This window comes from Tasmannia lanceolata, unplaced genomic scaffold (assembly GCF_043159265.1).
Source record: "Tasmannia lanceolata isolate RefF3 unplaced genomic scaffold, GAP_Taslan_0.1 ptg000037l, whole genome shotgun sequence".
NCBI lineage: Eukaryota > Viridiplantae > Streptophyta > Magnoliopsida > Canellales > Winteraceae > Tasmannia > Tasmannia lanceolata.
In genome coordinates this window covers 52,433,460-52,505,548 of record NW_027518714.1, presented here as the reverse complement: position 1 = coordinate 52,505,548, position 72,089 = coordinate 52,433,460, and the positions used below count along the sequence as shown (strand labels likewise).

General features: G+C 41.1%; 2 protein-coding genes across 2 annotated transcripts; both read right to left on the bottom strand.

Annotated features, from left to right (window-relative positions):
- Positions 1-33,805: 33,805 nt before the first annotated feature.
- On the bottom strand, positions 33,806-41,961 carry LOC143861566 (uncharacterized). The gene is made up of 5 exons (XM_077372469.1): positions 41,866-41,961; positions 37,440-37,511; positions 35,593-35,824; positions 35,189-35,304; positions 33,806-34,531 (listed from the first exon to the last, which is right to left on the bottom strand). Exons 1-5 carry the CDS (start codon positions 41,959-41,961, stop codon positions 33,806-33,808), a joined length of 1,242 nt encoding a protein of 413 aa, XP_077228584.1.
- A 23,813-nt stretch (positions 41,962-65,774) lies between these two features.
- Positions 65,775-66,188, bottom strand: LOC143861565 (uncharacterized). Its single transcript, XM_077372468.1, has one exon. The coding sequence runs from the start codon at positions 66,186-66,188 to the stop codon at positions 65,775-65,777; it is 414 nt and encodes a 137-aa protein (XP_077228583.1).
- Positions 66,189-72,089: the final 5,901 nt, after the last annotated feature.

Below are 72,089 nucleotides of genomic sequence, written 5' to 3'. Positions count from 1 at the left end.
CGGTTGCTCTCTAGGGAATTAAAAAAGGAATGCCCTAGCCACCTATACAAGATTTGAAAGAGAATAGCTTGGCTTCTTCTTGAAAGCTTGATGCTCTTTGTAGACCCTTGATTGCTCTTCAAAGATGGTGATTTGCAAGTGAAAGCACTACTATATCCAAACTCAAAAGATTCACAAGTGAAAGGCAAGTTTGGGATGAAAAACAAAAACTCAAGCTAAAATGGATCGCAAATGTTTTTGATGCTTAAGGATGTTTTTCAAATATCAAGAGAGAGTGAAAAACTTCTCTACATGTTGTATATATAGCCACACCAAAGAATATGACCGTTTGGGGGTAGAAATATCAAAAACCAAAAATTAATTTGAATCCCAACGGCTATTTTTTAGTCTGTCGCGAGGTTCTCGGAGTTCCGAGAACCATTCTCGGAGTTCCGAGAAATATTCTCGGAGTTCCGAGACAACGGCCAGAAAATGGAATTTTTCTACTGGACCATTTCTCGGAGTTCCGAGAAAATTTCTCGGAGTTCCGAGAAAATGTCCAGATGCTACTGGACCTTTTCTCGGAGTTCCGAGGGAACTCTCGGAGTTCCGAGCTCGGAGCTCCGAGAAAAAATCTCGGAGTTCCGAGAAGCCTAAAAATCCACAGATTTTGATTTTTATTGCTGATTTGATTTTTAGCTTTTGGAACTCAACTCCTATGGTTATTTTGGAATGTTTATGAGGGTCCCAACATGTTGGTCCACCACATAACCATTCACTAATCCATTTTAAGTTCTTAAGTGTTCTTTGAAAAAACATTTTGAAAACACTTTGCCTTGACTTGGAAATCTAAAGAGAAAGGATGTACAATGATACCTATGTAGCTTTCAACTTCTCTTTAGTCTTGGTCTTCAATTGATCTTCCATCTTGTGTATGCTTGCTTGAGAGATGAGGTGAGCTTCACTTAGCTCCTTTGACTCTTGTATGGGATATCTCCAAGCATGACCATGTTGTGTGTTGGTTTCTTCAATGATCAATCCTATCTCAAACACAACACTTCAAAGCAAATTGATTAGTATTCAAAAACACAATCAATTATGTTTAGAATCATCAAAACAAGATAGGAGAGTAGACCCTTGGGCTTACAATCTCCCCCTTTTTGATGATGACAAACAAAATTGATTATGAGGTGTGTGTGGAGTGACATAGTAGGCAAGTGAATACTAGAACTCCCCCTCAATATATGCACACATATAAATGATACAAGTTATAAGCAAGTGGTGCATATAGTCAATTGAATAGATAATCAATTTCAAACTTCTCCCCCTTTTGTCATCGACAGAAAGGGTGTAAAAAAAAAATAGGAGTGGATAACTCCCCCTGAATCAATGCTTATGGTATAAAATTATATAACCAAGTAATGCACATATACCTGTTCATGATCGAGATGTTGACATATGTCAATATGTTAGGTATTTTAATTAAAGTGAAGATACCTCTCCAACTTAGAAAAACTAAGAAGGCTAAGAATATCAATTGAGTGATTTTTAAGATTAAAAATTTGACATCTCATTCATGCAGATACTACCAAACAAAGATTATATATATAAATACTATATAGATAAGCTGGTTAAAGGCACAAAGTATTTATTTGGCAATTTCTTTGATTTGATCCGCACTCCATATGTTTAAGGCACTTCGGATATAGCAAATTCTATCATCACTAAGGGGTTTTGTAAAGATATCCGCTAATTGTTCTTCAGTGTTGATATATTTTAAGCAAATATCCCCTTTTTGTGAGTGATCTCTGATGAAGTGGTGCCTAATCTCAATGTGTTTTGTTCTTGAGTGTTGTATGGGGTTCTTTGTTAAGCTTATAGCACTAGTATTGTCACATTGGATGAGAATATTTTCCATTTTGATTGCATAGTCCATCAATGTGCTTTTCATCCATAGGACTTGAGCACAGCAAGCTCCAGCTGCCACATATTCTGCTTCTGTTGTGGACAGAGCTACTGAATTTTGCTTCTTGCTAAACCATGAAACAAGTGATTTACCCAAGAATTGGCAAGTCCCACTAGTGCTTTTCCTATCTACTCTACATCCAGCAAAGTCTGCATCTGAATATCCGATGAGAGTGAAGGAAGATGATCTTTCATACCACAGTCCTAGACTTTGGGTTCCTTTTAAGTACTTGAAGATCTTCTTAACTGCCGATAGGTGAGATTCTTTAGGATCCGATTGAAATCGAGCACAGAGACAGACAGTAAACATAATGTCTGGTCTGCTGGCTGTCAAATAGAGCAAACTACCTATCATACCCCTATACAATTTCTGATCCACAGATTTGCCAAATTCATCTTTTTCTAGCTTAGCAGTAGTACTCATGGGAATTCTTGATGTCTTACTGCTATCCATGCCATACTTCTTTAATAACTCCTTTGTATATTTTTCTTGATTTAAAAATATTCCATTTTTGTATTGTTTAATTTGGAGTCCTAAGAAGTAGGTTAACTCTCCCATCATGCTCATTTCAAATTCATTTTTCATTAAGGTTGCAAATTCATCACACAATTTTTGATTAGTTGAGCCACAGATGGTATCATCCACATAGATTTGGACAAGGAGGATATCATGATTTTCTCTTTTGATAAATAAGGTTTTATCCACCTTTCCCATCTCGAATCCCTTTTCAACTAAGAAAGTGCAAAGCCTCTCATACCAAGCTCTAGGAGCTTGCTTTAATCCATATAAAGTTTTATCAAGCCTGAAGACATGATTTGGATGTTTGAAGTCTTCAAAACCTGGAGGTTGCTCAACATACACTTCCTCTTGGATATAGCCATTTAGGAAGGCACTTTTGACATCCATTTGATATAGTTTAAATCCTTTATGAGATGCATATGCCAAAAGTATCCTAATAGCCTCCATACGGGCAACAGGAGCAAATGTCTCATCATAATCTATCCCTTCCTCCTGATTGTACCCTTGGGCTACAAGCCTAGCTTTATTCCTAGTGATAATTCCATTTTCATCCAATTTATTTCTATACACCCATCTCGTGCCAATGACTGGATGATCACTAGGTCTAGGTACTAGCCTCCATACCTTGTTCCTTTCGAATTGACTCAACTCTTCTTGCATGGCCATCAACCAATATTCATCCTTTTCTGCTTCCTTGATGGATTTTGGTTCCAATTCGGATAGGAATGCCAAATTATTGCTCACACTACGATAGTATGATCTAGTTCTTACTGGCAATGTGGCATCACCTAAAATTTGGGATTCAGGATGATCTACCAATGTTCTCCTATCCCTAGGCAATGAGTCATCATTTTCATTTTCTACTTCCTCACTAGGTAATGTATGACTTGTTGATGCATGAGGAGGAGCACTCAATTTTGGAAAAAGATGTTCAATGGGTTCATCCTCATCATGTGGCATTTCTTGTGGTGTTGGCTCTCTTTCATCAAATGTCACATGCATGGATTCTTCTACTACTAGGGTTCTCCTATTAAATACTCTATATGCCTTGCTATGAGAAGAATACCCTAAGAATATTCCATCATCCGATTTCCTATCAAATTTGTGTAGATTATCTTTGATGTTTAAAATAAAGCATTTACATCCAAACACTCTAAAGTAGCTTATATTTGGTTTCAAGTTTTTCCAAAGCTCATAAGGTGTTTTCTTAGAGATTGGCCTTAAGTATACCCTGTTTATGATATAGCAAGCGGTGCTAACCGCTTCCGCCCAAAAATATCTAGGGAGATCATTTTCATGCAACATTGTTCTAGCCATTTCTTGGAGAGTTCGATTCTTTCTTTCTACTACTCCATTTTGTTGAGGTGTTCTAGGTGCGGAAAAATTATGTTTAATGCCATGTTCATTACAGTAAGTGTCAAAGTGTACATTTTCAAATTCCGTTCCATGATCACTTCTAATGTGGGAGATGGCAACACCTTTTTCATTTTGAATTTGATTGCATAATGTTAGGAAGTTTTCATAAGTTTCATCTTTATGTCCTAGAAATATGACCCATGTGAATCGTGAGTAGTCATCAACAACTACAAACACGTACCTCTTTCCACCTAGGCTACTAGTCTTCATTGGTCCAAAAAGATCCATATGAAGTAGCTCCAAGGGGTAGGAAGTTGAAATCATATTTTTAGGTGCAAAAGAGCTTTTCAATTGTTTTCCTAATTGACAAGTTCTACAAATGTGATCCTTGATGAATTTGAACTTAGGCAATCCTCTAACACTTTCTTTTGAGGAGAGGGTCGAAATGAGATCCATTCCGGCATGACCCAACCTCCTATGCCATAGCCAAGAATCCTCACTAATGGCATTTAGACAAGTCACTTTTTGGAGTCTAAGATCATCTAGTCCAATTGTATAAATGTTATTGTCTCTAGACCCTATGAATTTTACTTCTCCATTTATCTTATTTTTAACAATGCATTTGTCGGGATTGAAGACAACTTCAAAACCATTATCACATAATTGACTAATGCTAATAAGATTATGGGACAAGCCATCAACAAAGAGTACATCATGTATGGGAGAGGTAGAGTTACCTATGGTGCCTTCACCTTTGACTTTTCCTTTCTTGTCATCTCCAAAGGTAACTTCTCCACCATCCTTGAGTGATAGTGATGCGAATTGAGTGAGGTCTCCAGTCATGTGTCTAGAGCATCCACTATCAAGGTACCATGTGTTCCTCTTGTTGTGGCTTTTAAGGCATACCTACATAGGAATAGGCAAGTGAGATCCCTTAGGTACCCAAATCTTCCTAATCTTGCTATGTTCATTTGTTTTCACTTTAGAGTTCAATTTGATCTTATCTTGTTTAGCATGTAAGCAAGCAACTTTATAATGACCTAACAATCCACAATAAAAGCAAATTTTGGTACTACTAGAGGAAGTCTTTTCAAGTTTGTTTTTATAGTTAGATATTGTGGTATTCCATCTATGTCCAAGTCCACTTTTGTCACTTGACATTCTTTGAAGATTTACAAGTTTATCCAATTTTAATGAACTATTTTCAAATTTTCCAAAGAGTTTCTTGAGTTCATCATATTCAAAAGATAGTTTACCGTTTTCATGCTTTAGTTTGTTATTTTCAATAGAAAGATTTTGTCGATTTTCATTCAAAGTCTTAATGGTAGCATTTAGCTCATGAATCTCTACTTTGCATTTTTCATTTTCATCATCTAAGAATTCATGATCCTTTTTTAACCAACCAAATTCTTTTGTCATGTTAGCAAGAGAATTTTCAAGTGATGCAATTTTATCAAATTGAATTTCAAGTTCATCATTTGCACTTTGTAAGGAATCTAAAACTTCTTGTAAGATAATGACATCATTTAAAGTGTTTACCTCATTGTTGTCGTTTGTTGAGGCCATGAAGCACACATTTCTTGCTAATAGGCAATCTTCCCCATCATTTTGTTCGCCTTCGCTTTCAATCTCCTCATCCCATGTGGCGGACATTCCTTTCTTGCCTTCTCTTCTCTTGAAGCGGTTGTTTGAAGTAGGTTCATAGTTGAGTGGACAATCCGGGCGAATGTGTCCAAGCTTCTTGCAACCGTAACATCGGGGTTGAGAAGATCCATCACCAACTTCTTCTTTCTTCTTGAATGGAGGATTGGTCCTTCTATTTCTCATGCCTCCCATGTTTCTTTGCAAGAATTTGATCCTTCTTGTTAGGAGAGCTACTTCATCCTCGATGTCTTCCTTTGCATCTTCACTTTCACCTACATTACAAGCAAAAGCAATTCCTTTTCCTTTTTCGATTTTAGTTTCGATTTCGGGTGCTTTTGTTTTGAAAATCATTTCATGTGTGATCAAGGACCCTATAAGTTCATCTAGGTTCAAAGTGTTCATGTCCTTGGCTTCGGTGATTGCGGAGGTTTTGGATTCCCAAGACAAAGGTAGGGATCTAAGAATTTTAGTTACTAAATCTCTATTGGAAAATTGTTTTCCAAGTCCCCTTAATCCATTTACAAGATTGGTGAATCTAGTGTACATGTCGGCAATTGTTTCATCGGGTGTCATTTGAAAAAGTTCGTATTGCCGAAAAAGATGGTTCATTTTAGATTCTTTAACTTGATTGGTTCCTTCATGGGTGACTTCTAGAGTGTCCCAAATTTCCTTAGCCGAATTCAAATTTGATACTCTATTGAATTCTCCGGGAGATAGAGCACAAATGAGAGAATTCATGGCTTTGGCATTATAATTCGAAGCTTGTTGTTCGGCTTCGGTCCAATCATTTAAATTTCTTGTGGGTAGGATATATTCATTATTAATTGCTCTCCACATTTGATAGTCTTGAGTTAAAAAGATTTTCATTTTAGTTTTCCAAAAACCATAATTTGTACCATCAAAATAGGGTGGCCTAGTGTTTGAATAACCTTCATGATGTTGAGGGTAGTTTGCCATTTTTGAATCTTTACTCTAAACCGGTTAGGGTTTTCAAAAAAAATAGAGACGAGGCTTTGATACCAATTGAAATACTCAAGAGGGGGGGTGAATTGAATTTAACTCAATATTAGGCCTTTTGAAAATTATCTATAAACCCTAATTGGAATTTTTCTTCACTTAATTAAATATTTGGTTAGTGCAAATATAATTGAAAGAACAAAGTGAAATGCCAAACCAAAACAATAATGGAAATGCAAGAGTGAGAAATGACACACCGATATATAGTGGTTCGGCCAACGGCCTACTCCACTCTACTCAAGGTCGCACTTGAGGGATTCCACTATTGGAGACCTCCACGATGCCCGGCTCCGAGGCGGTTACAATTCCAAGGGATATTAAACAAGGATGCCCTTACACCTTTACAAAGACTCTCCTTCTCCGCCGAGTTCTAAGCGGTTGCTCTCTAGGGAATTAAAAAAGGAATGCCCTAGCCACCTATACAAGATTTGAAAGAGAATAGCTTGGCTTCTTCTTGAAAGCTTGATGCTCTTTGTAGACCCTTGATTGCTCTTCAAAGATGGTGATTTGCAAGTGAAAGCACTACTATATCCAAACTCAAAAGATTCACAAGTGAAAGGCAAGTTTGGGATGAAAAACAAAAACTCAAGCTAAAATGGATTGCAAATGTTTTTTATGCTTAAGGATGTTTTTCAAATATCAAGAGAGAGTGAAAAACTTCTCTACATGTTGTATATATAGCCACACCAAAGAATATGACCGTTTGGGGGTGGAAATATCAAAAACCAAAAATTAATTTGAATCCCAACGGCTATTTTTTAGTCTGTCGCGAGGTTCTCGGAGTTCCGAGAACCATTCTCGGAGTTCCGAGAACCATTCTCGGAGTTCCGAGAAATATTCTCGGAGTTCCGAGACAACGGCCAGAAAATGGAATTTTTCTACTGGACCATTTCTCGGAGTTCCGAGAAAATGTCCAGATGCTACTGGACCTTTTCTCGGAGTTCCGAGGGAACTCTCGGAGTTCCGAGCTCGGAGCTCCGAGAAAAAATCTCGGAGTTCCGAGAAGCCTAAAAATCCACAGATTTTGATTTTTATTGCTGATTTGATTTTTAGCTTTTGGAACTCAACTCCTATGGTTATTTTGGAATGTTTATGAGGGTCCCAACATGTTGGTCCACCACATAACCATTCACTAATCCATTTTAAGTTCTTAAGTGTTCTTTGAAAAAACATTTTGAAAACACTTTGCCTTGACTTGGAAATCTAAAGAGAAAGGATGTACAATGATACCTATGTAGCTTTCAACTTCTCTTTAGTCTTGGTCTTCAATTGATCTTCCATCTTGTGTATGCTTGCTTGAGAGATGAGGTGAGCTTCACTTAGCTCCTTTGACTCTTGTATGGGATATCTCCAAGCATGACCATGTTGTGTGTTGGTTTCTTCAATGATCAATCCTATCTCAAACACAACACTTCAAAGCAAATTGATTAGTATTCAAAAACACAATCAATTATGTTTAGAATCATCAAAACAAGATAGGAGAGTAGACCCTTGGGCTTACAGAACGGCACTCTAATTTTTTTTATTCACGTCAACACATCTATATACATCCAGTAGTTTTCAAATAACCAAAACTCCTCTACTTTATCTAGATAAATATAACCTCTTTAATCTAAGCTATTAAAACTCCTAAATAAGTAAGACTCCTAGCTAATGCCTATCGGTAGAGTAAAACAAAACTAAGAAGGACTCTCATGAGTCGGTGGTGACTCAGGTTCACAATTCTCCCCCTCAACACTGACTCGCCAAACTACTCAAACCCGTTGCCGTCGGCCCGACCCCTCCGACGCCGTGCACGAATCAGCGATGACTCTAGCACTCCCCTACCCGAAGAGTCTGTAACACTCAAAGGGCCTCAACTACTCAAAGAGTCTCAAATCACAAAATATTTATACTAAAAAAGTCTCAACTACCCTAAGAGTCTGTAACACTCAAAGGGCCTCAACTACTCAAAGAGTCTCAAATCACAAAAACATTTATACTCAAAAAGTCTCAACTACCCGAAAAGTAGGTAACACTCAAAGGACCTCAACTACTCAAAGAGTCTCAAATCACAAAAACATTTATACTCAAAAAGTCTCAACTACCCGAAGAGTCTGTAACACTCAAAGGGCCTTAACTACTCAAAGAGTCTCAAATCAACACAAAAGCATTTATATTCAAAGAGTCTCAACTACCCGAAGAGTCTGTAACACTCAAAGGGCCTTAACTACTCAAAGAGTCTCAAATCAACACAAAAGCATTTATACTCAAAGAGTCTCAACTACCCGAAGAGTCTGTAACACTCAAAGGGCCTTAACTACTCAAAGAGTCTCAAATCAACACAAAAGCATTTATACTCAAAGAGTCTCAACTACCCGAAAAGTCTGTAACACTCAAAGGGCCTTAACTACTCAATGAGTCTCAAATCAACACAAAAGCATTTATACTCAAAGAGTCTCAACTACTCGAAGAGTCTGTAACACTCAAAGGGCCTTAACTACTCAAAGAGTCTCAAATCAACAAAGGAATTGCTAAATTATCTCATAAGACCCCAGATTTATATGCCCGTGATGTAACACGGTTCCACATAAATCCAGATTTGTATGCCCGTCATGCAACACGGATCCATACAAACCCCCTCGCATATATGCCTGAGTCCTAACTTGTTAGATAGGGACACATTGCGAAGCGATGATTAAGCAAGTCACTACTTGATATTTCACTGCTAATCATCTCGGTATTCAAATATTTGAGGAAACTACTTCTCTCTCAAACATTCAATACCAAGCCGAAATTACTTTTCACTAAGCAACAATTAAACAGGCCACTACTTGGCACCTCACTAACTAGCAATCAAAAGATTTTTTTTTTTTAAAAAATGCCCCTTGTTTGGGTTTAACAAAGAAAAATATTTTTTTAGGCCCAAAGGGCTTGCAAACATGATTGATGGGTTTATCGATCTTATATCGAGTTCATTGATAGCATAGCTATCTCCTGTCGAGAATAAATGGGAGTGCATGATCATTGCTGAAAACCAAACTCAAGTAACTTGAAAGAATTTTAGGGTTTGACTCTTTTAAACGAGGGAACTACATTCCACTGGGTTTGAAGATTGCAAGAGTGAATTCTAGACTCCGTTGGGGACTAGATTTTCTGAAACATTGACTCTTTCAAAGAATGAGTTCAATTGAGGAATTTGATTCAAGAGAGAGTTCAAGCTTCTCTTGCTTCTATTTGCTGAAAATATTTATCTCAATTATCTTGTATTTGATATCTTTTATGACGCAAGTCATAAAAGATGCCCCTAGTATGATTACTTCCATGACAGGATTCATGGGAGAGCAAAACCAGGATAGGTAAGAAAATTCAAGTTTGCTTGGGTTCTTTCTCTGGTATATGGGTAAAAGGATATCCACGATGGATGAGTCTGAGAATTTTTTCTTTCATTGCTCACTACTTGAGGCTTTGATGTCTTTGGCAAGTTTGAACAAAATGTCTCTTGCCCTTTCCTTGATTTCGAAACCAGGATCTACTTGGAATTTTCTTCACATTTAAAAAGGTATACTCTCGCTCTTCCAGTGCCAAACACTTCGGACATTGAGAGAGAAAAAATGATAAAAATAAGAACAAGACTTCCAATGACTCAATCAAAGAAGACTCAAATTACTCAAGAGACTTGACTCACTTTTGATTCACCCTTAGATAAAATGTGTTATTTCATTATGGTAAGGCTAGCCACTCTTAGAGTACTCACGAAAACAATGTCAAGAGGCTCTAATTTCCTCCATCGGAAATCCGTCATGGTTATTATCCCTTTGGGTTGCTCGGTTTTAATGCCCCTAGTTTAAAAGGATATCGAAGCAAGTCTCACTGACACTTCTCCGATTCCGGGATCCTGTCCTGTTTGAAGTCTACTTCTCCATCTCCTTGATTTCTTTCTTCACAGGAAGTCACAGCTATTGCCTTCCAGTTTTCGGTCTAAAAGACCACTTGTCTCAACTTTTGCTTGTTTCACCAGAAAGACTTTCTAGGAAGGCTTGGGATCAAAAGGGTGGGATATTTAAAGTTCAAACGATTTGGATCGAATCTGGTCTTGCCAGACTACCTACGTACCCCAAAAATGAAGGATCAGATCCGCGTAGTTCGCTTTCGAATTTTTCAAAGAATGGTTTAGCATTTAGCTTCAAAATTTTGAAAGGGATTTTATCCCAAGGTTTGACCGAACCTGAATTAATCAAGTTGCCTACGTACCCCTGAAGAGTTAGGGATCAGGTCCGACGTAGTTCGGGTGCATAAAATGCCCCGGGTTTATAATGTGTTTGAAAAGAAATTGTTTAATTTTGCTTTTGGCCCAAAGGGTTTATAGAAGGATTCTTAAACGTTGGGATTTTGGCCATAAAAGTTCAGACGTCCAAGGATGGCCTCCCGATGTATTTGATGTACAAGCTCTTTTGCTTAAGGTTCAAAGACTTAGAATTTTTTTTTCGAGGAGTCTGACGGCATGTCAGGCAAAACTTTAACCGCTGTGCTCCACTCCCATCTCGAAGATCTTGAATTTATGCTCAAGGTTCCACAACTCCTTGTCTCTTTTCTTCTTCTTTTTCACTCCTTCATTTCTTTTAAATGGTCTCTTTCTTTTGGACATTGAGAATGTCCTCATTCATGGAATATTCCATCTCAAAATCATAATGAAAATACACAGCCCATATCTCTATTTTTTTAGGGCTTAAATTTATGATACAACTTCCTTGCCTGAAAGTCTTCTCTCAATATCTCATCAGCTCCATGGGATGTCTGATGCTCATCTCTTTAAAAAATTTCTCTTCAACTGGATGTCTAAAGACAATGAAGTCTTGTTTTGCTCAACGACAGGGCATTCCCCTGGTTTATCCTCATAGGATCAAGCAAGACTACCTCAAACCCCTCTAAACAGGTTTATCAATTCTTTGCGCTCCTCGGGAAATAAAGTTTTGCCACTCCATCTTTCTCGAGTTTCGAATTTCGATACCACTATCAATGGCTTCGATTTCTTCTTCAAGTGGCTATGCTCGACGCTCTTCCTCTCGTTTGACCATCTTTCAGATCTCGAGGTGAATTTCGTCTGCATTCTCATCCGAGAAGGGGACCTTTAGTTGTTTAAACATTAGATCTAAGAGTGAATCATAAAACATTGAAGATACAGAATCAAATGCTTTATTGAATTGAAATACTTTGAAGTACATAGACGACTTTGAACGCGCCTCAGTAGGCTCTACATCGAATTTAATCAAAAAGCTAAACACTGACTCTGAACGAGAAAGACTGATTGACATGACACATTTTTTTTTAACATCAACATAACTGAACTTTTCCAACTTAGAGAGAAGAAAGTTGATGTATACTCAATGAAAGACAAATCTAAAGACACAGGACACTTCTTCAAAGGTAGTGAACCGGCACTGAAAGTTTACAGGTGATACACCTTTCTTCATGATAATGATAATTACAAAGTTCGATCCCGAAGTAGGAATCCCAGAAAAGACAACTCCACAAGGTCTAGGCTAAATGGGGCAACAAAAGGCTTATGCTGACAATGTGGGTAAAGCAATAGACTGCTGTATCGAATGAATTCAGAAATGGTCAGTCTTTTGGAAGAAGGGCTTTTTGTTGAACACAGACTTTTGACTTAGAAGCAATCACACTATCTCAATAGTCATGGGATAAAAATTTTAAACAAATAAAGATAAAAGTAATCTTGAACACATCAATGTGTATTTTATTTTTAAAGTCAAAGAGATACTGTCTATGAAGGTCAAGGAAAAAATAAACAGTGATAACATGACCTACATCAACAGGGTCTCCAGGAATTCTCAATCCACTCCTTTAAGTCTTTTTGAGATATGGCTGCTCTCTTTTGAGGTATGAAAAACTTAAGAATGATAAACACCCCTAATCTAAATGAGTTTGAACCTCAACAACAATCATGCACTCACGACAGATAGGCAAGATTTAGCTAATCCATCAATGATCATGATGTAAGAAAGGTAAATCCATGATGGAAAATTACGAATCAATTATATGTACAAAAGATAAAAAAAAAGATTATGACTAAAGTCAAGAATCTAATGATAATCTACAAATGGATAAATAAGAATAAACAAAAGGATCACGATATAACAAACTCATGGTTTATCCCTGACTTTGGAGAATAGCAGTCATGCTCAAAATGTTCCAGGTAAAATCCGGCAGCATAACGACAATACAAGAAGGTCGAAGTAAGGTAAACTCATGGTTTAACTAACTCTAAAGGATAGTGGTCATGCTCAAAATATTCTGCGAAAAATTCGGCAGCATAACGACTAGACGAGAAAGTCAAGATAAGGTAAACTCATGGTTTAACTAACTCTAAAGGATAGCGGTCATGCTCAAAATATTCTGCGAAAAATTCGGCAGCATGACGACGCTAGAAATGATTCCCACCACTCAACCAAAGTTATATGAATAACGGTGGTAAGATAAGCTCATAATCGGTAAACAAAATATGGTTACCAAAGAAAGGTAATCAAATGAAGGACTGACCAAAGGTGAGAACATATGACAACGGGTCAAATCCTATAAACAAAAGATGAAGGACAGAATGGCCAAGGTAATGGCAAGCAAAAGCCACTGACTAGATCTAGATCTGAATAAAGAATGGATATAACCGATTGAAATGAATACGGAACTCTAACTAAGAGTAGAACCCTAATATACATAATCAGTATATATAGGTATATATATACACATATGTCCTAACCAGGGGCACCAGCCCTAATTCTAATCTAGCGGAGTCAAGGAAGTCTCGACTCAAGACAGACTGATGAGTGTACTAGGACCGTGTTGTAGCCATATAAAATGAGCTACCCTAGTCTACAAATGGGACAAAGCTCCTAACTCTAGGCTCCACATGTGTGAGCAACACATGTTCGACCCTATGTGAATGTAATATAGATGTATATAAACACGGGTACTTCCTAGTTGGGTTTCACTAGGTCAATAAGTATATACATAATATATAAAACAAAGTAGGGCTCCGGACTCAATCTATCGGGTACTATGCGTATGAACCATACTTACTATGTATAACTCAAGTGCACCGAGTGTTATACAAAGTATGCTTCATTGTTCATCGGCTGCTGTAAACACAAGTGCACCGAGTGTTTATGGGTGCAGCACCGGCGCATAGCTTGGAAATAGATTCAACAGTACCATCAGGGTGTAATAACATCCCAGTCGGGCACGCATTGAATCTATCCCGTGGAGCCAATAATGAAAAACAATAAAAACAATGAAAGAAATAAAAAATATGATAATGCATGATGTGCAGTGTGTGAATCCCTTGTTTTAATTACGCACCTATCTGGTGCCCCTGGATTCTAACGATAGAATTCCCATTTAAAATTATTTTAGCTCAAATTTCTCCAAAGTTAATAAAAATGGCATTTTTAAAGAGTTAGGCAATGTTTCAAGAACTCCCCAGCAGAGTCGCCAGCCTGTGGACCCCGATCCGAGGACGGTGAGGGAACGAATCCCTACATCCTCTAGATCTCCACAACGTGAAGGAGAGCTCTACCAAGGAACTCTCGAAACTGCTGCCACCCTCACAGCATAGCATGAGTGGTGATATAAAAAGAAAGAGATACATCCTGATCCGGAGCGAGGGCTCGAAACCAAGATATATCTAGAAATAACTCAGAGTCGCCATCCATGGATACGCCATGGAACCAAAACAAATGCTCTGTTTGCAATGGATAACCAGAGATACAAAAGGTCCGTGCCTGATGACGAATGGAGAAGGTCCGAAGAGCGCCCCCAATTCGCCCGAGTGCGAACACTTGGTCTCTTATGCCATTTACTATTAACCTTGAAGAGTTTCAAGCGAAAATCATATGAAATGGGAACACGCATCTCCGAGAAAACGTCTATCTAATCATGCATGTCTCGGAGATGAAAATAAGCACACACAAAAGAACCGAAATAAATGTCACATAATGATAACTAGGTTATGAGTGACATACCTAACTGGTGTCTAAGTTCTTGTAGACAAACACATGCATGCTACAGCTACAGGAATAAGGTCTGCGCAAGAAAGTAAGAAAACATAGCAAAACACACAACATAACAAAACATCAAATCCTAAGACTCTAAACAACGAGTCCTCGGATGGTCTGATGTTCATCCAAAGAAGCCTACGTATCCCCGCCTCCACGAGAATCAAGGCAACGTAGTTCTTCGCGCCTATTCTAAGCTATGATGCCTAAGACACCTAGACCTCTATCTTAGACTCGATCTAAAAGACCGGACTAGTTCTTAAAGCTTCTTGTACGATTATTTAAATTCCAGTGAATTGTAAATTTTAGGACACCCTATATGTCCTAACTAAATGCAGGTTAGCCCTAAACTAATGCAGGTGGTTCCTACAACCTATGTGTAACTAGGTTGTATTTCCTAAGGAAAACCATGGGATCACTAACGCATCTTAGACCTAGTCATCAGTCGGCGATGTGAATCGCCAACTGACCGGACGGAGGCGCTCCTAGCTAGGACAAACTCCTAACTCTAATACAAACACAAACAAGCACACAACAAATCAAAGACGAACTCCTAACTCTAAAACTCTCTATCTAGGACAAACTCCTAACTCTAGAGGAAGATCTTGTTGAAAACAAGGTTTTGAAGAAAAAAGGTTAAAGCATTTATTTACAAAGTTTGGCTGGACTTGGGATATGTATCCCAAGCTGCACTACGTACCTCGTGGAAGAGGATCAAGCCAACGTAGTTCGAAACGAACTCTCCTACTACTACTAAAAATTAACACTCCAAATGATTTTTGAACTTTTTCCAGTTTTCAATTGCTTTTTTTTTCAAATGTTTTTTGAGTTTCAAATTTCTAATGTTTTTGGATTTTAAAATTCTTCAATGTTTTAGGACCCTTAAATGCTTTCACTCCTACTGGGAACACGCAAGCATAACCACAAACTAGGGCAAAGCCCTGAAGCAAAAGGGGAAACCCCGAATAAGCAACGAGTGTCAAAGACACACGAATAAACCACAAACAAGTAAAGAAGTGCCCCAAGAACAGAGAAAACAATCTAAGATCCCAAGCAGGGAAGGCTCTATTTGACTGAGTTAGTCTCTAATGAAAAAACTCCTAACTAATAACACCAGGGAGGGAGTACAAATGAGTCCGAGACTCTTTAATAACACTAACAAGCCAAAGACTCGCTCTAAAAGAGGAGGCCACTCTAACATGAGGCTAGGTAAGCCTCCTAAAGGGGAAACTCTCTATATGAGACAAGACTTGTCTCTGAGACACAAATGACGTAAACAAAGGTTCTGATGAGACTGGGCAAGTCTCCTATATACAAAGGAGGGGTATGCTACTTGGACTGAGCAAGTCCCTTAAGGATGGGCTTGGGCTAGCGCCTTCATCGCCCTTGCAATGATAAACAAGATCAGAGAAACTAAAAAGACTAAGTTAGTCTTCTACTTATGAGGGTGCTCCACAAATGAGGCTAGGCGAGCCTCCTAAAAGGGTGAACCCTATATATGAGACAAAGCCTGTCTCCTATGGGGGGACTTCTCTAATGAGGCCAAGATGGTCTCCTAAAGGTTTGACTTTTCTGCTGAGACTTAGCCTGTCTCTCTAAAGGGTATGACTCTCTGCTGAGACATAGCTTGTCTCCCTAAAGGGTATGACTCTCTGCTAAGACACAACTTGTCTCCCTAAGGGCGGGCTCTAGATAATCTCCTTCATTGACCATGATTCTAAACCCATAAGCTGATTCCGTCCAAGCATACAAAGAATTCAACTCTCTGCTTGCGACCAAGCTCCACAAGCAGACTTTAAACCGAGAGAAAAGGTTTAGTCACCTTGCGAGCGACAATTACTGAGATCAAATCAATAAACAACACTCTGCCATTTGCCCCCTTATTAGGATAACAACCAAGCCCACTTTAACATTCACAACAACATACAAATCTTCCTACATAACAACGAGGCTGAAGAAATGAAGTATAACAGGAGCATCACTATCAATTTACCACATTTAAAATCTATCGATGTTAGGCTTAAACATGCGTACTAATAAGATATGCTCATTAAGAAATCTGCAGTATCAACCTGAAAAGACCTAAACCAAGGTATGCAAATGGAATGGCAAGGAATTGTTGAAGCCAAGAATCAATTCCACTTTTATACTACACAAATTATTCAGGTTATCATACCAAGATGCAGTCTAGCTCGAGGAAGATAGCACAACCTGCCTTTTCATCATTCTACAATTCTCCAGCTCATAACAAATTTCCATGACTTACAATCAAACATATTATCCTTCTCGGCCAACTATTGCAGCCCAAATAATTATTGCTTCTTTACCCTTTACAACAGCCCCCTCATGCTATTACCTTAACCCGGCCAATGTCTTCACAGTTACAGGATCCCCAATCTTGCACTAGTGAAGGCCCAACCATCGACATAAACCCAAGGTATTTCAATGGCATCGCACCCTCTAAAAAAACAACTCGAGAGCACAACTTTTACAATATTAACCCCATGGAACAAGGTTGCTCAGTCCAGTCGGAACAAGAATTTGATAAGATCATTTTGCCATTAATGCATTTGAAAATGAGAAAGAACCATTCCCCATTACTGACCTCCATACCATGCAAGATGGAGCATGCTGCTAGGACACACTAGAACCACCAATCCACAACCTAATTGAAAAAAAGCATTTAACAGGATAGGCGCCTTGGGACATAAGGATCTGAATCGATGGGCAGTTCATGACTACGAAACAGATAATGGATGCATTAAATTTGAATGGCAGAAGAAGCGAGTATTGATGAAATGGCCTAGACCTATCTTCTTTTTGCTCTTTGGAAAATCTCAGCCTTAGACTATAGGTGAAACCATACAACTTTTCCATCATACACACCAACACAAAATAGAAAACCATGTCCAAACCCACAAGCAACTAATGAGTTAGCATTAGCCTCAAACAGACAACAACATGATCCGATTAAATGGGTCAATCATAATAGTCCTGCGAGCATCACATCAGACGAATAGCAAGAAGAAAGAGCATATATGGGATCAAAGAACTCAAAACAATGTTAAAGTCCAGAAGTCAAGTTCAACAAGAAACAATATTCACAACATGAATTTTTCCTTGGTTTTTAGAAATAGGTACTGAAACGATCAACAGGGGAAGAAGAAAAGTCACGACATATGCTCTTTGATTTTTTTGTAAAATTGACATAATCAGCAATTGATATGAAGTTATGAACTAAAGGGAAATTTAAGCAAAGAAAACCACACAGGAAATAAAAATCAGAGGAGCCTATGCTTTCCAAATGAGTACTATCAAGAAATAGAAATGAAGTAGCCATCATCAACACATATTACTCAAATGAACCCAAAGCACATCAAGCTCGAATAAAATGGAGAAAATTACCTGAGCTGCGACAAAGATAAGCTTGGATTTGAAACTCTCTTTGGGTTCTGCTGAGATGGGCGTGGGTGGTGTAAATGAAGAATTACAAACCTACCACCTGATTCTCCAGCTCCTCCTTGAAAAGCTATAGAAACCTTGATGCCATCCTCTCAAAAGAACAAACGAAGGTTCGCCCAAATTTGAAGGAGGAGATAAGAAATGGTGGCTATACGCATTTGAGCGAAAGTGGAAATGGGGAGAAAACAAGGTGGTCGGATTTAATGGTCTCTTGAAATGGGCTTTGCTGAAATAGATTGAAGATGGGTTTTAAAGATTTGAGAAGTAGAGATGAGAGGAGGCTGAGAGAAGAGGGTTTCGTGGTGGAAGGGTTTTGGGTGGTCGGAACCGGAGCACGGCCGGAGTTGATGGTGGTGGGTGGAGGTGGCACAACCGGAAAAGATGGTGGTGAAGAGGGTTTTGGATCGGAAGTGGTCAGAGGTTTGGTGGGAGATGGAGGCGGAGAAGGGGGTTTATAGGGAAAATGAGAATGGGGGTTGCAGATGGTGGTTAGAGGTGGCTGGCCGGATTTTGGCAAACCCACCGGAGAAGATGGGGTTTGTGACCAGAAGAAGAAATAAGAAGAAAATGGGTTTTACGGGTTTAAAAGGGTGGAGATGAGAGGCAGTTGGGTTGTTGAATCTTGGTGGTGGTGGTCGGAGATGGAATATTGGCCGGAAAAAATGGTTAAATGGCCGGATTTTGCAGAGAAGAGATGATAGGGTTTGATCGTGGTAAAAATATAAATGAAGAAAAAGAAGAAGAAGAAGAAGGAGGTGGTGGGGGATGGGGTTCGCCGGAGAAGGGAGAAGGGGAAAATGGCCGAGCCTCTCTCTCTCTGCTCTCTTCTTCTTCTTTTTTTCTTTTCGCCTGCTACCTCCTCTCCCCCCACGAGAATAGGGGTTTTCCCTTTTATATAAAGAGGGAAAAGATGGATTCACACCCCCCCTCCTTACCTAGACAGCCCCATGTAGTGCATTTGCGACCCATCTTTTGTTCTATGGGGGGACCTCGGGTAAGACAAACCCAAGCAAAATAAATTGACCCCTCACCTTCCAGGGACAGCACCTCCCTAGTCCATTTATAACAACTATTATATTAGCAGGGGGGGCCTAAGTAGAAAATAGGGGGGAAAATCTTTGCAAAAAATATCTTCTCTCTCTTTTGATCCCAACCCTCCAAATTACCTTTTTCGTTCAAGGGCTGCGATCAAAAGAAGCATAACCAACTAAGATTCCCTCTAACTAATCCAAGTCTTAAGCATCTCACTAACCTAGCTTAGGGCTTAATGGTGACTTGGAGGGGAAGAAAAGCATCTTCGCAAATTATGAAATTGCCCTGGTTCAGGATAATACACCCCCTAATTACGTTACACACTAATCCGTATACCCCTATATCTCCCTGGACAGCCCACCACAACAAATTTGAACTGGCTTTTCAGGTTCCAGCGCACCCCTATTTCTGGCTAAATCGCCACCCTTATTCCTACACTGCACTACTCTACAAACGTCGTTCGTTTGCTAGGCAAACCGTGACGGATTCCGATGAAAATTTATGGGGACCTAAATAAGACCCTAAACTAGTCTAGAAACAAATTTGGGACATTAAACACTAGTTTGATAGGGTTTCTATCTTAACGACTCTATTAGGGTTCGGTTAAAATGGGGTGTCTACAATACTAGATTCACTAACTTAGTAAATGGACTAGTCCAAACATCTGCATTATTCATTCATCTTCTTCTTTCGGCTTTATATTTACATTTTGGAAGGCACACTTCGTTTGTGCCATATGTACGGTCTGTGACACATTTATTGTGTTGTGGCCCATCAATTGAACAGTTTGGATCATCCTAAGATGTGGGCCCTTGTACTTTTTTTGGCAACCAAACAAAGGGTTTTGGTGACATGGCACCCAAATGCCAAGCAAAACCCCTACTCCACTCTTTCAAGTTTTCCTCCTTGGGATTCTTCACTAACCAATAAGATTCTTCAAAGGAAAAAACTTCCATCAGAAATGTTTTTCTTGCAATCCAAACAGGGCCAGAGAGAGAGAGAGTTTAATTTGTTGGAATGCCTTGGCTCTTCTATAAAGTATTTGGGTTTCCTTCAAAAGACGGAGGTCTACGTGGTTACACTTCCAATATTTATAGCAAAATAAACAGAACAAATTGATACAATAGCAATGCTCAAACATGTAACGGATACCTTCTTTTTAAACATCAACAGAGCACTCAAGTGTGAGCACAACACTCAATCACACGGCACTAATACTTTGCTGATTCGACTAGGATTTACTTTGGCTCCAAAAACAATAGAAAACTTTAAAAATCTAAAAACATTGGAACACTTTAAAAATTCAAAAAAAGCATTGGAAAACTTTAAACACCAAAAACATCAGACCCACCACATAACACTCCAGGGAACCCTATCATATGCTTTCTCCAAATCAATGAAAACCGTATGAATGTCCTTTTTATTTTCTCTAAATCTCTCCATTAACTGCAACTATTAGAGGGCTATCATGTAATGCTATCATGTAAGATAGCTATTAGAGGGCTAAGATTATCTTCCTGAATGATTTTTATGTCAAGGTCTATTTTGCGTAAGGGCAGCTAAATGAATGTTTGAGTCACGTGACACGTGTCAACCAGATTTATGAGGTGTCCCTCATTAATGAAGGGCACACACTTCGAGGCAAGGGGCGAGTAAATGCACGTGTATAGATTGCGCACGTACAGTGTAGAGGTGGAAAAAATCTTCCAAGCGTTTGTCATTTGTCATTCAATCTCGAGGATGCTAAAGCTATAAACACAATAACTTTACCAATGAAAATCATTAGTGTATAATACCTTTTTTTATATAACAAATTGAGGTTGTACAAGAGGTCGTACATCCTTCCATACCTAAAATGCCTTCGGCTAAGCAACGCCACATACGCTCTGCAAGAAACGCACGAAGGAATTTACGGAGAACACCTGGGGGGAAAGGCCCTGGCATCAAAGTACTGCTGAGAGGCTTGTACTGGCCAACCTTGAGACAAGACGCCTTGGACATGGTCAAGAGGTGCAAGAGATGCCAAAAGTTCTCTCCCAGCTCATGTGCGTGCAAAGAACCCATTAATTCATTCATAGAATATGTAGATAAATCTTTTGACACTTCTATGGCAGCAACTACATGATCAAATTTATTTGCAAATATCATTTGCACGGATGAACTTCGCAACTGTGTTCGAAGTTATGGAAGCATACGAAGCAGCAGATCACTTTCTTTTTACTAGTGAAAAGCCTCAGATCTAGATACCAAACAAATCACACAAAAAAGAGGCAAGAGAAAGAGAAAAATGTTGGCCTTTCATTCCCGTGCATGGTCTGTGCGCAAGGCTTTTGTGCAAGGCTCAAATGGCAACAAAAGAGGAGCATATGGTTTATTACCAACAGAAATCCGGAACTGACTCACCGAAAATATGGGTCTTTTAGCGGACCTTTTGTGGGTTTAGGTTCACCCACTCTTAGGCAATTATTGAATTACCCCTGCGCAACAGTTGGGTTTGTGGTGAGGCCTGAATGAAGGACCCATGAAGAGTTAGGGCCATCCTAGAAGATGATTTTTGAGGACAAAGCATGTTTAAAAAGCAACCATTTTTCTGCTGTTCCTGTTGGTTATTTGGTGATTTGGATAGACCAAGCATTTCTATAGATTTGTGCTTATGTGTATGCTTTGGTTTATTATAATGTTATTGACATTGATTTGGCTTACATGTTTTTTGTTTTATTTGATTGTCTTGAAGTGAAGGGATTGAAGAAGTGTATTCGAGTTAATGGATGATAGAGACTGTATAGATTTTGGTTTATCAATTGATGATATTGACACTAATAGACTGATTATGGTCGGCGATATGTTAGGAAATGATGAAAGTGATGTGGGATATATATCTGTTGATGAGGAGGGAGGTGTAGAATTTGTTGATATTGATGATGGTGGTGAAAGGAATCTGGGTAAGAAACCATTTTTGGATCACTCACCTCTTCACCAAAATTAATATTAAGTACTTGTTTCGAAGAACTTTGAAAGATCTACAACTTTGTAGTTTATGATTTTTTCTAATTCAGCCATTTATTGCCTAAAAATGAAGTCGAAATTTGAGAATTTTACACGTGTCCAAATTTTCTGATTGTTTCCTCCGAAAACTCACCGATTAGAGACGGTCCAACAGACGCACACCAGCAGGACAAGATCTCAAAACTGAAGTAAAAGTTTGGCAAGGGTCCAAACATTACAATCAATGACTTTCTTCAAACAGGGCATGGTTCTGGAATCCGAGTAGTGTCTGCAAGACTTACTTTGATACCTCTTTAAACTAGAGGCGTTAAAACTGAGCAATCTGAAGGAGGTAATAATAGAAAACGCAGCTGGAATTATGCCTCATTATGACAGAGATACTCTGTATTCACATCGAGTGCTTTTAGCCGACGTTTCGAGTTCCCAGCAAAAGGTAATAATTCTGCCCACCGACTGATAATATTCAAACGGATCCGACCGCGCGCGATTCTAAGTACAAACGAAGAAGTTATGGCCTGTCAAAGTTCCAAAAAAACCCCCCAAATTCTCGGTCTTCAAAAATATTTCTCAGTATTTTCGCACAAAATGACAATGACCTTGACAGAACTGATGAATCAACTTCATATAGCTGAGGATCTGCAAAAGAGTAATAAGAAAAGTGTCTTCTTAGTAGAGGGTAATGGACCCTCAGCACCTTAGCTGAAAGGTAAAGGACGATCCATATGGTTCAAGCAAGTCATGAGTGGGATTCATGCAAGGATATGATGGCCAATCATGCAAAACCCACAATGGTCCCCACTGCGATTGGTTAATGGCTATTCTGAAATCCCACCTTATCCACTGTTTGGTTGTGATCTTAGATTTGGAATGGGGATCTCATGTACCCTCATTTGCCTACTTAACCTTAGAGAAAATTTAACATTTGAGGAAAACCCAATTCGCATAGTCGACCGGAAATCCCGAGTGCTTAGATGGCGTATGATACCATATGTGAAAGTGGACGACCAAGTAACAAAAAAAATGAAGCTTTAATATCTAAAACTTGGAACTTTATTTCGAATTCCTCTCCTCCAGTCTGTATTTCCGTGACTAGAGTTCTGATTACGTCTCAAAGCTTAGACTTTAGGTCCTAGGTAGAATCATTTGAACAAAGGACTTTGATTGTGAGAACTGGGGATTTAGAGAAGGAGCAATTAGGAAGCGCTTGATAGGTTTGTGTATATCGAGGACGATTTTCTTAATTTGTTTGAATTCAATCTAAGTGAAAGTTCTCCTAAAACTCTAATTCCATGGAAAGTCCTAAGTGATTTAATTACTTTTAATTTAAGGATTAATGTACAAGGACGAACTGGCAGTTGAGAGACCAAACATCACTCAGAACCCACTTCCTAACCATCATGTCATGCCTCCTCCTACTACCAATGCAATTTTTGCTAATGAACCTTTACTTGATCCGTCAACCCTCATTTGTGCCATAACCATAGAAAAAACCTATGTGATGAAGTTTGACAAGAAGGAGCTCGAAGCAGTAGAAAGGAAAGAGCGTTATGTGATTTCCTTCGATGAAAATGAATTTCCCGAGTCGTCTTCATCTCAGTCTTGTCTATTTCAGACTGATAATACAGAAAAAACAAGGAAAACTCCGTTGACTTGCCCCAAGTCCAAACAAACCATTAAAGGTGTGAACAAACGACCGTTCGGTTCTGTAGACACCCCATTTTGACCGTGCCCTAAACCTCTCTGTGAAAATGAATAACCCAACCAAATCAATCAGCTAAGGTCCCAAACTGCATCCTTAGCTAGGTTAAGATCCCATCTAGCTCCCCGTAAAATTTCGTTGAATTCCGAGCGCGTTTGCTTAGCGAACAAGCTGAGATGGTGTCGTAGTGCAAGTTCATAAAAGGGGGTTGAATTTATCCTGAGAAGGGGTTGAATTTGTATGGAAAAATCGTGAATGGCCGAATAAGACATGATTCGGGCGTGCGCCCATCACTTTTTGCGCAAATCCGCGCGCTTCATCCACTTGAAGTGCGAGTATCAACCCAAAAATGCCTTTAAATGAGATTTATCTTCTCATTTGAATCTCTCTTGGATTTTCGCAAGATTGGATCTGAGAAAGAGAGAGAGAGAGTTTTCCCCATTTCCTCCGATCTTCTCCGATCGCCTCTCCGATCAAGAGATTTTTACTTTTTTCTCTTTCTTTTCTCTTCTAGTTCTCCATTTTTCCTAAACCCTAGCAGAGGAGGGAGGGATTTTCGCAAAATGCAGATCTGAAAAAGAGAGAGAGGTTCGGTCACCTTCTCCGGTAATCCCGTCGGAAGTTCACTGGAATCCGGTGCCATAGTGTTTAGAATCCTAATCATCATCTTACTTCTTTTGATTCAAGCCTAAAATCTCAGATTTTCTTCCTCTTAAACTTTCAAACCCTTGCTATTTTCACTTTCCCATCTTCATCTTCTCCGATCGCACCATTGCCGGATTCCGGCTATGTCCCGATTGACTAGTTCCTTTCCATTTCACCGGAGATCCGAACCGCCGAGACAGAGAGACGAGATCAACGGATTTCAAGCTCTTCGATCTTTCAAGTTTTTTTTCTCCTTCTCTGTTTTTCTGCTTCTTTTGATCTCAATTTTCTATATCTGTTCTTAAATCTAGAAGAAATAGTTTCTGCTACTTTTTCTAGAGATTTTCAGCTCGAATTTGCATTTTTCATGAACTGAAGGTGATTTTAGTACTAGATTTGTCTCTGCCATTAGCTTGAGCTACGGAGATCGACCGATTTCTAGCTTCTTCACTCTCTAGTTTTTTTTTTTTTTTTTTTTTTCTGATCTGAGATTTACACTTTTTCTTTCGATTTTAGTTTGTGAGATATCTCGCTTATGAATATATAGAGCGAGTGAGAAAGAACAGTTTCTTGTTACTTTTTGATGATTCAGCGGTTAGATCTTTCTGGATCTGATCCAATACATTTCTGATTAGTCAATTTTAGGATAGGAAATTTGTTTTTCCGGTTGATTTACTTCTGGATTTTATAGATTCGAGTTTTTTTTTTTTTATGGCTACTGCAATGTTGATTAGTATTCAGATTCTTCTTCTAGTGAAATTGAGCTCGAATTTGTAGATTCGAATTGTAAATCGGTGTTCTGCTTCTTCTCTGACATTTTTTAGAGTTTTAATCTCTTATCCTCGATCTTCAGATAGTGATTCCACAAATCACTCCTAAGATTGGTTTTTCTTTTTTTTTTTTTTCTTTATCCATTATACAGTTTGCCTTCATCTTAGGGTTTATATAGATTGCTTCGAGTGCAAGATTTATTTTTAAACTGGGCCTTTTGGCTTTCAATACTTCTAATTTTGTCCATTTTTATTTTTTTATTTTTGTCTTTCTTGCCGAGTAAGTTATAAAATCCTTGCTTATGGAGGATAATAGAAGGAGCTTTCAGTTACCATTTTGACTGTCTAAAACGTTGATGGATCATATTGATCTTGAGCACTCAGTATTGGACAGCGAAATGTCAGTCTCTGATTCAGAAAGTGGCACTACTAATGCCTTTCCAAGGGGGGTTGATTTCTTGGGCAATGAAGAAGTCATCCCAAGCCCATTATTAGAGAATTTACATAGTCTGAATAGCGCTCTCCTTTTCATTTTTAGGCTTATCCAGCCTTTAGTAAGTCTTAGAATTTTCCCTCTCGCACCTTAATAGTGGTAGCCATTTCCTGTTTGATACTAACAACCTTATTTCACCTTAACAATAGCAAATATCATATTTTTAAGATTTAGTTATACTTCGTTGCTTACATATATCAAATAAATGCCTCTTTTAATTTATACTTTGTATAGATTAGAAATATCATTGGAAAATTTGTATAAAATATTGAGAATTTATTACTTTTCTTTTATTTTAAGTTTTGAGTTAGATTATGAAGATAACTGGATTGTTCAGGTGAGATTATCTGAAAGCTTATTATACTCATTCCTATTTATTTAAATAAATTGTTAATAGGAAGAAGGAGATCAGATGACTACTCTATTCGATATTATCGACATGAGTACTGTCTGATCTCAAGGCGGGATTAGAAATATTATCATGTGTATATGATATCAGATGATTACTTTGGCATCATCTAATTTCATTGGAGTCCCCGTATTGGGGTTTGTGGTTGGTTTTGAAGTGTTTTGATATTGTTTTTACTTTATTAGGCTATCCAGCGGCTGGTCTGGACTAATTAATGTTATTTATCATTTTATGATTGCTATTAAATTGTATATTCTTCTTTGCTTAGCACTTGATTTATTCTTAGAATAAAATTTGCGATTATCTGGTAGCCTTTTCTTCTTTTTTTGATAGACTAACACAGTCTTATAGATTTCTGTTAAAATTCTTTGATATTAGAATTCCCTCTCGTTGCAAGGGCGATGAAGGCGCTAGCCTAAGCCCATCCTTAGGGGACTCGCTTAGTCCAAATAGCACTCCTCTCATTTATTTAAAGACTTGTCCAAGTCTTTATGGTGTGTATCCCCTAGAAATTAGAAATCCATTCATTGCAAGGGCAATGAAAGAGTTCTTTAGAGCCCTCTCAGGGAGACAGGCTATGTCTCAGACAGAGAAAGTTGTATCCTTTAGAGACAAGCTTTGTCTCATTAGTGAGTCTATCCTTAGGAGACATGCCATGTCTCATCAGCACCTCTCTTGGAGCTCATCTTTTTGTTTAGGAGTCTCACCCAATCTCATTTTTCTTTCTAAACCTCATCTTTGTGCGTCTTTTGGTTTTGGGAGAACACCTTGCTCGGCTTGGCAACATACCCCTTACTCTTATGGGTATTGGGTTGCACATTTGTTGCACCCTAGGGCTAGGTAGCTGTCCGGCCTGGCTGGGTGTTTTTTTTACCTTTGCCAAATATGCACAAGGTCTCTTTTTCCTTGTTAACATTTTCTCTATCCTACCTATGTGTCTAATAGACTTACCCAGTCTCATTCTTTTACTAAACTTCCTCTTTGTGCATCATTTGGTTTTGGGAGAACATCCTACTCGGCTTGGCAACATACCCCTTACCCTTATGGGTATTGGGTTGCACATTTGTTGCACCCTAGGGCTAGGTAGCTGTCCGGCCCGGCTGGGTGTTTTACCTTTGCTAAATATGCGCAAGGTCTCTTTTTCCTTGTTACTTGTGAGCTTTATCTTAGCTTGATAGTCTCACTAGCACCCTTCTTTATCTCATTTTCTTTTAGGAGACAGGCTTTGTCTCATTAGCACCTCCTTCTTAGAATCCTATTTTCAGAGTCAGTCCTTAGCCTAGGAGTCTGTCCTTAGCTAGAGAGTCTGTCTTTCTTTCAGGATTCAGTCCTATCATCATAGGGGTTAGGATTTTATCCAACCTCTCATCAAATCTTGTGTTTTTCTATCCGCTCTTGTAAGGTATAGGATGCTGTCCAACCCTTGCAGAGTTGTTATTCTGTTCATTCCCCCTCGCAAAGCATAGGATGCTGTCCAACCTTTGCGGGATTTCAAGAGTCTGTCCTTCCCTTATGATGATAGGATTTGTCCCCCTTGAGTCAAAAACACTTAAAAAACCACAAAAACATCTGAAAAACCAAAAATCTCAAAAATCTTGAGTCATTAGGAGTAGTTAGGAAATCTGTTCCGAACTACGTTGGCTTGATCCTCTTCCACGAGGTACGTAGTGCAGCTTGGGATCCACATCCCAGGTCCAGCCAAACCTTTAAAAATAAACATTTCGAACTTTCAAAAATACAAAACTTCTTCAAAACCTTTTCAAAAAGATCTTCCCATAGAGTTAGGAGTCCGTCCTAGTTTGTTTGGGGTGTTTTAGAGTTAGGGGTCTGTCCTGATTTGTATTGATATGGTGTGTCTTGTCGTGTGAGTATCCCTAGAGTTAGGAGGCCTCAAGTCGATCGGTTAGACATTTAGTCGAACCGATGGCTAGACTAGGAAGCATATAGTTAGCCCATGGTTTTCCTTAGGTTGCACAGCCTAGTTACAGACCCACCTGCATTAGCTTAAGGCTAATCAACTTACATTAGTTAGGGCATATAGAGAGTCCTGAAAATTACAATTCACTTGAATTTAAGCAATCATACAAAAAAGCTTTAAAAATCAGTTGAGTCTAATGGATCGAGTCTAGGATAGCGGTTCTAGATGGTTAGGCATAGTAGTTTGGAATAGGGCATCGAACTACGTTGACTCCGATTCTTCCCGAGGCCGGGATACGTAGAGCAGCTGGGATGGACGGCCATCTTGGTCCGAGTCAGGTCGCATTAGAGTTAGGACTCATTTTGTCCAGTCAGGTATAGAGTTGATTTGTGTTGTATGTTTTTGCTGTGTTTTCTTACTTTCATGTACAGATCCTTTACATTTAGCTGTGACATGCATGTGTTTGCACACCAGAACTTAGACACCCATTAGGCGTGTCACTTATAACCTAGTTTTGCTTAGGTGACACATCTTTCATTTATTTTGTATATGTGTTTAATTTTCATCTCTGAGACATGCATGATTAGGTAGACGTCTTCTCAGAGATATATGTTCCCATTTCATATGACTTTCGCTCAAAACTCTTCAAAATCAATAACAAATGGCATAAGAGACCAGGTGCTTGCACTTGGGCGGATGAGGTGCTCTTCAGACCTTCCGAATTCGTAACCAGGCACGAACCTTCTTTTATATCTCTGGTTATCCGTTGCAACAGAGCATAGTATGGGATCCAGGGCCCATTGGCTTTTTTTCCTTGGATGGCGACTCTTCTTTGTTTAAGGTACGCCTCGAATCTGGGCTAGTCCCCGAATCGAGAGGTATCTCACCCTTTGTATCGCCACTCATGCTGTGAGAGGCACTTCTTTCGAGAGTTCCTTGGTAGAGCTCTCCATTCACGTGGATGATCCAGTGAGACTTAGCGCGTGGGGCTCGTCTCCTCACCGCCGCCTCTCTCGGATCGGGGTCCACAGGTTCATGTGAGTTTCGGGGTTTTGCTTTGCATTTGGGTGCCACGCAAGCAAAATCTCTTGTCTGGTTGCCAATGTAACATTGAAATCCCTGAACACTACCAAACAAGTTTCATCCTCTTTAGGAGGCTTACCTAGCCTCAGGTTAAAGCCCCCCTTCTTTTAGAGAGTCTTTGACTCGTTTGTCCTTTTAGGAGTATCATTTAGAGAGTCTTTGACTCATTTGTCTGAATGGCAGCAGTAGCTACTTCGACCATTTCTGAAGCTGAAGAGAAAAAAGTTGAAGGAATATTCTGCCATATTATTGGTGCATTCAAACTGCAACTTGATGGATATAGGGATATACTCCTTCTTTGGAGATGCTATTTTGCTTTCGGATACATGGTGGCTTCGGATACTATGTGGCCTTCGGATACAATGTCGCTTCAAGTTCATCATTAGAGGTAAAATCCATAATAACTGCATCATGGAGCCTAATTGAACAAATGTGATTGATTTTATGCAACATTTCTAGAAGAAAATAATCGCTTCAAGTTCAATTGCTTGCGTGGCACCCAAATGCAAAGCAAAACCCCGAAACTTCCGTAGCCTAAACGGCCATAGTCCCTCTAAGAAGCTGGCCGTGGAGGGTGACCTCCACATAGCTAGTTAGCAGGCTGAGGTCTCGTTCGTTAACGGAAAATAAAATGAGCATAAAATTTGTTTTACAAACCTTAAAAATGGGCATAAAATTTGTTTTACGTACAATTCTGCGTGGAAAGAAAAGGTAAAAAGATAACGATGTAATTGTCCTCCTATCACTAGCCTCTCTATTTCCTCCTTTAGATGAAAAAATTCATCTGTGGTATGTCCCCGATCTTCATGGTAGTGACAGTACTTTCTGAGCACATTAGTTATCGAGAATTTGGTTTTTTCTTTTCTAGGTGCAAGTCAACTCTCTGGTGAAAAGCTCTAAGTCTGTCTGAACACGGTAGCCCTCCCAAACTGGATTAAACCCATTCTCACATGGTATCTAATATGAGCGAACCCGTTACGACGCATTAGCCCTCCAGGGTAAGTCCTAGCTTTTATGCATGAAAGTCCCACCACAAGAGGCATATATGTGGACCCCGATCCGAGAGAGGCGGCGGTGAGGGACGAGCCCCACGCGCTAAGGTCTCTACAGATCATCCACGTGAATGGAGAGCTCTACCAAGGAACTCTCGAAAGAAAGTGCCTCTCACAGCATGAGTGGCGATACAAAGGCGAGATACCTCTCGATTCGGGGACTAGCCCAGATTCGAGGCGTACCTTAAACAAAGAAGAGTCGCCATCCAAGGAAAGTGGGCCAAGGATCCCATACTATGCTCTGTTGCAACGGATAACCAGAGATATAAAATAGGGTTCGTGCCTGGTTACGAATTCGGAAGGTCTGAAGAGCACCTCATCCGCCCAAGTGCAAGCACCTGGTCTCTTATGCCATTTACTTAATAATTTTGAAGAGTTTTGGGCGAAAATCATATGAAATGGGAATGAATATCTCCGAGAAGACGTCTATCTAATCATGCATGTCTCGGAGATGAAATCAAAGGCACACAAGATAAAATAAAAGACACATGTGTCACCTAAGCATAGCTAGGTCATAAGTGACATGCCTAATGGGTGTCTAAGTTCTGATGAACAAACACATGCATGACACACCAAAAAAGTATAAGGTCTGCGCAATAAAGTAAGAAAACACTGCAAAACATAGAAAATGACTCGATACCATACAACCCTAAAACTCTAATCTATACCTAGGCCCGAGTCTTTAGATGATCTGATGTTCATCCAAAGAAGCCTACGTATCCCCGCCTCCACGAGAATCAAGGCAACGTAGTTCTTCGCATCTATTCTAAGCTATGATGCCTAAGACATCTAGACCTCTATCCTAGACTCGATCTAAAAGACCGGACTAGTTCTTAAAGCTTCTTGTGTGATTATTTAAATTCCAATGGATTGTAGATTTTAGGACACCCTATATGCCCTAACTAAATGCAGGTTAGCCCTAAGCTAATGCAGGTGGTTCCTATAATCTATGTGTAGCTAGGCTGTATATCCTAAGAAAAACAGTAGGATCTATCGCATCTTAGACCTAGTCATCAATTGGCGATGTGGATCGCCAACTGACCGGACGGAGGCGTAAAACTCCTAGATATGACTCACTCCTAACTCTAACACAAACAAATAAAACACACAACAAACAAACAACGAACGAGGGAGCAACTCCCGACTCAAAAACTCTCTAACTAGGACAACCTCCTAACTCTAGAGGAAGATCCTTTCGAAAAAAACAATATTTTGAAAGATTTTTGTAATTTTGAAAGATTTAAAATGCTTATTTTTAAAGGTTTGGCTGGACTTGGGATGTGGATCCCAAGCTGCACTACGTACCCTGTTGAAAGGGATCAAGCCAACGTAGTTCGGAACAGAATTCCTAACTACTCTCCTAATGACTCAAGATTTTTGAAATTTTTGGTTTTTTAGATGTTTTTGACACGAGAGGACTGAATCCTATCATCATAAGGGAAGGACAGACTCCTGAAATCCCGCAAAGGTTGGACAGCATACTATGCTTTGCGGGGGAAAAAGACAGAAACACGACTCTGCAAGGGTTGGACAGCATCCTATACCTTGCAAGAGCGGATAGAAAAACACATGATTTGACGAAAGGTTGGATAAAATCCTAACCCCTATGATGATAGAATTCGATTCCTGAACAAGAGGACTGACTCTCTAGAATAAGGACGGATTCCTATGCTAGTAGACTATCAAACTAAGATAAAGCTCACAAGTAATAAGGAAAAAGAGACCTTGTGCATATTTGGCAAAGATAAAACACCCAGCCGGGCCGGACAGCTACCTAGCCCTAGGGTGCAACAAATGTGCAACCCAATACCCATAAGGGTAAGGGGTATGTTGCCAAGCCGAGTAGGATGTTCTCCCAAAACCAAATGATGCACAAAGAGGAGGTTTAGTAAGAGAATGAGACTGGGTAAGTCTCTTAGACACATAGGTAGGATAGAGAAAAATGTTAACAAGGAAAAAGAGACCTTGTGCATATTTGGCAAAGGTAAAACACCCAGCCGGGCCGGACAGCTACCTAGCCCTAGGGTGCAACAAATGTGCAACCCAATACCCATAAGGGTCGGGGTATGACGCCAAGCCGAGTAAGGTGTTCTCCCAAAACCAAAAGACGCACAAAGAGGGGGTTTAGCAAGAGAATGAGATTGGGTGAGACTCCTAAACACAACGATGAACTCCAAGAGAGGTGCTGACGAGACATGGCATGTCTCCTAAGGATGGACTCACTAATGAGACAAAGCTTGTCTCTAAAGGATACAACTTTCTCTGTCTGAGACATAGCCTGTCTCCCTGAGAGGGCTCTAGAGAACTCTTTCATTGCCCTTGCAATGAATGGATTTCTAATTTCTAGGGGATACACACCATAAAGACTTGGACAAGTCTTTTAAGCAAAGAAGGGAATGCTACTTGGACTGAGCGAGTCCTCTAAGGATGGGCTTAGGCTAGCGCCTTCATCGCCCTTGCAACGAGAGGGAATTCTAATATCTAAAGAATTTTAACAGAAATCTATAAGACTGTGTTAATCTATCAAAAAGAGAAGAAAAAGCTACCAAATAATCGCAAATTTTATTCTAAAAATAAATCAAGTGCTAAGCAAAGAAGAATATACAATCTAATAGCAATCATAAAATGATAAATAACATTAATTAGTCCAGACCAACCGCTGGATAGCCTAATAAAGTAAAAACAATATCAAACACTTCAAAACCAACCACAAACCCCAATATGGGGACTCCAATGAAATCAGATGATGCCAAAGTAATCATCTGATATCAAATACACATGATAATATTTCTAATCCCGCCTTGAGATCAGACAGTACTCATGTCGATAATATCGAACAGAGTAGTCATCTGATCTCCTTCTTCCTATTAACAATTTATTTAAATAAATAGGAATGAGTATAAGAAGCTTTGAGATAATTACACCTGAATAATCCATTTATCTTCAAAATCTAACTCAAAACTATAAGATGAAAGAGAAATATTAAATTTCCAACAGATTATAGAAACACATTAAATGATATTTACATCACCCTAAAAGATGGGCTTGGGATAACTCCTTCATCGCCCTTGCAATGATAGGAGGATGCAAAGAACAAAAGAAATACACAATTTAATAAGAACATGATCGTGCTAACATATCCTGTGAGTAAACTGACATGAAACTAAAATCTCAACTATCTAGGAAATTTTAATCCACACCATTTATGAAGGACCATAAAATCATACATTCACAGTTTAATGACAATGAGATCAACAGAATGAACATTTCCTCTACTTCCCAATGTAAAAAATACATTTTGGATTTCAAAATGGGTAAGCAAATAGAGACAATATACTCATGAGTAAAATCAATCAGAGAATCAAGATTAATCAAGTCATATTAAATGTAAAAATCATTTTCAACCTCCTTATATTGGCCAAAACGTATAACAAGGATATCAAAGAAAAGCTTAATCAACACCTCGACTCCAAAGTTCAAATCCATACCCTAACCATAACAAGCATAGCAAAATATCTTCAAATGATTATAGAAAACATGTAAGGCTGAACATCAAAGGCAAAATTAAACTTACCTGAATCCGGATTGTTTGGATTACCTTCGACCTTCAAATCAGAGTATTATTCTTGTGCATTGAATTTACTCTTTCTCCTCTTTTCAAATGGCCAACGAGACTTCCAACTTCTTTTCCGATGAAGTTTCCCTCAGAAAAATCCAATTCGCTGAATTGCTAGCGAGATGCTTGTTGAAGAAGGAAATAATAATTGGAGCTCGATTGGGGTCCATTTGTTAGTGTCGGGGTCATACATCTCAGCGCTTGATAGGCTCTCACCATCAGCTCCAAACCCCCCTACTGCATACACCACACCGCCAACTTCCACACAAGCAAAATCATAGCGTGCAACATTCATCTTTGCTAACATGCTCCATCTGTTGAGCCGAGAATCATATTGATAAACATCTGCTGAAACAGACCCATTACCAGCATCCACCAAATAGCCACCCATAACCAAAAGCTTCCCATCAAGAACAACCACCCCAAATGAAGCCTTCACTAGACCAGGCATTGGAGGAAGCAGCTGGGGTTCTACTCCCAAACAATCCAAAATCTCCCAATGGCTCCCCTTTCCATCTGCATCGCCAGTTAACACATAAAGCCAATCCTCAAGCCTTCCAGCCTCCTTCCTTACAGTGATGAATTCCTTGCTTTGGATAAATGACCTCCATCGCTTGCACACAGCACCTCTAACAGGGAAGTGACAGCGTGGGATGGGCGCAAGGCAGTACTTTGCTACATCATCGGGCAAACCCGGTAAAATGGGGAAATAAGTGCTAGACCGCACTTGGGACATTAATTGGGTGGTGAGTTTTGAATGTGTTTCGGGATTATTCTGGGTTGTAGTGGAGAAACACATTTCCAATTTGGTGAACTACCTCTGAACTCTCATAAGCACGGGAATTTCTAAATGAAGCTACAACATAAATCAAAAGTAATGTATAGTGTGCCCATACTCCATCAGACCTGCTCCTACGGATATACGGTTATTGAAAACATAAATCGAAACTGCTGAACAGCAGCGAAGGCACATGGCTTATCATAGGAATTCATGGTAACCATCACCTATAGGAATTTTATGAGACCCGGGCTTGAAACAGGACGTAGAACGCACAATTTGAGCCACCAATATCAATGATTTTCTGGGTTTGATTCGATCCATTTCAAATCTCATTCCACAGCTGCTTCTACTAGAGTAGTACTTTTTCCATATCAATATGTAGACAGTGAAATCAAGTCTTATGCTATACAAACTGTTCTTTCCCTCACGCATTGCCCCAATATCAGTCTAGGTCATAAAACTTTGACAAGGTATACCCCCCTGTAACTTCCATCTTCCCAATGTTTACAATCAGTTCAGCTGTGCTGTTAGCATCTGGCGAAGGCCATGAACGACGAGTAATTAACCGTAATACATGTCTGGAAGGATTACAGGAATTCCGCTCAACACCAAGATATCACCAGATCTGGTGACATTGATTAAAACCCCTTGGAAAGAGTCTGTAATTCTGTTTCATTGTTCAAAAGATACAGATCTGTCCATGTAAGCCTTTATGTCACCGAATGTCTTTGCAGCAGTAAACCACCATTCGCCATCAATTTGCCTAACACTTGGTGGCTCTCGAAGTGCTGGACGTGGCACAGAGACTACAACATTTTGTAGGTTAAACATCCTGGAAGCTTCATATTCAATGTTTACCTATGTCTCACTTCCGGAAACAGAGGGTCAGCGGTTGATGGTCAATGGCACAATAGACTCATCTGTGCTCCGTATATTTGAAAGAGAATGAAGATAGAATGCCTTGTGCTGCATTGTTGAATATTAGAAACATCGTAGCCCTTGAGTGGCCTTGCAAGATATCAAAGCTGCCAGGGCCTTTGAAAATGGCCATGACAACAATGCCAAGAAAGTTGAATATAGCACCGTAGCCATACAGAATAAGTTCTGAAGGTAGATGCTTGTCTCAAATTGGCTCTTCAGAGCATATTCATTGAAAACTGAGGCCAGAGATAGCACAGTAACAAAAACCATTGTATATATGTAAGCACCAGTTGCAACTGGAAGTCCCAAAGCAATAGTACCCTCAGGTAATGACCGAAGCAGAACCTTCAGGTTGCTTAGCATTTTCACAGTAGCAGGGTTAAAATAAAGCTTCTGATGTCTAGCCTGGAACAAGAGCATAACAATAACAAAGAAAACCTTTGTCCCCTCTGTCAAAAAGTTAACACTGATGGGAAAATAGGCTGAAAACCAACCAAGATGCAATTGCTAACAACCAGAGAGCGCGATGCTTTGATGAAAGTTTGCTCCTATGCCGGTCATATACCCTTGACACAGTTTTAGTGGTAGAATTTACCAATTTGGAATGGTAGACACTGCATTCTAGCATCCCGCTCTTCATCAGCTCGACCCTAAACCCTCACCGAGTACAGGCACTGTATCAACAATACACTAAGCTTGCAAATCGAAGTTGCGGAGAACAAAAACCAAGTCTCCTCAATACATCTTCAAAGGATCGGATTCGAGCAATCATAGCAAAATGAGGGAGATTTCTCAGATCTGATTTGAACTTTTACGAAATTGTAACGCCGTTTCGCGAATCAAGTAGAGATTTCTATTGGCAAATCAGGTAGAGATTTCTATTGGCAAATCGATAGAGATTTCGAAGGCAAAAATCTGGTGAGAATTTTCTAGGGCATAGGAACGGAAAAAAATGTAATATCCCTGCAGATGCGAGGAATATGCAGAGAGAGAGAGATCAAGGGTTAGGGTTTGGGGAAAACAAGATAGGGTTTGGATTTTAGGATTCTAGTGTATGGACCTATGGTTTTGAGGAATGTAAAGGTCAGCAAAGGAGAAGGAAACAAGATGAAACAAAGCTTTGCCGAAAAACTGGAGCTGGTCGGCCGGAGATCTACCGGAAAAATATGATCGGAGAAGAACAGCAAGAAGCTTAGGGTTTCTAACAGGATGAATCTAAGGCTTCAATGTTAAGAAGAAGAATATAGGAAGCAAAGCAATATGAATGACAACAAAAATCTGGCTGAAAACTGACCGGAGTTAGGCCGGAATCCGGTAGGGTTAATCGGAGAAGATGAAGCTTGGCTTGGAAAATTAGAGTTTGGATCGGTTCTCTCTCTCTCTCTGCAGATCTACTCTTGATTTTCTTCTTTCTTCCTCGGAATCAATGGAGCTTGATCGGAATCTTTGGATCTATGCGCTCGGAACTTGACCGGAGTTTTGCCGAGGATGATCGGAGAAGACGAGGATCGGTGAAGAAGATTTGTTAGGGTTTCAATCCAGATCTAGTTTCTCTCTCTGAAAACGAATTTTTCTCTCTTTCTCTCCCTTTCTCAGATCTGTTCGAGCAAAAATCCTCCTCCTCTCTCTGCAAATCCCCTTTTTTTTTTCCCGATGGATTCCTTTTATAATGAAGTGATAAATTCGACGTCTCTTTCTTATTTGGACAACCACCTTTCGGATAATCCACCCCCCTATATGAACTTGCACTACGACTTGCTCAACTCGTTCGCTAGGCAAACGCGCTCAAATTTTGATGAAATTTTGCGGGGACCTCAGTGAGACCCTCAGCTAGCCTAGGGTGAAATTTGGGACCCTAGTTGATTGATTTGTTGGGTTTTGCACAAAATTGGAAGATTAAGGGCACGGTCAAAATGGGGTGTCTACAATATACCATCTGCCTATGTCTGTCAATCAGTCCATCATAGAAACATTGGACTAACTGTCATTTAGGCACACCTAAACAAGATGAAAAACGTACCAGAAGTAGAGCTTTGATATCAAAATTGTCATCACTATTTTGCTTGTAGGCAAGAAGTGTGTTGAGAAAAGCCTAGAACATAAGGAAACAAAAAACTCTACGCAAAAGATTGATTTTTTCCTTAGTTCTTAGCCACTTACTCAGCTTCTACTCATTTGTACCCTTTCCCAAATTCATAATTCAAATGGGTGGAACCCCGTTCTCTCCAAACCTTCACTCACTGAAGAATTTTCTACTCTAAAAGAGGCTATTTTCAACTCCGAGAACTTAAACATAATAAATAGTGGGAAATCCACCTTCCCCACTTAAATAAAAATAATAAATGGTGGGAAAACCATCATCTCCACATAAATAAAAATATTAAGTGGTGAGAAAAAAACGTAGTGGGTTAGCAAAAAGCAAATACCAATGAAGACCGGCACTTCGTCTATGGGCATTGTTTGGAATTTGCTTTCTTAGTCCTTTGGTACTCGGTGAGTTGCCTTCTCATATAAGACGTGTGGAATAAGAGTCCCAAAAAAATGAATATGCAGAGGAGGGCCTGTAATTCAGTATAATTTGTCAAACAACCCATAATCCATGATTTGATTGCAGTCTCTTCTTATTTCTTCAGTTAGAATTTTTTTTGGATTGTCACGGATCTTTCTCTTGTAGATTTTTAAATTTAAAAATCTCTTTAAGAGCCTTAGCTCTTATACCAAATGAAATACAGGTGTGACAACCCATTTAATGGGCCACAATGTAAATAGGTTGTGACCGTCGAAATAGGAAAAAAGCAATATTTTAAATTTTGGCAAAATTACAGAAATTTCGGAATTTGGGTAATTTTGGCTGAAATTTATAATATTAAATAACGTGGTTTTCAGGAGATTTTGAAGTCCGATTTCGATAATTCCTTCGCCGTTGGAATCGTTGATTTTTCCTCTTTCTTTTAAGCCCAATATTGCCATATTTTTATGTTTCGGAATAATTAGTTGTATAGATTTGACAAATTTTCCTATCTCTAAAACATCAGAATTCATAATATGCAAATGGCTAGACTTCACCGACTATTGGCTTCGTCCACAATGGACGGTTTGGATAATCCTGCTTGTAATTTTGTCTTACTCATTCAATTCATCTGATTGGCTGTTCTCACAGGATTCTCCAACTCAAATTGCATTTCGATTGCAGGAATCAGGTACTGTAATCGGTATCCTATTATGATTCTTGTGTTTGGTTCAAAAAAATGAATTAAAACAGGGGTGTGGTAACGTACTCTTCTATCCGTGGAGATTCATATATGGTGTCATCATATTAGGTTGGAGGGATAGGGTCATTGAGATGATTTTTGGGACACAGACTATTTACTTTGAAGCTCAACAAATGAATAGTTCAGCGCGTGAAAAAAGATTGGCAGAATACTAAGTTTAAAATGAAAAATTACGGACAAATGGAAGCAAAGTTGAAAAATTACGGAAAAAATACCAAAACAATGTAGTAAAATATGGGTGTAGAACCATATTCTCCCTGAGAGCATCCGCCCCGAGCGAAATACCAAATTCTCCCTGAGAGCATTCGCAAAACTCATCGCCAAACCTAACGCCACCTTCCCCATCTTTCTCCGGCCGCATGATCTGTGTTTGCAAACTATTCAAAAATGAAACTGTGGATGCTCTGCCGTGTTTAACGGATACGTGCGTGAAAATTCAAGACCTTGTTAAACTTTTGAGTCCAAAACTGATTATTGGACTTGCATTTTGAGTCCAATGATCAGTTTTGGACTCTGCCTATCTTTTTTACGTTTTGTACAGTCATTTTTTGTTTGATTTAAGTTAACCCTCGTTGTGAGTAAGTTGCGATGTCTGGATCTTCCGTAAGTAACATACAATACCAATCAGGTTAACTTCTCGATATGTGGTGAAGGTTGTGTTAGCACAACGTCTGATTGGTCGAATTGGGTAGTTGACTCAGGAGCCTCCTTCCATGCTACCTCACAGAGTTAATTCGATTAAATACTCATAAATAATGACATCTTTTAGATCATATTATTTATTGATTGTTTAGTTGACTTAGGACAGGAATATTCCACCACGCTTCCATGTTTTTCGTTCTCGTCGGCCCACTCTATGACGGCTTTCACTCTAGCCGGTCACCCTCCGGACGGGATCCACACCTTTGTTCGGAGGATGCTGAAATTCCAAACATCCTTCCACGGTCACCCAGGACACCCCTGTCGACCGGCCCTATATAGCCTTCTCCACCGCTTGTGGTGAATTTTTCAATCGAAGTACTTAAAAAGCAGGAACTTATGGGTCATTCAAATGCCATTGCGGCCTTCATGGGGAGTTCGGGGCATTCTCAAACTGAGACTGAGGCCTACCACCATGAGACCCCATTGTCTGGATTCCCATTCAACAGTTCTCAACCAAATGATCAAACACCAAAATTTTCCAAACAGAACATCAAACCCAGAACCCTAGAGGTGAAACCTATGTAGTAGGGCATGACAGGATATTATGGTTGAAAGGTGAATGATTTGAACACTTGGGAAAAGTTATTGGGCTATATATGTGGATTTCTCCTCTCACTATGTAGACGCGTTTTCAGTATTTCCAAGGGGCGGGCCCCACGGAGTGGGTCGGGCACGGTTAGTGCTGTGGCACACAGTAAGTAGTGTGTGCCAGGTGCATATGTCATAAATGTCTCCTTTTACAACAACTGCTATGGTGCCTAGGCCCTAGTCTTTTCAAAGAAAAATAAGGATAAGGGATGTTTTAGACATATGAAACCCTAGAGATGATGTCAACGAGTTTTTATCCAAGTTTTGGGATCATAATGAGAGGGTATTGAAGCACCCCTTTTCTTTACTAGGGACGGCCAAATGCAGTGTACGTGGCAATCAGATGGCATTGAATCCTTTGCATGTAAAGTACATCAGCGTCTCTGCAGTCCTTGATACACTGCAGCCAGGTTATTATTATTATTAGATATGGATCTCCAATGACTGAGAGCAACTTATGCCAGACAGAAGCTCTCAACACAGGAGAGTTCGGTTGGGGAAAGGTGGGATTTTTTTTCCTATATCAGATTTTCAAGGATCTTTCGACATTTTTTCTCTGTAGGTATCTCTTCTTGATGGAGCATACTTCCTATTTCACTCCACAGAACCCAAGTCTTTCAAACAAGCTATTCATGATCCCAAATGGTGTGAAGCCATGGCAGCTGAAATAAGAGCCCTTGAACGCTTTCATGAAGTTTTAAGAAGATGTTTTTCGCAAAAAAAAAAACTTATTTTTTTTTCTTTTTTCTACTGAGGATTTTGATAACTGAAACCTTAATCTAAATACGTGAAATTAGTAACCTAGAACAACGGCTCTCTTGGATACTGAAGTAGGATTTTTCCTTGCACAGGTGTTTAGATAAACATTTCTTAATCCTGATAGTCTTCAACTATTGGGAAGGAAATTCAGAATTTTAATGGTTCATCTTTCTAAGAAACTGGCTCAACCATCATTGCAGTTTCTCGGGAAATCTTTTCCTGCGCACGTGAACAGGCGCGGGAAACCTTTTCCTACGCAGTTTCCCTGGATTTCTTCTCCTAATGCCATGTCAGATTTCCGAGAAACCTTTCTTTTCCTTTCCAGAGAGAGAGAGAGAGAGAGAGAGAAGGGCAAAATTAGGGTTTCTTCTTATTACTCATCTTCTCCGATCAAGTTCGTCTTCTCTGGTAAGCTCCAGTGAGGTCAGGCAAGACGGACACGAAGGAGGACTCGAACCAACATGAGGCGGATTATATCGTCTGATTGAGGATACCGTAACTAGTGTTCCTAAGATCTTGATGACTAGTTGGAAACAGAGTGGTAGTGCGTGCACGGCGGTAGAAGGGACGAGGCAACCGATGCACACCCAGAGGCGGATCGATCGTTCCATCCCAAGGTCCAACTACGAGCTTTTTAAATGCAACAACTTAAATATACGCTATTGGAGCTGGAATTACCCTTTGCCAATTAGTGTTGCAATTATTTCCCTAGCATCTCTTGCCCACTCCTCGACCAAGAGACCGTTACAAGGTCAAAAATTACGCGGTCGCCCGCCGTGACATGAATGACTCTTTTTATTTTTGTCATTTCGACCATCCACATTCGACCGGGTTCACGCGGTCGTCCGCCGAGACTAACCTGTTTTAAGCCTATCGCGGTCGCCCGAAAATCAAACGAAAGAAACAAAACTAGGAGATGGGATGTTCACCTATCTAATAGATAAAGATCCTGTAACTTTCACTGAAGTTGTAACATTTCCAGATGCTGTATTACGCCTTCCGTCGTGTGTGCTCAACCAAAGTGGCGATAGGGAGTGTCCTCGCATCTCGCAGAATATAATTCATTTCCTCATCCGCATTAGATGTATAAACATTGAATCTCTTCCCCCTGAAATACACACCTACCCAATGCTCCTTTGGAATCTTCATCAACCATTCGTACACAGCTTTATTCTTCTCCTCAATCTTCCGTATGGTGTTATAGAATTCACTTACTCTCATTGTAGTAGCGGCTACCCAAAATAAATACTTTGTAATCACAAACTCTCCAAAGAATAGATAAAATGTAATAGCCTAACGGAGATCCTCTTGATATAATGTAAAATTACAAGTTCAAAGAGGTTAAACTTTTGATATGAAAGTTTAGGCTCAAAAGGGTAAAATCTTATTTTTTGGTCAAAAGAAAGTGTTTGGAAAATGTTTTCTAAGTGTGTTTTGAAAAAGGAAAAACTTTTCTCGTTTGAAAAATTCAGTGGGATGAGAGAGTTCTGGTCCCTTTATAAAGAATGTGCGAAACGTCACCCAAAATTAAAACCTCCATTACTCTCTTATTTTAAGTCCAAAGTGGCGAAATTTCTACCTCTAACCACCTCCAATCACCACTTCCAAAACCCAAACCCCTTTTCTCCGGCCGAATTCCATAGATTCCGACCATCCCTAGCTCCGGCCATCGAATCACCATTAATTCCAGTAAGATCTTGAGCTTCGGTCATCTCAGCCACCTCCATTGATTCTGGTGAGGATCTCACCGGAATCCGACCGTACTTACCTCATCCAAACCCACTTCAGGACCCAATCAAACCCATCTCCACCATTCCCCCTCACCCCTTTAAATCAAGTCCTTGACACAGAAAATTCTTGTATATATCAACATTCACACCCATATCATACTTCAACTTTCACCACCTTCTTCTTCCTATCTAGACATTCTGGGTTAAAGTTCATTTTTGAAAAATTATCCTAATTCATAACCTAGAGAGAGATTGAGAGAAAGACTACAGGTGCTCCTTCTTGTCCAATTTTCAAGCACAAATACTTGTTGGAAAGATCTCAAAGAGACCTACAACTTTGTAGTTTACCACTTTCCATAATTCTTCCATTTAGAGGCTCAAAAATCAAGTTCAAAACTGGAACAGAGATGTCTTTGGTAGGATTGATATTAAAGTTCCCATTCTGAGAAGATCCCTTTAAAGAGTTCAGCAAATCCTGTCCTCTGACCCCGTCATTACGCCTATTTCTTGCTATTGAGTGTGGTTTCTCATCATCACAAAGTATTCAGGCTCAGACAAGTCCCATGGGTGAAAAAAATCAGATTTTTAAATTTGTTGTGGTTCTTGGTGGTTGTTGGTGCATTGGTGGTTGATGGTTGTTTGGAGGTTGTGGGGGTTTGTGGGTGCTTTGGGGGTTCATGGTTGTTTGGAGGTTGTGGGGGTTGCGGGGGTTTATGGCTTGGGTACTCGCTGCTTGGTTTGCCCCGGCCCGCCTCCACGAAGACCGGGAGCGCACTCCTGGTCAGGAACAGTATGATATGTATGTTACGACGTGATTCCCATGAAAATGGGTATGTCACTTTCATAAGGAGGACAGTGGGACTGTGGGAGATTAGATAAAAAGAGAGAAAGTTTAGATGGGTTTACAGAGAGCATTTAATACAGTACTTTTTCCAAAAAAATACTCACTATCGGACTTACACTATATAAAAACTCTCATAATCACATCATTTCCACTCCAATGAATGAAACGAATAAGACAAAATCTGCCAACTTATTGTGTTAAAATAAAGATAGACAGCCTAAGTTTGAGCAGTTATTAAAACATAGATGGGTTGCTATCATTCCCCTCTCTTTTTACTTTTTATTCAGTGAGATACCCCACCCCTCCTTCTTCCTCTGAATTCCTAGACCACACTGCCCAATCCATGTGTAGTACTATTAATATAATGGTTTCTAAATTTTGGGTGTTTGACACTCATGTCCATGTCCACAAATCATAGGATTTCTGAATTTACATTCAAGGAGATTCATGTAAAGAAGAAAATATTCAAATGAAGGGGAAAACATCGAAAAAGTAAAATAAACAAGCAAATCAAGCCACAAGATTAACACCAAGATTTTACGTGGTTCGGTAAAGCCTACTCCATGGGCGAGAAACACGATCTTCCACACGATCTTCCACAAAGTAAATGGTTCAGATCAACCAATGCAATAGGCGTGCATGTGCTTTAGATCGTACAACTACACCATGGGATAATCTGAATCATCCACTTAGAAAAGATCAAAAATTTATTTGATCAAGAAAAGTGGGTCCCATTGTCATTTCAGATTTTAAGTCACAACCATAATTCAAATTCTATTGGGTATCTCGTCAAGGTATGAGGCCCACTTATTTTCAAAAGTTTTCAGTATACTCCATGTACATATTGTGCAGTATCCGAAGAGTATTATCAATGGTTATTGGAGAACATCAAAAATCGTAAGCCTAAGAGGGCTAGACTGGAGGAAAAAGATGATTGAGAATCTTCATCTATCTTATGTCCTAAGTATCTTGTAGTCCAGAATTTCAATATTATGATCATGTTATCTTTTATTTTACCAGTTTATCTTTGAAATCAGATCAAGTTTTATCAATGAAAGTATGTTTGTTTTCTCTTATCTATATTTGATCCGCATGCCTTATTTCAGTTATCATTCGTTTAATCTAATATGTTCATTTCCATAAGATCCAGTATCTCCGCAACAGAATCCTACAATCTCCAACGACCATTTGCTGATTCTTACAAGGTACACCCATCTTGTTGCTTTCTTGTGGGAGCATTTAGTCAGACAATTCTTGGAGCTTACTAGGTTAACTAAGAGGTCCTCCTGTCATTTATTGTTTTGTTCAGAGTGTGCAGTATATTTGTGGAAATAATGTTTAAATATTCTTTTGTCCGGGCATACTCTGGTTCTGCACCTGTAACAAAGTAATTTACAATATCTGCATACCATGGCTCACTAGAAATAGTAAACAATTGCTCATCAGGGAAGTTTTTATTAATTGGACCTTCGTTATTCTTTGTCAAGAGCTGAGCCGGTGCGCAAAGCAGAGTAAATCAGTTTCCACATGGTATCTAAATCTGAGTGAGCCCGTTACGACGCGTTAGCTCTCCAGGCTAAGTCCGTCTGAACATAGTAACCCTTTCAAACCACTCAATCACTACTCTATGAAGAGGAGTTCTAGATATTTTTCAAACTCTAGAACAAGATACTTATCATTTTAGCTGATGAAGGATGAATATTGAAAAAATAGAAAGTTTCTTCTTTTAAAAACTTTATAAAACATCCATCTTTTAGATATAGGAAACCCTAAAGACGCTGTCAATGAGCTTTTAGCCAGAAAAGCAAGTAATTGTAGCTTCAGCTTACCTTCAGTAGCATATTGCATTTCAAAAAACATCAAATGATCAAATTCAACATATTGTAATCTCCATTGCAGTTGTAGAAATCAGCCCTATATTTTGCAAGAGGTCCCCAGTTTAATAGGGTCGACTACACACCCCTGAACAACACTATCTCGAATATCCTCTACAAAATCTGTGACAAAGAACCCATAAACTGGCCTGAGAAAATGAGAAACTCGGGGCCGATATGAATGCAAGTCCTAGTTAAGCTAGGAATTGTTGTAGGTTTAGGAGGTAGTGGTTGTTTGAAAGTAGCAGGAAACATGTTGCTATTTTGGTTGTTTTAAAATTAGAGTACAATGATTGCTTATCCAGGGAATGTGATGATATGGGTTTGCAAACATGACTGGACGAAACTAAAGGTTAGACAATAACCTCTAGTTTTGGGTAAAATGAGCTGCGACTGTTTGCCTTAGAGAGTTATGAGGGTTTTTGTAATCTCTTCTTCAGAATAGTGGAATCGTTGGCTTGTCGCTCTGCCGTGGACGTAGCCCATACTAAACTGGTTGGGTCAACCACGTAAATCTGTATGTTCTATTTGTGTGTTTTTTCGTTTATCTTTTGCATCGTTATTATGCTGCGTTGTTAATTCCTAACAGTGAGTGTGTAAATGTTGTACACAAATCAGGGAAAGGCACACAACAAATTGTCAAATCTTAAGGCACTCAACCGGATATCACCTTTTTTTGCTATCAGCATGCGTAGCCAGTTTATGCATGTTCCTCGTTCTTGACATCTAGTTCTCATTCATCGCCATCCTACACTTATATGGTGCAGCACATGATTGGTGGCACCAAGGGAGAAGGACCTTGGATCACGACCAAGTGACACACTTTGCCGATTTCAGCAGAAGACTCTTGCAAATGTTTGATCAAGTCCCTACAGAGCAGCATTTTAGGGAGCTTGTCACCAATAACAGTTTAAGCTTCTTAAGTTATTGGTTGTTTAATAAATTCCTGCAAAAGTAAAAAGAGGTTGGAGCGGGAAGCAGTTACCCTTGCCCCTCCCAAAATCACTGTGAAAAGACAGAAAGCCACACGGACAATGCCCATAACGAAGATGAAGAGGCAGCTCAGCTCCTGATTTGAACATCTTCTGCTCAAGTAGAGGGACTCGCTTTGCAATCATGACTAGGTTCAGAAGTAACCGCCAATTCTGCAATATTGTAGGTTGTGCATATTAGATGTGGACATTAGTTATGATGTGAGAAATGTCATACATTGCAAGGTGGCAAGAAGCGTGTGGAGCAGGATTTTGTTTAGATTTGGCCTCACGTGGGTCTTTCCAGCCAAGCTCATAGAATTATTGGAATGTTAGCCTAATGCACCTTGGAGGAAAAAAGAAAAAAATCCTTTAGAATGTCTCTCTTTTTACAATAATATGGGTCTTGTGGAAAGAGAAAATGCACGCATCTTTAAAGGATACACAAAGATAATTCATTTCCTCTTTAACAAGGTTATAGCCATTTCCATCTCTTGGGTGAGAACTCTACCATGCTTTCAAGTTTGCAATCATATATAATAGAATTCATCCTAAGTTAACTTAAACTGGAATACAATGCAACCCAGGATTGGATCATATCAATCAAATGGCTCAATGGAAAACCTGTCCGGCCAAGGACGGCCAGAAGTGGAGCGAAAAATCTGTCCGGCTCAGCCGTCTGTTCGGCCTGGAACGGCCAAAAGAGGAGCAGGAAATCTGTCCGGCTAAGCAATCTGCCCGGCCTGGGACGGTCAGAAGTGGAGAGGAAAATCTGTCCGGCTAAGCCGTCGGTCCGGCCAGGGACGGCCAGAAGTGGAGCGAGAAATCTATCCGGCCTGGGACGACCAGAAGTGGAGCGAAAAATCTGTCCGGCTAAGCCGTCTGTCCGGCCAAGTCCTGTCCGGCTTGGGCCAGACTGATTTTTGTCATCTAGCGGATGAGTCATATCCTGTCCGGCTTGGGCCGGACTGGTTTTTGTCATCTAGCGGATGAGTCATATCCTGTCCGGCTTGGGCCGGACTGATTCTTGTCTTCTTATGAGACGTGTCATATCCTGTCCGACTTAGGCCGGACTGGTTTTTGTCGTTTTGCGGACGCGTCATATCCTGTCCGGCTTGGGCCGGACTGATTTCTGTTGTTTTATGAAACGCGTCATATCCTGTCCGGCTAGGGCCGGACTGATTTTTGTTGTTTTGCAGACGCGTCATATCCTGTCCGGCTAGGGCCGGAGTGATTTTTGTCATTTTGCGGACGCGTCATATCCTGTCTGGCTTGGGCCGGACTGATTTTTGTCGTCTAGCGGACGCATCATATCCTGTCCGGCTTGGGCTGATTTTTATCGTTTTATGAGATGCGTCTTTATCCTGTCCGGCTTGGTCCGGACTGATTTTTGAGATGGGCACAGTTACTTAGATAACCTTCAACCACTTCGAGATTCTTCCGCACCCGCATTTATTAGCGTCATTCTTCGAAGTGAGTGCCCTTCGGCATCCACATTGATTAGTGTCGTTGCTTCGATGGGTGTGCCCTTCATTAATGAGGGACACGTGGCATCATTCGGTTCATGAATTCGAACCGCCTTCAGTCTCAAGGCTATAAAATGAGGTTTTCACTTTTCATTTTTTCACTTTTGCTTTCACTTTTCGCTCTGCCTTCTCTGCCTGTTCGGCGCTGCTAGCCCGTGGTTGTGGTCGTCCGCAAGCTTAAGAGCTATCCCCCTCTGTGGGACCCGATCCCGCGAGAGGGGTGGTGGCGCGAGAGCCGCCACGCACTATCTCTTGGTCTCTCGTACCCACGCGATTGGCGTGTGCCTTTCATTATTGATTTTAATTCGTCTTTTATGTGAACTTGGGATCACTAAGGCAATCCGAATTCCACACAAAAGAGACTGACAGAGTCGCCACCTAGATGTGGGATCTAGGACCCATAATTAACCAGAAATCTAGACTCGCTACCTGGTTACAAGAATGGAAGGTATGGGGATTTATCCACCACATGCACCATTCCTGCCCGATAATCGGTCTTCAATTCCAAAAGTTAACTCTTTTAAATTCATTTTTAATGGCTCATTCAACTCTCTGTTAATGTGCTATCTATGTGACATGCATCCTATGATCTAATTTCAATGTGAATCCTAGATGTGTATCTTGATTTCTTAATTGGTTTGGATTCAATCTAAGTGAAAGTTCTCCTAAAATTCTAATTTCATGGAAATCCTAAGTGATTTGATTGTTTCAACAGTTTTAAAAGTGATTAGCCCGAGTCCTCAGATGGCCTGGTATTCTTCCAAAGAAGCCTACGTATCCCCGCCTCCACGAGAATCAAGGCAACGTAGTTCTTCGCGCCTATTCTAAGCTAGGATGCCTAAGACACCTAGACTTCTATCCTAGACTCGATCTAAAAGACCGAACCGATTATTAAAGTTTCTTGTACGATTATTTAAATTTCAGTGAATTGTGGATTTTATGACACCCTATATGCCCTAACTAAATGCAGATTAGCCCTAAGCTAATGCAGGTGGTTCTTACAACCTATGTGTGACTAGGCTGTATTTCCTAAGGAAAACCAAGGGTGGACTAGCGTATCCTACTCTAGTCATCACTCGGCGATATGGATCGCCGACTGACCGGACGGAGGCGCTCCTATAACTCTAGGACAGACCCCTAACTCTAAAAACAAGCACACAACAAACAAACAATCAAACAACCTATCAAAAGAAAAACCCTAACTCTAAAACTCTCTATCTAGGAGAAACTCCTAACTCTAGAGGAAGATCTTTTGAAAATAAGATTTTAAAGGTTTTTGAAGAAAGTTTTAGATATTATTTACAAAAAAGGTTTGGCTGGACTTGGGATATAAATCCCAAGCTGCACTACGTACCTCGGAAGAGGATCAAGCCAACGTAGTTCGAAACGAACTCTCAAACTACGCTTCTAAAAGAAACACTCAACACTTTAGATTTTTTTAAGGTTTTTGATGTTTTCAAATGTTTTTTGAGTTTTAAATTTCTAATGTTTTTGGATTTTAAAGCTTTTCCAATGCTCAGGACCTTAAAATATTTTTAATCTTAAAGGGAACACGCAAGTAATACCACAAACTAGGGCAAAGCCCTAAAGCAAAAGGGGAAACCCCGAATAAGCAATTAGCGTCTCAAAGAGACAAACCACAACAAGAAAGATAGCGTCCCAAGAAGAGAGAAAACGATCTAAGATCCCAAGCAAGCAAAGCTCTAATAAGACTGAGTTAGTCTCTAATAAGAGCGAAGTAATCAACAACTCTAAAGGAGAAACTCCGAACTAACAACACTAAAGGGGAGAAACAAATGAGTCAGAGACTCTCTAATACTACAACTTAGGGGAGGAATGAGTCAAAGACTCCCAAATAACGCCAACAGAAGAACGAATGAGTCAAAGACTCTCTAATAATACCGACTAAGAAAATGAAGTAAATCAAAGATTCTCTAAAAGAAAAGGAAACACGAGTCAGAGACTCCACTAACACCCACTAAAGGATAGATGAGTCAAAGACTCTCTAAAAGAAATGGAAACATGAGTCAAAGACTCGACTAACACCAACTAAAGATAAATGAGTCAAAGACTCTCTAAAAGAAAAGGAAACACGAATTTGAACATTTGGCAGAGGTAAAACACCCAGCCGGGCCGGACAGTTACCTAGCCCTAGGGTGCAACAAATGTGCAACCCAATACCCATAAGGGTAGGGGTATGAAGCCAAGCCGAGTAGGGTGTTCTCCCAAAACCAAACGGCGCACAAAGAGGACTAACGAGAGAATGAGACCTGGCGGGTCTCCCAAACACACACAAAGATGGGCTCCAAGTAACCTTATCATTGCCCTTGCAAGGGGGAAGCAAGGCTAAGACAACTAATTGACCAAATTGGTCTCTAATTAACAGAGGCACAAATTGAGGTGCAACCTCAGAGAGGATTCTACAAATGAGGCAAAGCAGACCTTCTTAAGGAATTAAGATGTGACAGAATTTAAGGTCCTTTAGAGATTTTAAGATGATTTTCAATTAATTTCGGATTTTCAATGAATTTTATCAATTTTAATCATATGAGTGATTTTACAAGTGAAGTTGTTGCAAACGAACTCAAAATGAGTTGAAACTTCTCCAGCAACAAGATATGATGAGATGTAACTTACTGGAATATTTTTACAGATTATTACATTAAACTCATATTTAATTTGGATTTAAAAATTAATTGACCAGATTGCAAAAATAACACAGAAACTACTAGATATAGAAATCTAAATTCCATGAAATTTCTACAGTAGTAAGATATAAGTGAAAATAGCATTCTGTGAGATTTCCATGAATTTAGAAAACTATTTACTATCATTTTTGGATTTTTCAAATTTCAAACCAGATTATGAATTAACACCACAGCTCATATGAAATAAGATCAAAATCACTTGAAAATTTTACAGAAGCAAGAAGTATAGAATTTAAGACTACTGTAAAAATTTGGAGAATTGTATCTGTGATTTGACATCAGTAACAATTCTCCCAAAATCTGATAATTTTCAAAGAATGCATAAAATAATATACCAAACAAAATCCAAAAATTCTCACAAATTCATGGTAGAATGTATCATTATCATATTATTTTCCCACGAAATTTCATTATTTTTGGAATCTGTTTAGTATATCTTTTAGTTTTCTTCGTTAAAAATCATGCAAAAATCCGAAAATATACCAAATAATTCTAAAAAATTCTGAAAACAGTGTACCTACCTGTGATGAGTTCCTCGCCGAATCCAAAAGCCGAAAAAAGACTCAAAAATCCCGCTATGTGCGATCGCTTCCGCTTTCTTCCTTGTTTTTTTTCTTTTTTCCTCTCTCTCTCTCTTATTTTCACTCCCTCTCTTATTTTCTTTCTCCCCTTCTCTTTTTTTTTTCTCCTTCCCTCCTCCTTATTTTCTTTCTCCCCTTCTCTTTTTTTTTTCTCCTTCTCTCCTCCTTATTTTCTTTCTCCCCTTCTCTCCTTTTTTTTTTCTCCTCCTCTTTTTTTCTTCTCATCACCTCTCTTTATATAGTGAAAAACTTAGTGGAGAGGTGGAAATAAATAATGAGAATGGTGGGTGTGGTGGAGAATAATGGAATATATAATGGTAATGGTGGGAATGGTGGTGGGAATAATGGAATATATAATGGTAATGGTGGGAATGGTAGTGGGGATAATGGAATATATAATGGTAATGGTGGGAATGGTGGTGGGGATAATGGAATATATAATGGTAATGGTGGGAATGGTGGTGGGGATAATGGAATATATAATGGTAATGGTGGGAATGGTGGTGGGAATAATGGAATATATAATGGTAATGGAGATAATGGTGTTATTTTAAAGGGAAAAATGAAGTTAGTGGAAATGGTAGAGAAAGTTAAGTCATGCTAGTGGTGAGTCCCACTTTGTGGGTTCCGCACAAGCGGGTCCCACATCAGCGGGTCCCACACAAACGGGTCCCACACCAGCGGGTCCCATATCAACGGGTCCCACACAAACGGGTCCCACACTAGCGGGTCCCACACAAACGGGTCCCACACCAGCGGGTCCCACATTCTCTTTTGCTCGGATTCTCATGAATAACCCTTCTCAATACTCAACGGAAAAATACGAAACATGACGGAAACGACCAAAAATATTTAGAAATGTAACAAACGGACGCGGGAAGGAAGGACATTGGAAAACCGATGGAAAAACCCTAATTTCTTAAGGCAGAGCAAAATGGGGTGTCTACACGCCCAAGCATAGCGAACTTGGGTCCGGTCAAAATGGGGTGTCTACAGATGCCCCTCTTTGGCAAAGCGTGTGTAACACGCGAATGGCAAAGCTGAACAGACGACACATTTTGACTGACCCGAAAGCAAAGCAAATTTTTGGGTTTTCAGTTTTAAAACGATATTCACAGAGATAAAACTCTACCAACAATAGGGAGATAGCCTCTCACTAACTCTTAACTCGGCAACTAAGACATCTCAAAGAGATAGTCTCTCCCTAATACTCATGACTCAACTATCTAAAACAAATACGCAAGGGCTCTATTAAAGCAAACACAAACACACTCTTTTTAACAACAAAGCTTTAAGAAAACTAACACAATGAAATTATTTTTAGAGAATGTAGACCATTGTCAATGCAAATATAAATCAATCACCCGAACAAATGTGAAACAATCACTCAAAGAGTCGGTAACACTCTGGGAGTTTCAAAACAATCACCCAAAGAGTCTGTAACACTCTGAGAGTCTCAAAACAATCACTCAAAGAGTCTGTAACACTCTGAGAGTTTCAAAACAATACAGAAATCTTTATACTCAAAGAGCCCTAACTACCCGAAGAGTCTCTAACACTCAAAGGGTCTCAACTACTCAAAGAGTCTCAAACGCACACGAAAAACCTTTATACTCGAAAGAGTCTCAACTACATAGAGAAACCTTTATACTCAAAGAGCCTCAACTACCCGAAGAGTCTGTAACACTCAAAGGGTCTCAACTACTCAAAGAGTCTCAAACACATCAAAGAAACTTTTATACTTAAAGAGCCTCAACTACCCGAAGAGTCTGTAACACTCAAAGGGTCTCAACTACTCAAAGAGTCTCAAATACATCAAAAACTATTTATACTCAAAGAGTCTCAACTACCCGAAGAGTCTGTAACACTCAAAGGGTCTCAACTACTCAAAGAGTCTCAAATACATCAAAAACTATTTATACTCAAAGAGTCTCAACTACCCGAAGAGTCTGTAACACTCAAAGGGTCCCAACTACTCAAAGAGTCTCAAACCAACACAAAACATTTATACTCAAGGAGTCTCAACTACCCGAAGAGTCTGTAACACTCAAAGGGTCTCAACTACTCAAAGAGTCTCAAATCAACACAAAAACATTTATACTCAAAGAGTCTCAACTACCCGAAGAGTCTGTAACACTCGAAGGGTCTCAACTACTCAAAGAGTCTCAAATCAACACAAAATATTTATACTCAAAGAGTCTCAACTACCCGAAGAGTCTGTAACACTCGAAGGGTCTCAACTACTCAAAGAGTCTCAAATCAACACAAAATATTTATACTCAAAGAGTCTCAACTACCCGAAGAGTCTGTAACACTCGAAGGGTCTCAACTACTCAAAGAGTCTCAAATCAAATCAAAACATTTATACTCAGAGAGTCTCAACTACCCGAAGAGTCTGTAACACTCAAAGGGCCTTAACTACTCAAAGAGTCTCAAATCAACACAAAAATATTTATCGATCTTATATCGAGTTCATTGATAGCATAGCGATCTCCTGCCGAGAATAAATGGGAGTGCATGATCTTTGCTGAAAGCAAAACTCAAGTAGATTGATGAGATTTTTAGGTGCTGACTCTCTTTAACAGATGAAAAGCATTCTAATGAGGTTTGAAGGATGCAGGAGTAGATTATATACCCCGCTGGGAATTGAAGTTTATGAAACTTTGACTCCAAAAGAAACAACTTGATCAAGGAATTCAACTCAAAGAGTATGTTCAAGCTTCTCTGGTTTCTATTTGCTAAGAATAGATATCCCAGTTATCATTGTGTAATATCTTTTATGACGCAAGTCATAAAAGATGCCCCTAGTATGATGTGCTTCCATGACAAGGTTTTAAGAAAGCAGAACCAAGGTAAGTAGGAAAAATTTGAGTTTGCATGGGTTCTTTCTTTGGTATAATGGTAAGACCACCTTCACAAAGGCTGAACGTAAGAGTTCTTCATTTTGCTCAGTGCTTGAGGCTTTGATGTTTCAGGCAGGTCTGAATAACAAATCTCTTGCCCTTCTTTGATTCTTAAACCAGGATCTACTCTAGATTTTTCTTTACATTTCGGAAGGTGTACACCCATTCTCTCCAGTGCCAAACACTTTTGATTCTAAAAGAAAATAATGAGAAACAAGGAACAGACTCCTGAGGACTCTTTCAAAGAAGACTTACAATATTCATGGGACTTGACTAAATTTTGATTCACTCTTAAATCAAATGTGTTATTTTTAAATGGTAAGGTCAGCCACTCTTAGAGTAGTCTCAAAAACCATGCCAAAAGGCTCTAGTTTCCTCCATCAGGACATCCGTCATGGTTATACCCCTTCGGATTGCTCGGTCTTAATGCCCCTAGTTTAAAAGGATATCAAAGTAAGTCTTGTCGACACTACTCGGATTCCAGGATCCTGCCCTATAGAGGTTGCTTCTTGGTCTCCTTGATTTGTCTTTTCGGAAGAAGTTAAAATTAATGTCTTCCAAGTTTTTAGTCTAAAAGACCACTTATCTCAACTTTTGCTTTCCAAGCTTTCAGTCTAAAAGACTACTTATCTCAATTTTTGCTTGTACTCAAACTTGGGAATTCTACGTAACTGAGGAACTCCTTCTGCTTCTATTCAACTCAACTTTTCATGGGAAGTATTTGCCTCTGACTAGATTGTCTCTTCAAGTTTTCAATCCAGCATACCACTACCCTTACCTTCTGATAAGTCAATCATTTTGCTTGTTGACTTAGCAAGAAAAATGACTTTCACCTTTCTCTAGGCCGCCCTTTCGGGTTTTCAACCTAGCGGATCTTCAGACTCTCATTCTTTTCTTTCTGTTTTTCTTTTCATTCGCCTCGAACCTTTACTTGTTTCACCAGAAGGACTTTCTAGGTGGGCTCGGGTTCAAAAGGGTTGAATACCTAAGGTTCTAAGGATTTGGACCGAATCTGGTCTAGCCAGACTACCTACGTACCCCAAAAATGGAGGATCAGGTCCGCGTAGTTCGCTTAAGGATTTTTCAAAGAATGGTTTAGCATTTAGCTTCAAAATTTTGAAAAGGGATTTTATCCCAAGGTTTGACCGAACCTGAATTAATCAAGTTGCCTACGTACCCCTGAAGAAATGGGGATCAGGTCCGACGTAGTTCGGGTGCATAAATGCCCCGGGTTTATAATGTGTTTGAAAAGAAATTGTTTAATTTTGCTTTTGGCCCAAAGGGTTTATAGAAGGATTTTTAAAAGTTGGGATTTTGGCTATAAAAGCTCAAACGATTAAGGATGGCCTCCTGATGTATTTGATGTACAAGCTTTTTTGCTTAAGGTTCAAAGCCTTTGAATTTTATTTTTTTTTTTTTTTTTTGAGGAGTCTGGTGGTTTTCTGGCAAAACTTCAACCACTGTGCTCCACTCACATCTCAAAGATCTTGAATTTATGCTCAAGATTCCACAACTCTGTCTGAAAATCTTCTCTCAATATCTCATCAGCTCCACAGGATGCCTGACGCTTATCTCTTTAAAATTTTATTCCTCAACTGGATGTCTAAAGCAGATGAAGTCTTGCTTTGATCAACGACAGGGAATTCCCCTGGTTTATCCTTATAGGATCAAGCAAAACTACCTCAAACCCCTCTAAACAGGTTTATCAATTCTTTGCGCTCCTTAGGAGATAAAGTTTTTCCAATCCATTCATCCCGAGTTTCGAATTTCGATACCTCTATCAATGGCTTCGATTTCTTCTTTAAGTGGCTATGCTCGACGCTCTTCCTCTCGTTTGACCATCTTTCAGATCTCGAGGTGAATTTCGTCTGCATTCTCATTCGAGAAGGGGGTCTTTAGTTGTTTAAACATTAGATCTAAGAGTGAATCATAGAGTATCAAAGATACGAAATCAACAATTTTATTGAATTGAAGACTGTAAGTACATTGATGATTTTTGACACACCTCAATGGGCTCTTCATCAGTTCTGACAGAAAACTGAATACTGACTCCATATAAGAAAGATTGACAGATACACTTCTTTTTTTTTTTTTAACATCTATGGAACTGAACTTTTTCAACTTAGAGAGAAGAAAATTGATGTACGCTCAATGAAAGACAAATCTAAAGACACAGGACACTTCTTCAAAGATAGTGAACTGACGCTGAAAGCTTATAGGTGATACACCTTCCTCATGATAATGATAACTATAAAGTTCAATCCCGGAGTAGAAATCCCAGAAAAAGCAACTCCACAAGGTCTAGGTTAAATGGGGCAACAAAAGGCTTATGTTGACAATGTGGGTAAAACAATAGACTGCCTGGATCAAGTATGATTGGAAATGGTCAGTCTTTAGAAAGAATGGTCTTTCGCTAAACACAGACTCTTGACTTGGAAGCACACACACTAGATCAATAGTCATGGGATAAAGATTCTGAACAAATAGAGAAAAGAGTAATCTTGAAATACACCAAAGGGTATTTTATTCTGAAAATCAAAGAAATACTGTCTATGAAGGTCAAGGAAAAATAGACAGTGATAATATGACCTACATCAACGGGGTTTCAATGAATTCTCAATCCACACCTTAAGTCTCATTTGAGTATAACTGCTCTTCTTTTTGGGAATGAAAGAGTCAGGAACGATAAACATCCTTAATCTAAATAAGTTTCGATCTCAGCAATGATCATGCACTCAAAGAATACAGGTAAGATCAAACTTTCCCATTAATGATTTCGATATGATCCAAGGGTAAAAGATATATGATAGGTAAACATGGATCAATGAAAAATCAATGGCTCAGATAATAGACCATGGCCATAAGAATGACAAAAAGTAGGGCCAAAGACCAGATCTAAAATCTGAATGATGGATATCAACAACTGTACGATCAATATGGAATGAGATAGCATAAGATTGCTTTCAACGGATGGATCATGAATGACTAATCCTATGAGATCTTTGGAAATGAATGGGATTTACATCCTAACCCCAAAGGAAAAGTTTTTTAATCTTCGCACATTTTATCAGTGTTACCTGAAGGCATCAACCCTAACCCTAATCTAGCGGAGTGGAGAGAGGATCTCGACTCATGACTTTGTTTGTGTACTTAGGACCGATCGTATCCATTGGAAGATGGACTACGGCCTAATTTAGACACAAATGGGTAGGATATCCTAAACTAGGCTCACACACGTGATGCACATGTGTTCGTATACTACATGCATGTGTGGGTTAATCTAGGGGTAAGGCCAAGAGTTCCCTTAGCGCGAATCCATGTTCGATATACTGTACCAGTGTCCGGCGTATCAGTACGTGAACAAGAGATCCGTTTACGTACCATAAAGGTACTAGGTAAGGGTGGAATGCTTCTCTAGCACAGAGGCACCAGGTGATGAAATCCCAGTCAACCATGCTAGATAACACTCCGGGTTCCTAAAATAGGACGTGTGTGCATGTGAGATGCAAGGGTTTAGATGCAAGTGATGTAAGTGTGTGCAATAAGTTCGCGCAATCTATGATGCCTTCAGATTTTGTTAGAATAAGTTTGAGTAAATGTGATGAGAAAATAAAGCATACAAACTAATCTAACAGGCATAAAAGAGATAGAGTTTTCATGAGCCAGTTAAAATAGATTCAAATGAGTTATCCTTTGGAATTGTAATGAAGTTAGGTTGTCCCCAGCAGAGTCGCCAGTCTGTGGGACCCGATCCCGCGAGAGGGGTGGTGGCGCGAGAGCCGCCACGCACTATCTCTTGGTCTCTCGTACCCACGCGATTGGCGTGTGCCTTTCATTATTGATTTTAATTCGTCTTTTATGTGAACTTGGGATCACTAAGGCAATCCGAATTCCACACAAAAGAGACTGACAGAGTCGCCACCTAGATGTGGGATCTAGGACCCATAATTAACCAGAAATCTAGACTCGCTACCTGGTTACAAGAATGGAAGGTATGGGGATTTATCCACCACATGCACCATTCCTGCCCGATAATCGGTCTTCAATTCCAAAAGTTAACTCTTTTAAATTCATTTTTAATGGCTCATTCAACTCTCTGTTAATGTGCTATCTATGTGACATGCATCCTATGATCTAATTTCAATGTGAATCCTAGATGTGTATCTTGATTTCTTAATTGGTTTGGATTCAATCTAAGTGAAAGTTCTCCTAAAATTCTAATTTCATGGAAATCCTAAGTGATTTGATTGTTTCAACAGTTTTAAAAGTGATTAGCCCGAGTCCTCAGATGGCCTGGTATTCTTCCAAAGAAGCCTACGTATCCCCGCCTCCACGAGAATCAAGGCAACGTAGTTCTTCGCGCCTATTCTAAGCTAGGATGCCTAAGACACCTAGACTTCTATCCTAGACTCGATCTAAAAGACCGAACCGATTATTAAAGTTTCTTGTACGATTATTTAAATTTCAGTGAATTGTGGATTTTATGACACCCTATATGCCCTAACTAAATGCAGATTAGCCCTAAGCTAATGCAGGTGGTTCTTACAACCTATGTGTGACTAGGCTGTATTTCCTAAGGAAAACCAAGGGTGGACTAGCGTATCCTACTCTAGTCATCACTCGGCGATATGGATCGCCGACTGACCGGACGGAGGCGCTCCTATAACTCTAGGACAGACCCCTAACTCTAAAAACAAGCACACAACAAACAAACAATCAAACAACCTATCAAAAGAAAAACCCTAACTCTAAAACTCTCTATCTAGGAGAAACTCCTAACTCTAGAGGAAGATCTTTTGAAAATAAGATTTTAAAGGTTTTTGAAGAAAGTTTTAGATATTATTTACAAAAAAGGTTTGGCTGGACTTGGGATATAAATCCCAAGCTGCACTACGTACCTCGGAAGAGGATCAAGCCAACGTAGTTCGAAACGAACTCTCAAACTACGCTTCTAAAAGAAACACTCAACACTTTAGATTTTTTTAAGGTTTTTGATGTTTTCAAATGTTTTTTGAGTTTTAAATTTCTAATGTTTTTGGATTTTAAAGCTTTTCCAATGCTCAGGACCTTAAAATATTTTTAATCTTAAAGGGAACACGCAAGTAATACCACAAACTAGGGCAAAGCCCTAAAGCAAAAGGGGAAACCCCGAATAAGCAATTAGCGTCTCAAAGAGACAAACCACAACAAGAAAGATAGCGTCCCAAGAAGAGAGAAAACGATCTAAGATCCCAAGCAAGCAAAGCTCTAATAAGACTGAGTTAGTCTCTAATAAGAGCGAAGTAATCAACAACTCTAAAGGAGAAACTCCGAACTAACAACACTAAAGGGGAGAAACAAATGAGTCAGAGACTCTCTAATACTACAACTTAGGGGAGGAATGAGTCAAAGACTCCCAAATAACGCCAACAGAAGAACGAATGAGTCAAAGACTCTCTAATAATACCGACTAAGAAAATGAAGTAAATCAAAGATTCTCTAAAAGAAAAGGAAACACGAGTCAGAGACTCCACTAACACCCACTAAAGGATAGATGAGTCAAAGACTCTCTAAAAGAAATGGAAACATGAGTCAAAGACTCGACTAACACCAACTAAAGATAAATGAGTCAAAGACTCTCTAAAAGAAAAGGAAACACGAATTTGAACATTTGGCAGAGGTAAAACACCCAGCCGGGCCGGACAGTTACCTAGCCCTAGGGTGCAACAAATGTGCAACCCAATACCCATAAGGGTAGGGGTATGAAGCCAAGCCGAGTAGGGTGTTCTCCCAAAACCAAACGGCGCACAAAGAGGACTAACGAGAGAATGAGACCTGGCGGGTCTCCCAAACACACACAAAGATGGGCTCCAAGTAACCTTATCATTGCCCTTGCAAGGGGGAAGCAAGGCTAAGACAACTAATTGACCAAATTGGTCTCTAATTAACAGAGGCACAAATTGAGGTGCAACCTCAGAGAGGATTCTACAAATGAGGCAAAGCAGACCTTCTTAAGGAATTAAGATGTGACAGAATTTAAGGTCCTTTAGAGATTTTAAGATGATTTTCAATTAATTTCGGATTTTCAATGAATTTTATCAATTTTAATCATATGAGTGATTTTACAAGTGAAGTTGTTGCAAACGAACTCAAAATGAGTTGAAACTTCTCCAGCAACAAGATATGATGAGATGTAACTTACTGGAATATTTTTACAGATTATTACATTAAACTCATATTTAATTTGGATTTAAAAATTAATTGACCAGATTGCAAAAATAACACAGAAACTACTAGATATAGAAATCTAAATTCCATGAAATTTCTACAGTAGTAAGATATAAGTGAAAATAGCATTCTGTGAGATTTCCATGAATTTAGAAAACTATTTACTATCATTTTTGGATTTTTCAAATTTCAAACCAGATTATGAATTAACACCACAGCTCATATGAAATAAGATCAAAATCACTTGAAAATTTTACAGAAGCAAGAAGTATAGAATTTAAGACTACTGTAAAAATTTGGAGAATTGTATCTGTGATTTGACATCAGTAACAATTCTCCCAAAATCTGATAATTTTCAAAGAATGCATAAAATAATATACCAAACAAAATCCAAAAATTCTCACAAATTCATGGTAGAATGTATCATTATCATATTATTTTCCCACGAAATTTCATTATTTTTGGAATCTGTTTAGTATATCTTTTAGTTTTCTTCGTTAAAAATCATGCAAAAATCCGAAAATATACCAAATAATTCTAAAAAATTCTGAAAACAGTGTACCTACCTGTGATGAGTTCCTCGCCGAATCCAAAAGCCGAAAAAAGACTCAAAAATCCCGCTATGTGCGATCGCTTCCGCTTTCTTCCTTGTTTTTTTTCTTTTTTCCTCTCTCTCTCTCTTATTTTCACTCCCTCTCTTATTTTCTTTCTCCCCTTCTCTTTTTTTTTTCTCCTTCCCTCCTCCTTATTTTCTTTCTCCCCTTCTCTTTTTTTTTTCTCCTTCTCTCCTCCTTATTTTCTTTCTCCCCTTCTCTCCTTTTTTTTTTCTCCTCCTCTTTTTTTCTTCTCATCACCTCTCTTTATATAGTGAAAAACTTAGTGGAGAGGTGGAAATAAATAATGAGAATGGTGGGTGTGGTGGAGAATAATGGAATATATAATGGTAATGGTGGGAATGGTGGTGGGAATAATGGAATATATAATGGTAATGGTGGGAATGGTAGTGGGGATAATGGAATATATAATGGTAATGGTGGGAATGGTGGTGGGGATAATGGAATATATAATGGTAATGGTGGGAATGGTGGTGGGGATAATGGAATATATAATGGTAATGGTGGGAATGGTGGTGGGAATAATGGAATATATAATGGTAATGGAGATAATGGTGTTATTTTAAAGGGAAAAATGAAGTTAGTGGAAATGGTAGAGAAAGTTAAGTCATGCTAGTGGTGAGTCCCACTTTGTGGGTTCCGCACAAGCGGGTCCCACATCAGCGGGTCCCACACAAACGGGTCCCACACCAGCGGGTCCCATATCAACGGGTCCCACACAAACGGGTCCCACACTAGCGGGTCCCACACAAACGGGTCCCACACCAGCGGGTCCCACATTCTCTTTTGCTCGGATTCTCATGAATAACCCTTCTCAATACTCAACGGAAAAATACGAAACATGACGGAAACGACCAAAAATATTTAGAAATGTAACAAACGGACGCGGGAAGGAAGGACATTGGAAAACCGATGGAAAAACCCTAATTTCTTAAGGCAGAGCAAAATGGGGTGTCTACACGCCCAAGCATAGCGAACTTGGGTCCGGTCAAAATGGGGTGTCTACACCCTCAGGCCGGTAATCTTCTTTTCCGGTCGTACATATTTGATTTCTCTTTCAGTGTCACCTATGTCCAGTAGTGCTTCGAGTTCTGAGTCCGGTTCTAGGTCCTCTTCAGGGGAGTCTGCATCTTCCAGTAGTTCAGAGTCTAGTTCGTCGGAGAGGACCCAAACTAATCCGATCAGGACTCCCGGCCCTTATATGGCGAGTCCTGATGTTCGTGTAGAGGTCGTAGATAGTGGGGATGAGGTAATTTTGGATCTGAATATCACCCCGCCCCCAACGGATAGTTACTTCCGAGCAGATATGAGTGCGGGTAGTGACGCCGCCGAGGCGTCCACCACATTCCTTCCGGGCCGTCGAGGTCACTGCTAGGGCTCGGATGGACGCCAATCCCAAATATAACACCCAGGCTCTTTACGAGGAGAGTATCCTTGATGAGTCCAGACTAGGGGACATTAGAGATAGATATTGCATTCCCCAAAGGTTCAGGCTGAGGGCTGCGATAGAGGGAGATAGGACTTGCAATGACAGCACCAACGTCTGTATGTACGACGAGTCGCTAAGAGCCGGACTCAGGTTCCCTTTGCACCCCTTCTTCATCGCAGTCCTTCGATACTACGGCCTGGCCCCGGCCCAGGTCGCCGAACTCGTGGAGGACGCTTATTGGTTTCATATACCTCATCCAGGGCCAGCTCCAAAGGAGCTTGTCCGTACCGCTGTTTCGGATGTGTGCGCACCTGAAGAGGCATAAGGACGGAGGCTGGATTTACATTAGCCAGTGCCCTGAGGTGAAAATGATTACCGGCATTCCCTCCTCCATACATCTATGGAAGAACCGGTTCTTCTATGTCGAGGACGGCGAGCTTACTGAGCCCTGGCTGGTTCCTTTGAAGTGGGACACCCCAGATACACTTGCGCTGAGTCGTAGGCCGCTCTTGGAAGGAGAGGATGTGAGAACATTCGCCCTAGTCTGTGAGGAGTTACGCCGGGAGGGCCACATTCACTGTGCAGACTTCTTTAGGGAAGAGGTTCTGGTCGGGCTCAGCATCAGGACAACGACCCCGGCACGTATGTGGCTAGTCTTGCTTTTGAGTCCTCTTTTTTCTTCCTTTTCCCTGACCGGCTTTTGTTTGTGCTGTTTGAATTTCAGAAATGCAGTCGCAATCCCAGCTGGAGAAGGTGAGGCAAAGAGCCTTTGTCAGGGGTCGGCCAAGGCCAGCAGGGCCAAAAAAGGAAAGCCCTTGAGATCTCAAGTCCTGCACCATCTAAGGACCCACCGCCCCCAAGGGCAAGCCAACAGTGAGGCTCGTCGGCTCATACGGGCGGGGAGAGGGAACACCCAAGCCGGCGGACGGGTCTACCGGAGTCCGTCCCACCCCCGCGAGGTCCTGGGACAACATTTTCCGGCCCAACTGGGCCATTCAGAAGAGCGACACAGGCCTGGGTGACAGCCGTGTTGCCAGGGAGATAATTACCAAAGGCCAACTGAACCAGGATCAGCTCCAGGTTCTTAACGAGCCTCCGGATGCGGCCGATGAGGCCATTTTCTCCTCGCTCTACCCAAATCGGCGTGTATTATCATGACTTCCGTGAGAAGAGTCGGAAGTTCTCTTCCGCAATCACCAAGTCTGAGGAGGAGAACGGCAAGTTGATCCAGGAGGGGGCCGAGCTTAATTGGTCCATTAACAAGAGGGACGACGAGATAAAAAGACTCAAGTACGAGAATGCCGCCCAGTTGCAGAAGGCCGCCGACGCCCTCGAATCGCAGAGAGGGAGAGCTTGGGAGAGGCAGATAGCGCCGTGGCAGACGCCGTGCAGAAAAAGGAGGACGAGCTAATTAGCTTGTCGACAGAATCATACAAGCTGGGGTTCATGGATTGCCTTGAGCAGGTCAAGGGATCCAACTCGAATGTCGTTCTCACAGGCCTTGTCCTTCCTGACCCGCCGGCGGGTCAGGGCGAGGACGGGCAGGATGCCGCGGCGGGGGGTCCTTCGCATACGGGAGGCCATGGGGTGCCTTGAGCTACCCATTCTTCCTTTTTGGCAGTTTACTGTATTCTTTTTGTAATGGCCCTTGGAGGCCCTACCTTTTGTAATGGCCCATGGAGGAGGCCCTACTTTAATGAATAGTTCATATTTTGCTGTGCATTGTTTCCGCTTGCGTCTGCTTCTCACTAGTGTCGATTAACCTAACACTGCGCGTCTGACTGGTATCAATTACTCGACACTGTGTGCCTTCGACCGGTCCCGTTCATGACCAGGAGTGCGCCCCGGTCTTTGTGGAGACGAGCCGAGGCGGACCAAGCAGCGAGTACCCAAGTTTTAGTGAACTAGGTTCCTGAGATGGTTTGGTTTTTTTTTTGCGTGGGCCCATTCCCGACCAGGAGTTCGCTCCCGGTCTTTGTGGAGACGAGCCGGGGCGAACCAAGCAACGAGTACCCAAGTTTTAGTAAACTGGGTTTCTAAGATGGTTTGGTTTTTTCTGCACGGGCCCGTTCCCGACCAGGAGTGCACTCCCGGTCTTTGTGGAGACGAGCCGGGGCGAACCAAGCAACGAGTACCCAAGTTTTAGTGAACCGGGTTTCTGAGATGGTTTGGTTTTTTCTGCGCGGGCCCGTTCCCGTCCAGGAGTGCGCTCCCGGTCTTTGTGGAGACGAGACGAGGTGAACCAAGCACCGAGTACCCAAGTTTTAGTGAACTGGGTTTCTGAGATGGTTTGGTTTTTTTCTGCGCGGACCCGTTCCCGACCAGGAGTGCGCTCCCGGTCTTTGTGGAGACAAGCCGGGGCGAACCAAGCAACGAGTACCCAAGTTTTATTGAACTGGGTTTCTGAGATGGTTTGCTCGTAGATTTACAAAGAAACTGTATCCTCTTTATCATTCATATTTGAACGTTCTTACAACGACATTCGCTTTTGTGCCAAGTGGCCATCTATTGATAGTATTTTCGGAGGTACTTCGAATTCCAGGCATGGCGTAGTAGGTGTTCCCCAAGCGTTTCCAGCTTGTAACTCCCCGGGCGAATCACCTCTTTCACTCGGTACGGCCCCTCCCAGGTCGGGGGGAGTTTTCCAACCTTCTTCGGTTGAGAGATAGCAGCTTTTCTCAGAACTAGATCCCCTGCTCGAAATTCTCTGGGGCGTATCTTCAAATCATGATAGTTGGACACTTTCTGTTTGTAGGCCGCGACCCTGATTCGGGACTCTTCCCGGACTTCTTCCAGCAAGTCGAGATTTGCACGGACTCCATCTCCATTGAGCTGTTCATTGAAGTCGGTGACTCTGGGAGACGGGGCGCCCAATCGACGGGTATTACAGCCTCCGTCCCAAAGGACAAGTTGAATGGCGATTCCCTCGTCGCGGTGCGCAGGGTGGTACGATACACCCATAGGACATGATAAAGCTCGTCTGCCCACCGGCCTACCTTTTCGTCCAGCCTCTTTTTGATCCCCTGAAGTAGGATTATGTTCGTTACTTCAGTCTGCCCATTCGTCTAAGGGTGCGCTACTGAAGTGAATCTCTGTTCGATCTTCAAGTCAGAGCAGAACTTTCAAAAGTTTCGGCAGTCGAACTGTCCGCCGTTGTCCGTTATCAAGATGTGGGGTATCCCGAATCTGCAAACGACAATCTTCTAGAAGAAGGTATGCACGTTTTGCTCTGTGATCTGGGCCAGAGGTTCGGCCTCCACCCACTTGGTAAAATAGTCAATGGCCACCACTACGAACTCACGTCTTCCTGAGGCTGGTGGAAAGGGGCCCAAGATGTCCAGCCCCCATACTGCGAAAGGGAGTGGGCCGATGATCGGGGCCATGGATACAGTAGGTTGGTGGATGGTGGGAGAGAACTTTTGGCATCTCTCACACTTTTTGACCAGGTCCAGAGCGTCTTGCCTTAAGGTTGGCCAGTACAGGCTTCTCAGCAGTACTTTGATGGCCAAGGCCTTGCCCCCCAGGTGTTCTCCACAAATTCCTTCGTCCGTCTCTTGTAGAGCGTATGCGGCGTTGCTTGGCCGGAGGCACTTTAGGTATGGAAGGGTGTACGACCTTTTGTACAGGCTCTCGTCATCGAGGGAGAATCAGGCAGCTCTCTGTATCACTTTGCGGGCTTCTTTCTTGGCTTCGGGAAGCTTCCCGCCACGTAGGTACTCAATAATTCCGTCCATCCAGCACGACTTGTTCATGACCTGCATTACTTCGACGGCCTCATTTTCGATACTGGATTTCTGCAGAAATTCCATACATATACTTCCGAGAGTGGCGTAACCGGATGCTGACAGCTTAGACATCACATCCACTTTTGCATTTTTCGTTCTAGGGATCCTGACGACCTCGAAGTTTTTGAACTTACTGGCCAACTGGCGGACCTTGGAGAGATATTTAATCATGCGCTCATCGTGGGCCTCATAGACTCCTTGGATCTGGTTCGCAACCAACTGGGAGTCGCAATACGCCTTTAGTCTTTGGGCGCTAGTCTGGACTGCTAGGTTCATTCCGGCGATGAGGGCCTCATATTCTGCCTCATTGTTGGACGCACGGAATCCGAACCTTAGCACGTAATCCAGAACAAAGTTATCAGGCCCTGTGAGAATCAAACCGGCTCCACAGCCACCCTTGTTCAAAGATCCGTCCACATATACTTCCCAGAGTGGTTCGATGGTCGATGGATCCCGTCCTACCGGTATGAGGACAATTTCGTTTCTTACTGGTTCAGTCTCGGCTTCTGTTTGTTCCCCAGTTGTAGTTACCTTTTCCACAACCGGGGTTTGGACAGTGTCGGATTCGATGCTCTGCTGAGGGATGGTGCATTCAGCCACGAAGTCTGCCAGCACTTGAGCTTTTATTGCTAGCCTAGGCAATTACTGGATATCAAATTCACTCCGAGGTGTCTGGTCTGTTGAGAACTTGCCTGAGCGGCTGATCGGTCAGGACTTTTATTGTGTGAGCTTGAAAATACAGCCTTAGTTTTCTGACCGCCATGATCAGGGCGTATGCCAATTTTTCAACCCGCTGGTACCTGATTTCAGCGTCGTGTAAGGCCTTGCTGACATAGTAGATCGGCTTCTGCTGGTTGTGCTCTTCTCGAATTAGCACGGCTGCCAGTGCCATGGGGCTTACGGACAGGTACAGAAGCAGCCCCTCCCCCGGCTCTAGCTTTGTCAACAGCGGTGGGGAGGACAAGTACTGCTTCAACTCCTCGAATGCGGCCTGGGACTCCTTTGTCCAGGGTGCTGTCTTGATTCCTTTGACGGCGTTGAAGAAGGGTAGGAATCTCTTTGGGGAATTTGAGATGAAGCGCCCCAGTGCGGCCACCATCCCGGTTAGCCGTTGTACTTCTCTAATGGTCTTTAGTTGAGTGAGCTCCACCACGGCTTTGATCTTTTCCGGATTGGCTTTTATCCCTCTCCGGCTTACCATGAATCCCAAAAAATTTCCCGCGCTGACACCGAAAGTGCATTTGGTGGGGTTAAGCTTCATGCTATGCTCCCTTAGGACTTGGAATGTCTCTTTCAAGTCGGAGACATGATCTTGTGCACTTCGGCTTTTGACCAGCATGTCATCCACATAGACTTCCATGTTACGGCCGATCTGTTTTTCGAAGAGCTTGTTCACGAGCCTCTGATACGTGGCCCCGGCATTCTTTTGGCCGAAAAGCATGACGCGGTAGCAATACGTTCCCTGGTCTGTTATGAAGGAAGTCTTCGGTAAGCCTGATTCGTACATCCTGATCTAGTTGTACCCGGAGAAGGCGTCCATGAAACTCAGCAGTTCATGACTTGCAGTAGCATCTATCAGCTGGTCGATTTTTGGGAGCGGATAGCTGTCCTTGGGACAAGCCTTGTTCAGGTCGGTAAAGTCGACGCAGGTCCTCCACTTACCATTGGCCTTCTTCACTAGGACCACCTTCGCCAGCCAATCTGGATATTGAATTTCTCGAATGAAGTCAGCCCTTAAGAGCCTCTGCACATCTTCTTTGATCGCCTGCCGCCTTTCCAGGGCAAAATGCCTCCTTTTTTGTTTCACTAGTCTGCAAGTGAGATCAACACCGTGTCTGTGTGTGCTGACCTCCGGATCTATGCCGGGCATCTCTGCGAGAGCCCATGCAAAGACGTCTGCATTGTCTTGAAGAAACTGGGTGAGGTTCTGTCGGGTGCTACCATCCAGAGAAGAGCCGATTTGGACGGCCTTCTCACTATCGCCTTCGCACAGAGGGATGGAGATAAGGTCTTCGGCGGGTCGATTCACCTGGGCTTCATCTCTCAGATCCAGCAGCTCAATCGGCAGCGACTCTGAGACATTTTTGCCTTTGAGTGCCATGGCATAGCACTCCCTGGACTGTGGTTGATCTCCTCTGACTTCACCCACGCCGTTTGGTGTTATAAACTTCATCTTCTGGTGATATGCTGAGGCTACGGCGCGGATGAGGTACTGGCCGGGTCTTCCCAAGATAGCGTTGTAGACCGAAGTGGCCCTCACTACCAAGAAGTTGACCATCGCGAAGGCTTGACAGGGCGGCTCCCCGACGAGGACTGGGAGTTCAATCTGCCCCTCTACTTTCACGATCTCTCCTGAGAAACCGAACAGGTCGGAGTTTGCTGGCCTCAATCGGTCGTCTCCTATCATCATTTGCTTAAAAACATGATAGTATAGGATATCGGCCGAACTCCCGTTGTCGACAAGGATTTTCTTGAACTCCCAGTTTGCGACGAGCATGGTTATGACCAGTGCGTCGTCGTGAGGTAGTATCAAGTTGTCGAGATCTGCAACTAAAAAGGTGATTTCGTTCTCCGTCTTCATCTTTTTGCCACATGTGTGAACGGCATTGACTCGGCGTGCGTAGGCTTTTCGAGCGGCGGATGATGTGCCCCCGGCGGCCGGTCCGCCCATAATTGTGTTGATGACCCCCTTTGGCTGGGATCGGCGCGCCTCTGGCTGTGGACTGGATGATGGGGGAGATTGATTCCGCGCATGGGGCGGCTGTGACCGTCGAGGGCTCTGGCCCTGGAGACTCTTCTCCCTGCGCTCGCTTCTGTGGCCGTCATCTTTAACATACTTTTTCAAGTATCCCTGACCAATCAGCAGCTCGATTTCTTCCTTGAGCTGCCAGCACTAGTCTGTGTCGTGCCTGTGGTCCCTGTGGCACAAACAATACTTCGACTTGTCTCTCTTGTTTCCCTTGGAGATCATTCTGGTCGGCCACCTTACGAATTCTTCTCCTCGGATTGCAGCCAGTATGTGTTTCCGGGAGGTGTTGAGAGGGGTAAAGTTTTCCTCCCTCCTCTGGAAGGACCTCTCTTTTCTGGGGGCCTTATCATCCCTACGCTGCTTGGTAGGGTTCTTTTCTTCGGAGGTTATCCTCCGGTTTGAGTCTAAGGCCGCTAGAGTCTCCTCTACGGCTATATATTCCTCGGCCCCTGCCATCAGATCCGCCAGTGAGTGCGAGTTCTGGCGAGCAACTGATCGGCGGAAATCGTTGGATTTGGGGCCTCCGAGGAGCGCATTCATGGCGGCTGATGGATCCAAATTCAGCACTTGGAGAGCCTCTCTGTTGAAGCGGCTGACGAATGTTTTCAGAGGTTCGTTATCCTCTTGCCGCAAGGCCATCAGGGATGCTGTTGTTTTCCTTGGCCTCCGGCTGCTCATGAAATGGCAGACCAGATCGTCTCCAAAGTCTTCAAAGTTGCTGATGAAGTTCGGCTTGATCCTGGAGTACCAGTCCTGGGCCGCACCAGTCAGTGTGGTCGGGAATGCTCTGCAGAGGAATCCGTCAGAGGCACCGTGGAGGAGCATCATGGTCCTGAACGTCTCCAGATGGTCTACAGGGTCGGTAGTTCCGTCATATTGCGGAACTGTCGGCATTTTGAACCCTCTGGATGCTGGTGCGTTCATAACATTATCGGTGAACGGAGGTCTGCAGGAGAACGTCCTTGCAGCGGGCCAGCCTTGATCCTTTGCCAGCTCTTTTACACGGTGGTCTATCTCTTCTATCCTCCGCAGTACCGAATCAGCCCTCTGGTCTGCTCGGCCCACTGATTTGTTTTTCTCCACCGATGGGCTCGCCGCAGAGCCGGAGTGACTTTCCGGACTCCTTCGATGATGCCGGGATCTTTCCCGCGGCGCGCGGTTTTCCTGGGCTCGGTGCTTTTGCGCGAAGCGGGATCGTAACCTCCGGCGGTGGTGAGGCTCTGTATGGGCATGCCTGGTTCTGGAGTGATGGACTCGACTTGTGGAGTGGTGGGTCCGGTCTCCACTGGGGCGCGCTGGCTCTCCCCTGTGGGCATTCGACCTTTCTTGTACAGGTCGTAGAGCCTCTGGGGGATGTTGGAGAGGCGCTTGGATCAGACGTTGGTATTGGCCGACAATAGTAGTCATCTGATGAAAGAGAGCTTGAACTTGATCCAGAGTGGGAGTGGGATTGAGGTGTTCCGAATGAGCCGGGCTCTGCTCTGCTGTTGCAGATGGAGCTACCACCTGCGAGGCGATTCGGTCACTTCGAACACCGTGAGGTACCACAGCTCGGGTGGTTCAGGCAGTTGGTACCCGAGCACTCTTCCGCCCTGCCATTTTGTATAGGGGATTTGAACTGCTTTTAGTTCTGGTCCTACGGATGGCGCCAATCTGTTAGGCCTAAAATTGGTAACAGATACGGCAGTGACGTAAGAGCTGATCTGGCGGGCCCAAGGAGCTGAGCTGAGCTGAGAGAACTGAGTCCTGCACAAGGGCGCGCGAGGTCAGAAGACCAACCCGGAGTCGTTGCTCCTGACGGGCCCTTCGACACTCAAGTCAGTATGAGCAGAGGTGCAGAGCCAAACTTTAAGAGTGGTGGTTCAGAAGTTATTACCCCTTGCTTTGAGCCTTGAGAAGCATTTTATAGAGGGAGACCTGGAGTGGTTGGATTACCTACCCCAGGACAGGTGTCGGCCCTTTTGTGGATTTAGGTTCACCCACTCTTAGGCAATTACCGAATTACCCCTGGGCAGCTGTTAGATTTGTGGTGGGCCCTTCTGGGGCCACGTGTCGACAGCTCATTAATCGCTGTTCTTCGTACCCCATCAGTCCTAATCATTCGATCCATGGGTCTATAAAAGGTATACTAAGTTGAAAGGGTGAGGTTTTGTGCACCAATTTTACTTCAGACACTAGTCAATATGTTTTTTCTAGAAAATTTATGACTTTTGTTTCTTTATTCATTGGCTGCTTCCTGTTGTACAGTTTGTATTTTTATAAATTTTTACGAGTTTTGTTACGTTTTTTTCATTGGTTATATTGAGTGGGACAGACTTCTCTCTCCCTCTCCCTCTCCCTCTCTTACTCTGTACACCACATCTTCTCTCCTCTCAAATCTCGCCAACATTACTCTAATTTTGGTAACCGTTATTATCTCATTCTCTCTTCACATCTTTTTTATCCAATTTGTCGCCCCCAAAGTTTTTTAAATAAATTTACTAGACAAAATTATTACGCTAATATATTTATTTATATATGTGTATGGGAAAACTGTTTTTGAGCTCGAGCTTAGATAGCTTATTTGAGCTTGAGCGTCAAAAACTCATGTGGGCCCACATTTTTTGCGTGATCCAAAGCATTCATTTGAAAGGCCCTTACGGAGATAGGGGTGTGTACAAAAAATCAAGTCCATAGGATCATCCTAACCCTTCCATTTGTGGAGGGGAAAATGGACAAATATTGTTTCAGCACAAATCTACCTTTTTTTTTCCTCCATAAATGGAAAGGTTAGGATGATCCTAACCACCTGATTTTTTGTGGACACCCTATCTATGTAAGGGACTTTCAAATGAATGCTTTGGATGACCCGAAAAAGGTGGGCCCACACTATTTTTGAGCTCCAACTCAGATAAGCTTATCTGGGCTCTAGCTCAAAAACAGTGTTCCCCTGTAAGTGTGTGTAATGCATAGGGACTGATATTTGTACTCTCATATTTTGATAATATATAGCAGTTTTACAATTTTTTTTTTAATTAGCTTTTCCCGGTTGTTACAATACTAAGCAAGATGCTATTGTTAGTAGCAGTGCAACTTGGGTCAAGCTCAACCCGAACCCAACGAGTTTAACCCGATTTTGGTTTGGGTTGGGTTGGCAGTTTCTCGGGTTGGGTTGGGAAAAGCCACCTTGATTTAATTTCGGGTTGGTTCAGGGTTGAGGCCTTGGCAACCCGACCCGAACCCGTCCTCTGTCCTCTAATTTTATCATGATTTTCTAGTGTGATTATCTTTTTCCTAAAAAAGTTTTTTTCCCCTTTTGCTAATGCTAAATGACTACATTTAAAACTTACATGTGTAAGTTTTAAATTAAACTAGCTTACCCACCAAAAAAGTTTAAATTAAATTAAACTTATATAGATTTTCCCCCAAAAACTTAAAATTAAACCTGC

Coding starts and splice junctions, on each gene's coding strand:
- LOC143861566 (XM_077372469.1), bottom strand. CDS start 41,961: ATGAGAGTAAGTGAATTCTATAACACCATACGGAAGATTGAGGAGAAG. Junction 37,512..41,865: donor AGATTCCAAAGGAGCATTGG/GTAGGTGTGTAT, acceptor CTTATGTTCTAG/GCTTTTCTCAACACACTTCT. Junction 35,305..35,592: donor CTACCTTCAGAACTTATTCT/GTATGGCTACGG, acceptor AAAATGTTGTAG/TCTCTGTGCCACGTCCAGCA.
- LOC143861565 (XM_077372468.1), bottom strand. CDS start 66,188: ATGAACCTAGCAGTCCAGACTAGCGCCCAAAGACTAAAGGCGTATTGC.